Source organism: Homalodisca vitripennis, chromosome 4 (genome assembly GCF_021130785.1).
Source record: "Homalodisca vitripennis isolate AUS2020 chromosome 4, UT_GWSS_2.1, whole genome shotgun sequence".
NCBI classification, from domain to species: Eukaryota; Metazoa; Arthropoda; class Insecta; order Hemiptera; family Cicadellidae; genus Homalodisca; species Homalodisca vitripennis.
In genome coordinates, this window is record NC_060210.1 from 94,694,565 (window position 1) to 94,751,642 (window position 57,078).

The following is a 57,078-nucleotide window of genomic DNA, read 5'->3' on the forward strand; positions in this document are numbered from 1 at the left end:
TCGTTCCCAAGAATCCCCTCATGACCAGGAACCCAACAAACGGTTACATTGTTGATTCTGGCAAGGGAGGAAACGGCCTGATAGCAATCCCAAACCAGTTTGGATTTGATCACGCAAGAATCCAGCGCCATCCGCTGCCTGACTGTCCGTGAAAATATTAATCGTCTTGCTCCTATATCGCAGACGAAGATTCTCACGAGCACATTCCATAATAGCTGCGACCTCCGCTTGAAAGACTGTCGGATATGGACCCATAGGGACCACCAGCTCCCTACATGGTCTCACTCCCAGAATTCCAGCGCCTGTGCCGCTTTTTGTTTTAGAGCCATCTGTGAACCATTCGAGCTCCGCTGGTGGAAGAGGTTTCCTTCCCTCTGACCAATCATCCATTGAGGGTAAAATAATCCTAAAGGGTTTGTCAATTTTTGTGGCATATGATCAGAGATCATGTGCAGAACATCCTCCTGTATCAGAGTGCTAATTCTGCAGTGCCCACCGCTGCTGCCCGACCAGAGTCCCATCTGCTGAAGACAGTAGGCACTCCTCCTGGCCATATTCCGAATGACAATGTCCAGGAGGGCGAGGTTAAGACAACAGTTCAGAGCCGCGCCTGGCGCACTAGGAAAAGCCCCAGTGATAGCAAGGCAGGTCATCCTTTGGATACCCGCCAGACGAGCTACCACCGTCTTGGCCTCCGTTTTTGGCCACCATACGACAGCTCCGTACATTAGTGCAGGTCTGACCACGGAAACATAAAGCCAGTACAAGAGCCTCGGCTTCAGTCCCCAGGGCACACCTATCACACGTCTGCATTGCATTAGAGACCACTTCCCCCTGGCAACGACCCTTTCTAGATGAGGTCCTCAGTTTAGAACCCTATCTAGGATCACGCCCAGGTACTTGACCTCAGACTTCAGCTCAACGGGAGAGCCTTTGAATAGAAAGGGACCAATGCCCTCCATCTATCGCCTCCTGGTAAAGGCAACCACAGCAGCCTTGGTGGGGTTGACAGTGAGGCCAACCTCATCGCACCAATTCCCCACCATGTTCAGAACAGCATTGGTCAGTTCCGCGATTGTTGTGTTGAACTTGCCACTCACAAGAATCACAATATCATCTGCGTACCCTTGTGCAAAGACACCGCTGCTATTTAAAGAATTTAGCAGGTCATCCACAACCAGGTTCTACAGAAGAGGAGAGATGACACCGCCCTGCGGACAGCCCCTCGTAGTCTTCGCACTAACACTTGCTCCCATGAGGGTTGTAACAACAACCCTGTCCGTGAGCAAGGTCCCTATCCAGTCACACACCTGACCATCAACACCACGTCTTGAGACCACATTGATAATCGCCTGAGTGACTGTATTGTCAAAGGCTCCTTCAATGTCTAGAAAGTCTCCTATGGCTACCTCTTTTGCCGCCAGCGTTTTCTCAATCCTGCATACCAATTGATGCAGGGCCGAGTCGCATGACCTTCCTGGAGTGTAGGCATGCTGGTTAGAATGTAGAGGTCGCTCCAAAAGAGCTCCCTCCCAAACAAACCTGGCAACCATTTCCTCCATGGTTTTAAGAAGGCCTGAAAGGCCGATCCATGCCCGCCCTCCCCTGCTTCGGTATGAACACCACTCTGGACACTCTCCAGGATAGTGGGATGTACCTGAGAGCCACGGAGGCTCTTAACAGTCTGCACAGCTGGGGAAGGAGAATATCCAACTCCCGCTGCAAGCAAACCGGTCTCACCCCGTCACCACCAGGAGCTTTGTAAGGACTGAAGAAGTTGATAGCCCATTCAATCCTTCTGAAGGTCACAATACGGTGCGCCAGACTCCACTACAAATGGGTAGCGCGGCCCGCATGTCTCCCCTCACTATCGGGTGGTTGATTACCCTCATGAACAATACAGTCCGGGAAGTGTGTTCCCATCATAACTTTTAGAACTCCTTTCGGTTCAGTAATGTAAACACCTTGATCGTCCTTGAGACTACCAAGCGGCGAGATGGGATTCTTTGCTAATAGCTTTTGTAGCCTTGCACAGCCCTGCACACTATCAATATCGGTGCAGAGCTTCTTCCAGGCTAACCTCTTAGCCGTACGAACCTTGCGGTTGTACAATGCAAGAGCCTCGTGGTAGGTGTCCCAAGTTTTGGCTCAAAGAGGCCAGTTCAGAGCTCCACCAGGCTACCTTTGATCTATTCCTATTGATAACCGGTCAGCTGAGATCGAAGGAGCCCACAATCGCAGAGGTAAGACTGTCGGCAGATTCGTCAAGCTGCGTCGCGCTGTGAATCCGTTTCCCATTAGTGGAATCAGACTCTAGCTGTGCCCTGAGGTTTTCCTTGTATGATACCCAGTTAGTGTTTCTCGGATTCCTATACTGAACTTTTTCCAGCATCTGTTCACCGATCTTAAAACATATGTGAGCATGATCAGAGAGGGAAGGCTCGTCAGACACATGCCAGCCATGCATCCGACCAGCCACACCCTCCGACATCATGGTCACATCTAAAACCTCCCTACGCGTTCCCAACAAAATTCCAGAACAGGAATGCTGTCCACCTTGTTGCTTACAACAATACATGCCCTGGCATTTTCAACCTGGGCACTAATAAATTTCACCCCTGTCATTGAAAGCCCTGATATTTTTCCCTTGGTGATCCAAGGTTCCTGTATCAGAGCCACATGAAAATCTTCCGACAGGAAGCGTCTACAGAATACAGTCGAGGCAGCTTTATTGTGCTGCAGGTTGATCTGAAGGACCTTGATCCCCATGATCAGCCGCCCCACCCCGCGGCCTCAGCTGGACCTGCTCCACACGAATGAACACCCTCCAGCCCCTCCCTTTAAGAGTGGCTGAAGATTGTTCATCTACCAAGATTACTAGTGTTCTGGAATCTCCCGTGTGGACATCTCCGACAACCCTCCATTCCGACACAGACATCCCAGCATTCTGCTTTTTTATAGCACCGAGAATGGTCGCAGAGTCCTTTTCGGCCATGGGACCATCAACCCTTAGGAAGACCTTCGTAGATCTTATGAGATCTTTATAGTCCCCACAGATCACCCCCATGCCCCCAGAGCCACCGATCCTCAGCCCCGGAGCCAGAACCCGCAGCCAATCTCTGGTCTCGTCACTGCCGCACAGCATGACGAGAGCCCCCCTTTCCGGGAAGCACCTCTTAAACTGCAGGCACACACCCTCTGCTGAGAGTACCTCGTCGAGAATACGCCCCCGCAGCTCCATAGCCTCCTCCTCAGAGAGGCGCCTCTCAGGAAAGTTCGCAGGGACCAAGACAAGCTTATGTCCTGTCAGAACCTCCCTGAATGTTTCTCCCAATCCCTCCTCCGTTGAGGGATTGGTGCTCCTCGCACGCTCTGCTTGCTCAGGAGGTGCGGTCGGGCGCCTCTTCGGCAGGGGGTTTTCCACCGAAGAACCGTCCGAGCGCCCTCTCTTCCCACTAGGAGTAGAGACCGCACCTGCAGTTGCCTCCGGTGCTGCCTCCCTCTGCTTCTTTGCCTTTCTTCTTTCGTTGGCCGACATTTTGCTCGTGTGCCTCCTCCATTGACTGTCCGGAAGCCAAGTGCCATTGGCCTTCTTCTGCTCCATCGCCCAACGCTTGCGCAGTTTAAAGGGGAGCTTAAGGTTGTAGTCCATTACACATGCTCCAGTGTCTGTATCCATGGACTCAACCTTTTCGCTTGCATCATCGAGTACTAGATCGCCGTCGATGGTGGTAGCGCACATGCAGATACATCCAAGGCCTGGGTGCCGGATGCAACTGCCTGTTGCAGTTTTTCCAGATCAAAATCTGTTGGTATTTTTTTTTATTATTAGAATCCATAAAAGGTCCCATGAGTAACGAGGAAATAAACGGTCCACCCAGCCAGAGCCCCGCATGACCAGGTAAGGCTATTTACGCTTGGGGGGCGCCCAAACCCCAAGGGCTCCGTTTAGGTTTAAGGTTAGAAGAAAGGCACTAATATAAAACAAAAATATTAGAGAGTGGTCGATTCAGGTAGTGAAGCACTTGTTGGAAATGATAAGTGAAGCGGTTGTTCGAATGTTTTAGGCGTACTAAGTAGGGCACAGGTACGTGGAACTATATTCTACTATACTATTGGTGCACTTTGGATTATAAAACTTCGACTAAGGTTGGTTCTGAAGCCAAGCCAGCTTTAAGAATACAGACATTGGTTGTCCCGGCGGTAGCAGTGTGCTATTTGTTGGAGGAATTTAGCTGTGCTCATAGAGCCCTAATACTAACCTTTCAACAAATAGACGCTATCTGTGTGGCGGGTTGCGTTTATGTGCTAGCCGCTGAGATGAAGGCGCAACAATCTCTTTAACGACTTTACACTCACGATTTAGATTTGCAGATTAGTATTTACAAATTCGTTATTTTCAAAAACAAGTTAAACAACACTACTGCAACTTAAAACCAGGATACGTCCTATTATTGCTATTATTTGGTATTCTCTTATTATTGAATTCCACCACAATCAGCACTGTCACAAAACAGACTGATTTTAGCAAATGTGATGAGTTATTTGAGTCATTACGATTCCTGAAAGGAGGGTTTTACCCATTAGTCACAGGCAATGTTTTCGGGACGCAGCGCATAATGCTACCCCGCCACCCCTCCCGCCTATAACCACACACTCAAGGTCACGCGCACAGCTAAAGTCCTCGAACTGTACACGGGTGATAGATGAAGAAGAGTATCGCTGTTGTTACGGGAAGTGGTTCGCGGCACAAGTTATGAATGTAATCGCGAGGACACCGGTACAGCCGCGGGTAGCGGCGACTGTAGCAGTGTGCTATTTACACGGGTGATAGATGAAGAAGAGTATCGCTGTTGTTACGGGAAGTGGTTCGCGGCACAAGTTATGAATGTAATCGCGAGGACACCGGTACAGCGGGTAGCGGCGACTGTAACAGTGTGCTATTTACACGGGTGAGAGATGAAGAAGAGTATCGCTGTTGTTACGGGAAGTGGTTCGCGGCACAAGTTATGAATGTAATCGCGAGGACACCGGTACAGCGGGTAGCGGCGACTGTAGCAGTGTGCTATTTACACGGGTGAGAGATGAAGAAGAGTATCGCTGTTGTTACAGGAAGTGGTTCGCGGCACAAGTTATGAATGTAATCGCGAGGACACCGGTACAGCGGGTAGCGGCGACTGTAACAGTGTGCTATTTACACGGGTGAGAGATGAAGAAGAGTATCGCTGTCATTACGGGAAGTGGTTTGCAGCACCAGTTACTGTACTATACGAACGTAAGCGCGAGGACACCGGTACAGCGGGTAGCGGCGACTGTAGCAGTGTGCTATTTACACGGGTAAGAGATGAAGAAGAGTATCGCTGTCATTACGGGAAATGGTTTGCAGCACCAGTTACTGTACTATACGAACGTAAGCGCGAGGACACCGGTACAGCGGGTAGCGGCGACTGTAGCAGTATGCTATTTACATGGGTGAGAGATGAAGAAGAGTATCGCTGTCATTACGGGAAGTGGTTTGCAGCACCAGTTACAGTACTATACGAACGTAAGCGCGAGGACACCGGTACAGCGGGTAGCGGCGACTGTAGCAGTGTGCTATTTACACGGGTGAGAGATGAAGAAGAGTATCGCTGTCATTACGGGAAGTGGTTTGCAGCACCAGTTACAGTACTATACGAACGTAAGCGCGAGGACACCGGTACAGCGGGTAGCGGCGACTGTAGCAGTGTGCTATTTACACGGGTGAGAGATGAAGAAGAGTATCGCTGTCATTACGGGAAATGGTTTGCAGCACCAGTTACTGTACTATACGAACGTAAGCGCGAGGACACCGGTACAGCGGGTAGCGGCGACTGTAGCAGTGTGCTATTTACACGGGTGAGAGATGAAGAAGAGTATCGCTGTCATTACGGGAGGAAGTGGTTTGCAGCACCAGTTACAGTACTATACGAACGTAAGCGCGAGGACACCGGTACAGCGGGTAGCGGCGACTGTAGCAGTGTGCTATTTACACGGGTGAGAGATGAAGGAGAGTATCGCTGTTGTGACGGACAGCGGATCGCGGCACCAGCTGTCACAAGACGAGAACATATCTATCAAAATACTATGTTTAAATAAAAATACGTGAAGCCACGCACCTGTTTCCTCTCTCAGTGGTCGAGGCCTCGTCCATCTGTCTTCGACGCAGATTTAGCCGCTGCCCCCTCCGGATTTGAGTCACATCGGTGGCATTTTTTTACGTCAGCTATTTCCGGATCCGCGTCAGGAAACGGTGCAACTCCGTAATTCTGGTGACGACGGACATACTCGTCAATGTCGCCGGAGGTTTACATAAATAGTCTGGTAAGCTCGGCTTGACGCTCTGTTTGTGGCTATTGCTTGACGATATTCTGGCAGAAAATTATTTGACTTAGGCCACGGATTCTTACTATGCTGTTAATAACTCAACTGTTCACATCTCCTCAAAATACGTCGGTCGGAGAAATTGGATCGTCAAACATATATCGTGATAGAAACATAATATTACACATTTTTTCATGTATTCATATAACGACACTAAGTTATGTCATTAATGTCGATATTTTCATAACAAATTTTAAGTTCACTCATGTTTTATGCTCGTATTTTAATATTAAAAAATAAATAAAATTATCTAAAATTGAACTTGGAGATATCAAATTAATTTGAGATAAGCAATGTTTAAAATGTATAATCTAATATGTTTAAATCTACATGTTAAAATATGTTAAAAATACCGGGGGTCCTCTCCTGAAAAACATTAAAATCTGATGTTCTGAAACACTTTTCTGATCAAAACTCCGTATTTAATTAGTTTGACACAAGGGTGAATCACACACACACACACACACACACACACACACACACACACACACACACACACACACACACACACACACACACACACACACACACACACACACACACACACACACAACACACACACACACACACACACACACACACACACACACACACACACACACACACACACACACACACACACACACACACACACACACACACACACACACACACACACACACACACACACACACACACACACACACACACACACACACACACACACACACACACACACACACACACACACACACACACACACACACACACACACACACACACACACACACACACACACACACACACACACACACACACACACACACACACACACACACACACACACACACACACACACACACACACACACACACACACACACACAACAGACAGACAGACAGACACACACCGCATGGTGCTTATTGGGTAGTTGAAAAAACACGTCACCAACAAACTCCTCCTTCAGTGGACTTCATTGCTGGCGCCTCTTGCAGTTACATGCTGTTTTTTTATACTTAATATGCTGCATACACGGCGCTTATTAAATAGGCACAAAATAATAATCATTTATAATACTTATTATCCTTACTGCTGCACATTACATACATTATTAAGTTATAATTTGATTATCTACTCGAGTACCTACCTATCTATGAGCGAAACTAACTAAACTTCTTAAACTTCTAAATTAACTTAAATTCTTTAAACTTTTAAACTTCTTTTAGCTATTATTTCAGTTTATTTAACAATCTACTTACTATTAATCTATAAAAATGTAATGTAGTAATTTAAACCTAAAGCAGTTCGTATAGAACAATGAAATAAACCACTAATAGGTGAATAACTGCAGACGAGAGGAATGGAATAGTGGAGCTGTTATAGAATGTGTAACGTTTTAATTTGTAAACTAATCAAACAAAAGAATTTGTTACTGCCAGTTATTGTCATTGTATCAGTTCAAATTTACAAATTTACCATACAAAACTAAGAACAGGTTAAGAGTGTGCCACAAAACTGTATTTATAAGCATAGTACTTGGTATTTTGTTGTTATCTTAAATACGCGTTAACATGTGGTGTAAACAAATCAAGTAAAGCATTTTTGTACGTTAGTAAATAATTAAGTTATTTTAGGTATACAATTACTAATAGACAGATCGAACCTAGGAGCCTATCCATGCTATCCATGTTTCGTTGAACATGTCAGTGCTCGTTCATTTGTTTATGCTTTTTATTTCAGCCACTGCGTGTAAACTGTCAGGTCTCATATCAAAGATGCCAGTTTAAAACAGCATCCATGCACAAATGCTTAGTTATATTCAATAAAATTGGTTTTAAAGCAGTATTATTTCTGAGATAACTGTTTTACAATCGTCACTGCGTCTTATGGTGTAAATATTAGACAGTGATTTTGCATTGCTATATAAAAATGCACTATTGATGATATACAGCACATTATTATACAATCAATATTTAAATAAGTCTGAACTAAATTTTCAATTTTATTAAGAGGTTTAACGTGGCGCATAACAATAGTTACGGAATGAGTAGAAATCAGAAGTACTTTTACTTCAAAACTTTTGATTCAAAAAGCATTAATTCTATATCGCCATTTTGCTCGCCTTCATGTATTTAAATTGGACCATTAAATGCTAGTCATAGAGTGTACAATTTGATCATGCAAATGTAAGTTTTTCTAAACAAATGAATAAACCTGTTGCCATGAAAACAGTATTTTTTATGTTTAAAATTAATCAATACATTTTGTAATGAAATGCAGTAGCTCCTCGAACGTAATCTACTAATCTAATCTAAGATTCCCCTTTATGTTACTACAAACTGCAAGCTTTGGTGCTGACTACGCTTCACACAACTAACTACTTGGACCTGCGTTACAGGCTGTCGGTTTGGCTGGCGCATTCTTCAAAACGATAAGTCAAAACTATATATATACGGGTATATAATTAATTTGTGTGTAGCATATAATATACAATAGATAGCTTTAGACCGTTCTATAAGGTGGTATTACTAATTACATGTGAATGAACTGAAGTGTACAATTGTTTGTCAAATTACTTGTGAAATTGTGTTCTCTTCGACAGTAACTTACACATTCAACCTTTGAGGTTGAATCTCGATTGACCCGTGACGTTTTGGTTTGTTACTTTAGGCACGTTTACTGTCTAGTCTGTATTATAGGCTGAGTTACTATAATGATTTGTGAAACTGATTTCCTACTGGCTCTCGTCCCCTGACTGTCTAGTCTGTATCCTAGGCCGGGTTACTGTAATAATTTGTAAAACTGATATTCCTACTTGTTCCCATACCCTGACTGTCTAGTGTCGGAATGTCGTAACCACACAATGAGTGTGTCCTGGACCTGCCCAAAGCATTCGACCGCGTTGACCGCAATAAACCGCTCGGCATAGAATCATCACTTCTGCATGGAAGAACGGCGCAGTTTATAGTTAATACGACTCTTTCTTTCATTGCAAGATTAAGCGAAGTTTAGAACAGCAGGCTTTTTTATATCAACAACTGTGTCTAATACTTTCTCAGCCTCAATTTCATAGCAAACTCTTAAAAAACAAACGTTTTGAATTTTGTTCTTCGCACTGCGGGCAACCATTCTGGAACTGCCATATCGATAGCTGATTCTATATAACTCTTAGGAATGTACCTTGATCGAGGACTGAGTTGGAATGAGCACATTGATCAAGTTTGGGCGAAAATCTGCTCAGGCGTCTTTGTTCTGAGGTCTTTAGCTAAAAATGCTCGAGTCAAGTACTGATTACGGCGTACTAAGGCTTGATATAATTCCCATATGGCCTTTGGGGAGCTAGTGCAAACACTCAGTTCCAAAGAGCAGACTCAAAAAAAGCCATTCGAACTATCGCAAAAATCTAATTTAGAGAGGTGTGTAGGCAAGCTTTCCAGAAATTGCAGCTGTTGACTCTGCCATGCCTCTAAGTATTGGAAACAACTTTGTTTTGTATGAATAAATATGCCTTAATCAGAGACAAACACATGAATGAGACAAGAGGCAGAGTAAACTACCCAACTGGGAGACAACGGTAGTCTATGAACCCCTGCCTACGCAAGCGGGTGTTCAATGTCAATTTCTCAACAGACTGCCCAATTTAATCAAAGATGTTCCAACGCCTGAGGCGTTAAAGACTCGCCAAAAACACTTCTTGGTGTTTCAGACATTTCATAATCCAGGTGAGTTTTTTGGGGGAAGGCCGCGAAATTAGAAGACTGACTCCGCTGTTCTAAGTGGGTTGCATTGACGATGAATGAAGAGGCGTGACTGTAAACATTGTTGTCTGTTTACTGTAGTATTATCGGCGGAAATTTTAGGATATTTTCATTAATTGGCGTTTACCATACAATGTAATGTTGTCACAGCAATAAAAAAGATTTGATGTATTAATTTATTCTCATAGGATCTACATGTACCGAATATCTGGAAAACTATCGGAGAGACAACAACAATTTATTATCAAAAAGTTTAGGAAATTTTATAAGCATTCCACAACAATTTCTAGTTTTCCTCTAAGAGGGCTATCCAGAAAGTAACAGACGTTTTGAAATAAAAAAAGGAACCAACTGAAATAGGAACATTTTACTATATACATTTTAAAGCGACCTTACTCTTAGGTTATTTTTTAACGTAATCCTCGTTCAAATTGATACATTTATCATACGTAGTAACACAAGTTTTTAGATTCCAGCTTTCTAGAAATATGCCGCTTGAGATAATAACCACTGACTGACGCCGGCTTGAAGTTCCAGCGTCACTACCGAAGCGCTGCGTTGCGAGCCAGGTCCAATTAACTCCAATTAATTCATTAACAATTTAACTATTTTAGACCAGTGTGGAGGAATCTGACAATTAGTCCCTTGATAATTGTGGGGCTCTGTATAATATTGCAACGGAAGTAGGCATATTTTAGATGTATATTATTTCAGTTTCCATTGTTAAGAGCTTCAGATGATAAGCGAAATTACGAAAGGCTCTTATTTTAGGCTTTGCGCGTATATGAGCACTTCTGATTCGAATAATTTATATTTCCGACGCCATGGATGAGTTTGCCTTGTAGTACCAATATGCTGTATGTGTATATACGTAGGTCAAGGTCAGAAACGCCTGTCAAAAAATGTATACTTTTGGCCCTTGTAATCTACTTCTGGTCTAAAGTATTCCCGGTGCCATAGTCGAGTTAGAGTTAATTCAGATTTCTATAAAATTTAATCTTTTAATCTACAGTAAACGTTAGTAACTTTGTCTTTAACATCTACATTATACTGCTGATTAAGTACCGCATACTGGATATATAATAAAATTTATAATCAACATCATATTTGTACTAAAACTTCCAATCTCATTACCTGGGTAAATTCAATGGTAATTACAGAAAAGGTTTAAATGTTTAGTACTGTCACTTCAAGCTTACTCTGCTGATAATACTATAAATGTAAAGAAATTTAAAATAGTTGTTAAATTAATTACTCATATGGATGTACTGTCATAACAATATATATATATATATATATATATATATATATATATATATATATAAAACATTTTGAATGAGAGTAGGTTCAAACAGTCAAACGCCATTACTTTCAAGGACTTTGGGGTGGGTCAAGTTCGGTGAAGTTATGAAGAAATCTTTGGTATGTGTCATGAGGCGGATTGCAGTAGGCTGATTTTTACACACAATGTAACTGAAATCTCGAGTATATGTATACTGAAGCCAGGTTAATCGGGAACCAGTTGGTAACGTGACCGTAAGTATCAAAATACTAAGTGTTACAAAGTGCAGTGGAGATATATCTAAAATTTGGCCGGTGAGCCAAAAGGTCTTCTGTTTGATTGACAACATGGTTGTAATTTTCACTAAAATTACAGTATTTAGCTGTATAGTTTCATTAAACGTTTATAGTTATTTAACTATGTTGGAAATAGTAATATACTTTATTCAATAATATTGATAGTAAGTTATGTAAATGTTGTTTTCACTCAACAAAGCAACGTTTAAAACAATAATTACACTGCCAACATGAACTTAATCAATACTACTACTTACGAATTGTTTATATATATATATATATATATATATATATATATATATATATATATATATATATATATATCCACTGTATAATACCAAATATTATTAAGACGTAACTTTCAAAATATTCATTTTAAACATTTTAAGTATATGTATAACCCAACAGAGTTCTTACTTTTAAATTTCTATTCCATCTATTTAGCAAACTAGATACTTTATTGCTGTTCCCATATTTACTATAATTAAAGACTACAAGTTGTTATAGTGCTGGTAAAATACACGCAAAGCTCTTGAACTGTATTTCGACGGATGAAGAATTACAGAGTAAGATTTATTCTACAATGTTTTTGTACTTCAGATTGGATGGCGCCAAGAACCTACGTCTCCAGAGAGTCCTTGACTTCGCTGCAAACTCAATATAACATCTGCAAAGCCCACTCCTTCATACATCTTCAATACAGGTTAATTCCTTTGAGGTTTTCAGTAGGCTATCTTCTCATACATGTCATAACTGCATGGAGGGTTGCAACTGCCATAGTCTTCTCCCATGTAACCAAACAAATCTGTAGTATATTCTTTTTAAATTATTAAAAACTTAATCAATTAATAATTTTAATGTTAAATATTTTTATATTTATTTCTACAGAAATTTTAATTATTTTGATAGATATCCTTTTTAGTTCGTTGTAATTAAGCTATAAAGTATAAGTAACAATGCGGTACAGTACAAGACTCATTCTCAAAACACAAGTTCTTACTTAGTTTGGGAATTAATTTCTAAGTTTTATCTTATAGAGATTTACAGCAACGTAACTAGTTATTGTAGTATATTCTATTCACTTAAGAAAATACATGTAAACTAAATGTAAATAATTTTTGATGAAGAAATAAATACTTTTTGACTTGACTTTGATAACTTCACTTTATGGATAGGTCATTTATAAATTCATCCATGAATATATCTTCAATATAAGTTATATTCCTGCAGAGTCCCGTAACCCAATAATTGATAGATTTGTTTTCTTCGATTCAAGTACTATTGTTATTCATACACTGAAACGTATTTTCGTCATCTCTCTAATCCATTAATCTCAATCATAGGGTGGTGTTTGATTTAACAATTCAATTAAATTCAACATTTCTGTAACGATCTTGTCTAATCTTCCCCTCAATTTTTTAAAATCCCATCTGTATCAACGTTATCTTTTTCTACTTTCACCCCTAAAAAGTTTCTAAAATGTTCCTACTTCCAGTTAAAGTTTATCTCAATCACCAATCAGATTTCCTGGAATTTTCACAAGAATATCTCAGATTTTTCTCCATGCTTTTATACTCATCGATCTTAAACTACTTCCTCTAACAATACTAAGATTATTTTATCGGTTCTGTTCGTAATACTTCTTTTCAACTATCCATCAAATCAAACGCTTTTTTGTACTAATCCCCTAATACGTTCAGATGTATATTTGTATAGTCTTCATGCTAACGTTAAAAACCAATTTTGGAACATCTACTAGACCTCGGTTTATTTTTATCAGTTTTTACATACTGTTACTATCTCCCTTGAATACCTTTTCTGTTTTTCTTTGACAATTCCCATTATTATCCCATCCGTCTAAATGTTGTGTTGTCTCCACATATCTATTACCCCTGTGTGGCAGTATTTTTACCACCGTATAACAATTCTCCATTCCCAGCTACATATTCATTTTTTATTATGCCTATTTCAGACGACTATCTTTCTGTTCTATACCATTCGCATTTCATATTTAATATATAACACTGGTTTCCTTCTCCATAAATCCATTTAGTCTTTTTCCAAAGTTTAAATTCTTCTCCTGTTACATTTTAAAACCTTCTCCTGTTATATTTTAAAACTTTTCATTGCCAATCATCCTTTTAAATGTCTTAAATTCCTCATTCTATGAACACTTATTTATTCACTGTGCTGTATCTCTACACTTTTTTCAATTACTCCTCCACCTCGGACACCTTCTTTATTTTGGTACCCTTTACTTAAATGTATTTCTTTAATTATAACATATCTTCTATGACATATACTTGGTCATGGTTACGATAATAACTTAACAAAAGCCCTTTTTGCACTATTTCACAGATCATATCATATTTCTGTATTGATAGAAAGGACTACCTCTTTCACATGGTTGATTAATTATTTCAAACTAACTATTAAATATGCCCTGGTCTTTAAAGTGTTTTGCCAGTCCATATTTCAAATGTTCTTGTTCTATATCACGTTGCTCCCATAGAAAATGTTCTATTCCATTCAACGTCTTCTCTAAAATCTGTTCCCAAATTTCAAAACTCTGTTTCAGCATCACATCAATTTTCTATAAAGTCTTTCCCAGATCAACCGACCCACAATCATCTTCTTCGATTAATCTTTCTCCGTCTTCCAACACACCGCCAAAGATGCTAGACAAATGTATACAGGTAATTTTATAACACATTTTTTAGTTTAAACTATTTTCTACACATTTATGTTATTTTTAACTACATATATTTTTGGTAATCCTTTCGTCCGTTTTTATACAGTTCAAGTTTCATATTTAATTAGGTAGTGTGTAATTAATCATAAATATGTGTAATTTTACAAATAGCATACATATCAATGGATTGTAATACGTTATCTGTGTTACAGAGCTTATAACTTTGTCTAGAACAATCATGTATCTTAAAATAACTGATAGGGTAATTTGTACAGTTTTTGAACAGTCGGTTGCTTCTTTTTATTCTCTTCTATATGTTTATTATGGTTTTGCCTTGAAAAAATAATTGAACTCCATAAATTGAACTAGATTAGGAATGTAGATTCGCTTTTCTCTCGGTTTTTGAGTTACTTGACCCATTGTAGCATGAAATAATATTGTATAACTCTAGACAACATTTTCAATAGTAAAGAAATTTCTCCAAATAAAACAACCAATAAGTATGGTGTGGTAAAAAAACTCATTGCAATCGTTTGAAGTAATAAACAGATACAATGATCCATTTATAAGTTTCCAAATACCTTATTACATCCCATCTTATTACATTTCGAGAGAACGTTTAAACTTTAACATGGCTTCAACTAACAGTAAGTGTATCATTGACACTTAAAAAGGTTAGTCGTACATGTTATTTTGTCGAAACGTATGTTGTCTCGTTCACTACTAAGAGAAAATATTTATGTTCTATATCACTCCAATTATTGCTGACTATGATGGTAAGGCCAACACTAACTTAAGTACTTTTATGTATTCAGATAGAAATGTAGTGTTTTTCCTAAGGTTAATGTTTTATGAACCCTTGTTGCCACATATTTTCTTGATTGCAGGAGCCAGGCACACTCAACATTGACGTCAGAAATATAGATTACTTGAACCATAAGTTCTCATACGAGTGCAAAGTCTGCAAAATTGTGTACGAAGCCCACGGGTAACTGCTGGTAAGCCATTAAAAATCGTCATTGGCGTGTCTAAGGCTCAAGGATGCCTGTTCTTTTGTCATAAAGTATGTTGTCTTGTTCACTATTAAAAAAAATATTCATGTTTTATTCCACTCCCTAGTTTTCACATCACCTCAAAAGTAGTTTTCATTTTGGTTATCGTGAGGACACTACGATATCTTTCTTAGTAGCCTCTCCTTCAGTTCGGAGATGTCTTTTGCGCTCATCATTTACAGGTCATAACAATTTCGCAAATTATCAGTGTGACCTCTCAACTGCGAGTATTGAAATACTCCTTTCATTCAAAGTCATATAGCTTTAGAGATCCTTCTCGACGCACGGACATTATCTCCATTAAGTGCACCAGAATATAATAACTTTGTACTAGATTCCTAGTCATGCTTCGGCTGTCTGTTACAAATAATGGACACTATTCGTCCACAGGTTTCTTTTGGAAAAAAGGTAGGAATTTCCTGGACAATCGTTATGAAAGGTAGGAACAAGTAGACAGTGTGTTCTTCACCAGTGGTTTATATCGACCTTGGATCGCTATTATCTTGGCAATCCTTCGAATAATGTATTGAAGATATGAGAATATGCTCAAGTCCAAAGATTATATAGACAAATATGATAAGATATGTGAGAGAAATATTCAAGGATATTACCAGATACAGAAAATTCCCTCCTGTAACTTTACTCTAGTGTGACTCACATATAGGCGAATTCTGAGTGGAATAACAGCTAGGTTACCCAAAACGAGTAAAACTTTTTATATGAGTAGAACAAGTTGATCACAAAATCTGCGGGAATCGTACGGGTTCACAACCCATCACACGTATGAGCTACTAGTAAGATCATTATAATGGACAAAGCACGCCTTCTAAACCTTCTTTCCTCTTATATTATATGCTAAGAGTACGCCACACCACATTTCGCGCAACTGGCTTCCCTGAGTGTGCATTCAAAATTTCAACTCATTCCACTTCCGAGAGGTCTTGCGGATATATAGAAAGACATAATAGTACAGTAAAGAAATTTTACATCCTCCAGGAGGATAAAATATAAATTGCGTTAGCCTACTTCAATGACATTTACAGCCTTTCACAATGACAGTAAACGCTCAGCCTTTCCGTGGTTGACCATGCACCATCATATAACTCATTCTTGACTACATAGCAATAAAGTTTCATGCAAAATGCTGTATAATGATGAAATCTTTCTCCAGATACTTTGCAACCTGATACATTCATATAATTGTTCTTTCACTTGGCTTTCACAGCAGTATTTAAATGATAAAAGTTACAAATCACGAGATATCGTGTGGATAGACAGACAGACAAAAAATGGATTTTTTCCAACCCCTTGAGTGATAAACTTCGATATCTCTATTCCTTCCATCACTGGTACATCTCTATTGCCGGAGATTTTGTAACATACCGAAAAAAAACATAGTTTATTACCTAATCTCCAGTAATCACAAAATAACATCCACTTTCGACAGCAGTAGGCCCATTCATTTCTGAATTATTCCATCCTTTATTTAGTTAATTGTTAACAATTCGAGCCTTTTTATATAATGATACGATTTGATCAGGTGCAACTAGTAACTAGACATCACGATTTCCAGAAGGGAAAGGGTTTACATTGTACGGTGGAAAATATGATGCGGAAAAAGAGTATATTTTATATTAGAGTGCAGAAGTCGAAATGAGCATGTAAACCAACTGCTGAGTCATGACATATCCAATAACCCAAGACATAGCGGTGCTGAAAATAAGTATAGTGAGGTGTATTTGGAGCCCTGCAAGAACGTGTGTCCCCACCACGAGTGCAAGTCCGAACAAGTAGGGGCCGAGAGCCAATTTGAATTGTAAGGCACTAACTATTTTTGTGAAATCGATAGAGGAATTTCCTGTGAGAGGAATCCATCGTCAGCTAGTGTTGGTATGGGTTGAATGTGAGGTTAGCAAATATCAAACTATTCATTTTCATATATAAAAATACATACACATAAATAATTGTCCTACCAGCCTGAAATTCTAACTTAGGGAACAGATAAAAACTATGCATGGCTATTAAATTGTGTCTGGATCGATTCTATTTTTTTCGTAGAGATTAAAAATGTATATGTCATTATATTTTTCTTTTCTGTGCTGAGAAATTAGTCTATCGATTTCATGAGAAAATAGATTGTGTTCTTATGCACTGGAAATAGGCTCTTGGAAAGTACCAAATTCGATATAAGAATAACAAATTTTATTATAACAAAATTCCGTGTATCAAGTGGAGTGAAAGGAAAAAATGCTATCGGGATCTTTGCCTTTAGCTATAGTATTATTTTCTGAATAAATTTTCTCAGAGTTAACTTTATTGTTTAGAGGATGTTAGTTGTCGTTTAGCAAAAGTAGGCTTCTCAGATCTGTGTATGTATTTTTTTACCGGGAAACAAGGCAAAATTAACTATGTAACAAAAATACTCTCCCGAGTAAATTACAAATATATACTTTTTGAAAGAGTTCTATGGGGCGTAGTCCGCAGGGATTTTCGAAATAAGAATAGGCATATATTCATCCTAGGGATCCTAAGAATGTACATGTCAAATTTTAGCGCAATCAGTTGTTTATGCGTGAAAGAAAAAAAACAAAAACAAACAAACCAAGGCACTTTTGCATTTATAAGATTATTAGGATTTACCTATTAGAATTTAGGATTTGTAGATACGGTTTTGAGTAAATGTAACGAAAATAAAATCATCTGTTGCGACAGTTCTAATATGTAAGGTATGACAAAAAATCAAGTTAATTTTACAAACAAACAATAATTCAAGTAACGTTTAATAAATAAATAAGGGAAATTACTTCATGATGAAGCGATGGTCATTACTTCTCATATTTATAAATTGAATTATGGACGATTTAAATTATTTTTTTAGACTGAAAAAAGTAGCGCCTTCAAATAATGTTTGGCTATTTAATATACGTAACTTTCTCTAATTGCAGTATACAATGCACAGGCCCTTTGAAAACTTTTTAGTAGCAACAGCAATTAAATTGTGAATTGTCTGACAAAATTTATATGTGTATTTTTTAAGATTTGTTACCTGTCTTAATTTTTGTAGTTTAACCAGACATCATTTATTCAATATAATAATATGTAATTTATGAAAACATTCTACACCTTATCGTTCTCTTTTTCATTCATCGTTCATCCTTTTTATCTGTGAATCCGTTTCAAACTAACAGGATGAAGTTTACAAATTTGTGTTGTTGTCTGACGAAGCACATACATTATGAGCTATCAATATTGAATAATGGTTTTGCCGAGCCTTTTTTTCTTTCCTTCAAGGGGAGGGTGAAATCTCTACCAGATACCTAAAAGGTACCGCCTATCCTTGACGGTTTCCCCAGGCATGTGAGGCTTTCACCAATGAATACAAACCTTATAAGAAGCGCAAAGCCAATGTTAAAAAGTCTGCCAATTTTTATTTGAATTTGGCAAGCTTAGCGCGTCCACCGCTAGGCAGCGTGAAGGGCGCTCGTGGCGTGGCGAGCTAGAGTGAGACAGAAGACAGAGCGGGAGCGAATGAGAAGACAGCGCGCGGCCATTTAGACAGAGAGAGAGAACAAGCTAGAGCGAGAGGGAAAGAGGGGGAAACAAGCGCTCCTAGCGGCGGACGCGCTAAGCTCGTTTTGGCGGGAAACCAACTTGGCAGACTATTCTTCATAAGCTTTGCGCTTCTTATAAGGTTTGTATTCATTGCTTTCACTTACTAAAACCCCACGCCCTATGATCTTCATCCTGCTAGAGTCAGTATTACTACAGCTCTTGCAGGGTCTTTTAGCTTTCATTTAATTCATTGCTTCATTTTTGAGTCGGTTTATTCCCATGGCACGTCTCTGGTTTTACGTGTCATGATTTTCTTAATCTTTCTAGCTACGTCCTCCCATATCCCTTCACTCTCCAACATATTCCTCACAATGTTGTCCACATTGAGTTGCTGCACCACATTTCTTCTCTCTGCCTGCCACCGTCTGCATACAAAGAGTGTATGTTCTGCTGTGTCATCAGCCTCATGGCAGTACCAGCACTCTGCAATCTGGCTTTTGCCTATCTTGTGTAGATAGATGCGGAAGCCCCCATGTCCGCTTAAAAACTAAGTGACATGGTAGTCAATGTGTCCGTGTGCACGCTCGAACCAAGGCTGCGGTAGGGGGATAATCCTTCTGGTCCACTCTCTTTTCTCTGCTGATCCCCATCTCTCCTGCAATATTGTCTCATTAGTCGTGTTCTGGCCTCCTCTTTTCCCATCCCATTATAAATTTCTGTCCTCTCTCTAGCCAACAGCTCCATTGGATAGACTCCTGCCACGACGAAAGCCCTGCCACGACGAAAGCCGCCTCGGTGGATATCGTTCTATATCCACTGTACACCATAAGTGCAACTTTGCGCTGTAACCTGTCGAGTCTCTTCCTGACTCTAGTCTCAAAGCCCGGCTTCATTCTGGTACTGTATATAGAATCATCGACGTGATAGCAGATGATAGAAGTCATCTGGTTCCTTGCTTTGGGCCTCCCATATTTGTCATTAATAGTCCAAGAGCCACTGTTTTCATATCTGCCCGATGTAACACCTCCTGTACATGTACATGAAATGTCCTTCGGAACCATACTCTGGGGGACTCGATCCTCTCCTTTGCTGTGATGATGAGCCCATCAATCACAATCATTTTTGGCTCCAGGAGCACTCTGCTCTCTGTCATGACCACTACTCCCGTCTTCTCTGGGGTAAGTTTCAGTATGCGTTAATTCATCCAGTTGCTTATTCTTTGTACTACCTCAATTGCACATGAACTTACCTCTTCGATGCTTCCAGACTCAACTACTGCCAGGTCATCGGCGTACCCCACCACTGCTCCTTCTGGCAATTAAATCATTAAAACTTCGTCATATAGGACATTCCAAAGCACTAGTCCCAACACATATCCCTGTGGGACACCCACTTGACATTTTGATTTCTACTTTCGGATTCTCTGATACCACCCATCTGTCGCTGAGGTATGTAGTCCTGTATCATACGCAGCATGTATTGGCTTACATTCCTCATTTTCAACGCGTGTATGATGTGCCACCACGATGAACTGCCAAATGCAGCAATTTCCCGGCTGCATTCAAAAGGCAGAGTGGTCTGTATAAAGAGGTCAAATCATCTGGCTTTTCTTCCTTCTTCAGGAGTACTAATTTTCCTTCTTCCAAAAGCTACTTTTTCTGACAGCCTTGCTCATCATCCACAGAACCTCCCTTATTTGAATCTCCACTGTACGTTGAACAACTTAAATACGTTGTTTCATTTAAATAAAGAATTAAATAATGCAATCTCAGAAAACGAAAAATCAATGCTAATCTTTTTAGACCTCAAAAAAGGCTTTGACTCTGTTGATAGAAATAAGTTAATAAATAAATTAGAACAATTAGGCGTTAGGGGCATCGCCCTTACTTGGTTCCAGAGTTATTTTACCAATAGAAAACAATATGTCTCAATTTGTAATGTTAGTAGCGATGCAGTTAATGAAGACTACGGTGTAGTTCAAGGGAGTACACTTGGGCCAATTCTGTTCTTATTATATATAAACAATATTGCCAAGCTAAATTTAAACGGGAAAATAACATTATTTGCCGACGACACACCTATTTTTCTAAAAGGAAATATATGGGCAGATGTGAGACGAGAAGCATTAAGTGATTTAATGTTACTGAAAAAGTGGTTTGATCAGAATGTCCTTTCCTTAAATATAACTAAAACAAAATTTATGCCAATCTCTTTGAATCCTCAGTCGGATTATGTCTTAGAAAATCTGATCATACATAATTGTGGAAATCATAGTGACAGTACCTGTAATTGCGAAGCAATCGAAAAAATAAACTCGTATAAATATCTTGGCGTTATTATAGATTTCCGTTTGAAATGGTCAGATCATATTGAATATCTCAAACAAAAGACCCGAAAGTATATCTTTGCCTTTAAGAACCTTAGGGATATTCTTGCTGTTCAAGAAATGAAAATGGTATATTATGCATACGTGCAATCTCTTTTTGCATTTGGGATAATTTCTTGGGGGGCAGCTTATAAATCAAATCTTGATCCTCTGTTTACGGTTCAGAAATCAATTTTGAAAGTAGCTTTTAAAAAATGTCATAGATTTTCAACATCCATTTTATTTCAAGAAACTAAAATTTTTACAATAAGACAACTTTTTATAAAATTTCTTTTAATACACAATCATGTATAAAAATTTAGATGATTTATTTGAAAGAACTCAACACACCCATAACACACGTTATTCTAGATCAACAGGAATTCTACCACTGCAATTAACTAAATCTTATTCAAACACCAACTCATACTATCTAGCTCACGTGCTTTTTATTAATATAAGTAAACAGTTTCCTAATTTTAGTTTTTTCAATGAAATTTCTACAATTATCTTTAAAAGGAAAGTTAACCAGTGGATATTATCATTGTCTATTGAGGAGGCCGAGGCAGTGTTGTCTACGAACTACGGGCGGACAGTTTGACATGTGAACAGCCACCACTCCTATCCCATCATTATTCATTATCACTACCCCATTATAATCTGCGGTGACCCTGCTTATTTACCCTTGTTGCTAATATGTAAATGTTTTTAAAATTAATAATATTCAATTCTTTAAAACAGGTACATATTAAAATTACACGGTTTTTTCCTTTTAATATATTCATTCCAGTTTCACGTGTGTATGTGGTATATAATAGTGTATTATTTTGTATTATATTTTATATTCATTTTTTTAATGTATATACAGTCCGTTATTTCTTCAGGCGTGAGCAACTCGAGTCTGCGCACAGGCATCATAGCCCATGCAGGCTCATTTCCCGAGGACAATGTTTTATACATGATGTTATTTTTATGATGTTTATTTTAGGATGATTATTTCTTATGATATTTATTCTTTGTTCTCATTTCAAACTCCGTTCGGTAATGTAATAAAAAAATTTTAGAAGTTAATTGTAAAGTTTGGATTGTAATATTGTACATATATTTGGGAAATAAATCAATTAATTCATTCATTCATAACTACCTCTGGTGGGATGTGATCTGGTACTGGGCCCTTCTTGGTTCTAAGCCATGTACTTGCTGCCTTGAGCTCATCTTCTGTGAAGAAAGGAAAGTCCACAGCTGCTAGCTCATCAAATACTGCTTCTGGATGCTGAGGGAAAAGCTCTTTGGTTACTAATTCAAAAGTTCTTGGTTCTAGAGTGCCACGATGGAATCTATCTGTGACCAGCTTGTATCCACTTCCCCAGACATCATCCTCTACTAAGTCACGCAGCTCTTTCCAGCATTTAGTCTCCTACGCCTTATCTCAGTTTTAAAGGCACCTCCTCATTCTCTTTTTACGGCTTCTCAAGAATACAGTCCAGCCCTCTAGTCCTTCTTATTTTTATTTGCAGAGCTCTTCTAGCCCTCAAGCATCTCATTCTGAGTCCTGCAATTACATCGGTCCACCAATACACTGCCCTCTTCCTGTTTCGCCCTCTTGCCATTAGTGCCTCCTCGTAAACAAATGAGATACTGAGGTGGCTAGAGTCGTATCTTATGGATCGAAAACAATTTGTCAAACTCTATAACCACTGCTCGGAACTGATTGAGATTCAATTTGGAGTCCCCCAAGAGTCAGTACTTGGACCAATTTTGTTTAACCTTTACATAAATAATTTAGTGCTCACCATAAACCACGAAAATACTGTTATGTACGCTGATGATATTGCCTAAATATTTTCTAATTACAGTACAGAAGAACTCGAAATTAACAGTAACGTAGTCTTATCACAGACCTATCAATTTTTAAACAATCTGAATTTACATCTTAATTTAAAAAAAAAACACACAATTTACAGAATAAATTTTCAAAAAATAATCATCTTCAGCCTCCATGTGTTGAAATAAACGAAGAAAAAATAGAACACCAATTATCAGTAAAATATTTGGGACTTGAGGTGGACGATGACTTGACTTCGCGATCCCACGTAAACTTTGTGTGTGCCTCTTTGTCTTCATCGTCCTACCTGATGCCCCAGTTTACAAAATATCGCCATGTTCAGTTATTAAAAATAATATACTTTGGTTTGGTAGAGTCACGGTTGCGGTATGGACTTCTTGTTTGGGGCTCGGCACCTCAGTACTGACTAAAAAGGGTTTCCGTTTTACAGAAACGAATTGTGCGTGTCGTGGATGGCATATCTCGCAGAAGTTCATGCAGAAATGCATTTAAAGAGCACAGCATTTTGACCTTTCCATCTTTGTATATCTACGAGACCATTATCTATGCCAGGTTTCATTGTGCAAATGTAGTAGATGGAGCTGCTATACATGACCACAACACGCGAGCCCGAGTAGACCTGCGACAATCCCAACATCGCTCGGCTCTGGCGGGTGGACTGCCTCAAAAGTCAGGGGCTAGGTTTTTTTGGAAGCTCCCCAGTCATTTAAAAAATATAACTGAAAAAACCATTATTAAAAAACAATTAAAAGAATACCTATTAGAGGGTTGTTTTTATTCGGTGGGGGAGTTCCTAGCCTAAACTCTATTTTATTAATCATTTGTATTTTTTTTATTATTTAATGTAAAATTAGTTCTTACTCAGCTTGACTTCCATACAAATATTGTATTTTTATATGTTAATTATTAATAATGTACTACTGACTTTTGTCATACATGTAATACGTGTCTACGACAATAAAAAGATGAGATTGAGATTAAACCCCAATATCTTCTTCCATACATTTTTCAGAAGTGAGGTTTTCACCATTCATGTGACGGTGCAGCGAATCCTAAAGAACATACACACTCTCTCTGATGCTATACGCAATCCACTTAGTCCGCCCCCCCTTTTGACCAGAAATCTCTACTTTCATACACTGGTGGGGTCACTAAGTGTCTCTTCTACTATCACTCTCCAATCTTCTACTCTATCTGCCATTCCATGTGATTCAAATGTCACATCAATGATGGAGCCATAGTTACCACTCTCAAAACTAGGTTCTCTTCGTCTGTTGAGGCAATAGAGATCTTGCTCTGCAGTCCACTCACACAGCACTCGCCCTCTGACACCCATTATTGGCGAATTCCATTCCGCTGTCTTAGCATTAAAATCCCCTCCAATCAGAGCTTGTCCTCGTTTCTGTCTGAGTAGCACCCCCATCTTTTCCAACTTCCGAGTGAATTCATTCATCTGATCGTTTGGTGATAAATAGCAACTGACCAGCTCATTCTCTACCTCCAACCTGACAAAACCGTCTCCTTGTTGTTCTCAAGTCACTGACACGCCAGTAACGCTGAATGTGGTGACATCATGTCTGTGGTTGCTTATCCACTCGGGGCGTCCCATGGAATTAATTTTCGGCTCACTAACTAAGAGAATATCAGTTTTGGTGTTTATTCCAGTTGCCATCAGTAGGTACATAGCTTCTTTCCTTCTGCCAGTATTCAGCTGCAAGATTCTAACCATTACTTTGATCATTTTGAACCTCTCTGCGGTTTCTATCACCAACCCTATGGCCTACTTCGTTGCGGACCAAACACTTTTGTTCCTTGCTGCAGTTCTTAACGAGAAGTTATTTTTTCTCCACATCTGTAGAAAAGAATGCTGCGGTCTGGGCCCTTTCAGCTCTGAGTTACATGGCCTTACCTCCAACACCGGAAACATCGCTGCTCTATCTGTCGCTCCCTCACTCGACACCTCACCCATCCCACTCTGATATTCGACCTTCATTAAGGATCTTGAGAGCAGTCTCCGTGGCAGTATGACTGTAACATTTTGTGTTACTGCAAAAGCAGTTCGTACTGACGTTACCCTTACCAGAGTGTTAATAGTAGGGTCCCCTGTTGCTTCAACAAATGCGTTCAGCAGTTCTTCTTCAGTGCATTCACCATCCATATCCTTAACGTGCAAAGCTGTTGTGGGCGTCCTGACCACTGCCCGTATTGTAGGAAGATCAGCTAAAATAGCCTCATTCAGCTCCTTAGTCTTTCCTTTCATCCTAGCCTTTCTTTACTCCTTTTGCTTCTCGCCTCATGACCACAATTCCAGCATTTCTATCCACTCTTACTGTTGATTTTAATTGCCTTAAGATCTGTGCATAAGTTTTTCCTCCGTCCTTTACTATGAGGGGTTCAGTGTACACAGGTATCCTCGGGTTCCCTTGGTTCCTTTGTGTCTCAGAAACATTCTTCATTATGAGTCTTCCTTTCTTCTTCCTTTTACAACCAAAAATTGATCCAGTTCTTCCATTCCCTGTTCATTCTGTTGAGGCTCAGAGTCTTCAGACATCTGATTACCAATTGTTTTCCCCTGGGTCACCGGTACCTGTATCTGCCTTGTTTCATCTTGGAATTTTTCCTCTGACCTTGCTTTATGCTTGACAGCTCAGCCTCAGTTCGACTTGTTTTCACTATGTCCTCTATTCCGATACAGCCTCCATCCGTTTGCATAGGAACTGCGTGCATTTTTGTGTGTAACCATGTTTGTGTGGCTCTTTCGGTAATCCCATGGCATCCCACTTAAACTGCTTTATCACCAAAATCTCTTTCGACTCCTTTGTGCTCTCTCGTCTGAATGTCATTGTTGTCCAATCTACTAACAGCCTTTGCCAACTCTCCTACTGCCTTTTTTATTTAAATTTTGGTGGTAAAATTTACTTCCATCAACCGATCCAGCTCTCTAGAAATGCTTATTACATAGGCCCATGACATTTCAGCCTCTCATCTTTCCTTCTTCTCCTCACCTATAGGAGATCTTTCTCTAGGTCCCTTCGAAGGGTTTCTTGTCTCGAGATCTCTTAAGTTCGGAAGTAAAGACTTCCACATTGGAGGTGACCTCTTACGTTTTGAGCTTCTTGCAAAAGCTCTCTTTCTCATCTACGTCATTCATTCCAGTAGCTATGGCGGAGAGGATGGCCTGTTTTCGTACCATCTCTCTCCCAAACCCCTCTGTGCAAGCTTTGCCCCCCCTCCCAGAATCCATGGGACTGCCTGGAGACGGATCTCCAGGGAGTTATTCACCACAGCGGTTACCCTTCTAGGGTAAATCTGTTGAAACTTGCTCCACAACGGCTGTTAAAGTAACAACCGAACCCAGATGTTTGTGGGAGCGCCTACCGAAATCGTTGTCTTGCAGACGATGATCCGCTGACCGCCACCGAGAACTGGACACTCGTAGAGGACTCTTCGGCTCCAGCCCCGTACTGAGTGGCCCCCACGCATTTCCACCGACCCAGGGATATTTATTGACCTACCAGTCTAGATCCATGGTGTTCTGCCCTTCCGCAAGTTTTGCCGAACCTATAGGCCTATACAAATCCAAATGTGTCACTGCTTTCCTCGTAGGTATTCATGTTATCTATATACATAAAATATTCCAAATATCACTGACTGACTCATGATGGGATCTTTAAATTACAGAACGGATTTACAAAGAAAGTTGTGTACATATTCGTCCTCTGTTACGTGTTCGCTAAAAAACTGGTTTAAAAATGCAGTTTGATCTAGGAAATTCGTGAAAACTGCAATGTTTTTAATGAGAATCACTTTCAGAGTTGTTGAAACATTAAAGTTATCATTTGGCTTCCACACAAGTTCCAAATGTTGTAAAGTCTCCGTCATTTTGAGAGCTGACATATCTGCAAATTGCGAACTTATTTTGAAACGAATTTTTCGTCGTACACGATAATTTAACAATGAATATATCATCTCAGTTTTTAATGAGTTTAGGCCTTACATCTTAGCTACTTATTGAAATAAAGACAGTTTTCCTATTTAAATGTTTCTAGGAAACCATTTAAACTTAAGAATGGTCACTAAAATTGTTTAAAATGTCGCGGTGAAATATTAGTAGCCCCTAATACGCAAAAACCGATAAACCTTTAGTTTATTTGTTAGCACTCACTTGATTTCTAAACACTAAAAATAACATTATAATATTAAAGGAGTTAAATAAATTGCAGTTCGTTTATCTAAACTTTAATTTGATTTCTTATTTATAGCTTTATAACAATAAAAAGCTTAGTTGTTAACACATACCGTAATAACATAAAATGCAATATTTATAACTTTTGGAAACAAATATTGAGAAACTACATCAACTTAGTTCACCTGTTATACTGTACTGAGAAAAATGTCTCCAACTTATCCACAAAACTTAACATTTTGCGGTGATTAATATTAGATTATTCAATGTTTTGTTTTTCGTTTACAACATTTAAATTAAGTTTTAAAATTGTAATCCTTACACCATTTTAAAATTCGTTTAATTGCTCTTTTACAACAAACTATGCTGGATTATTTAACAGTAACTATTGCTAATTTTTCACCTCTGAATCAATTTGCAAGCATTGATTTTTAAATTATAGTTAAAAAAACTCCAAAAGCTGGTGCTATTACAAAAAAAAGTGGTGTAAGAGTATGAATACGTTATTTATTCCTTTGACTATGATTGAAAGATGTACAAATAAAAGGGATTGCATTGCTGTAGATTTCTTTATCTTGTTAATCTACAAATCTGTCAGCAACAAGTAACAAGTCCACTTGATAAAATTATTCCTCCGAAGGAGGGATGGTTGTGTATGAATGAACACGAACAGACAAGAAAAAATACACTGCTTTGAATGTTTTACATTCGAAAGTAGTACTATTTTTAGTATGTAGTGATTTAGTTTATAATGCGGCGGATAGAGCGCAGATAAGTGCAACTCGAGTAAAACAGTTCATCCAAGTATCCACTAGACAGCAGTATCGTACGTATAAACAATTCAACTACAAAAATGTATTTTACTGTTAGTAATTTAAACGAATAAGAGTTAGATATTTAATATGTATGTGTATTTCTGAATCTATTTTGATTTATTATAATTGTTTAAATGTTGTTTAAATATTAGTTAGTAAAATTTTGTATTAACAATACCACGTTATTTTCATTGTTATCCCTTAAAATTAATTTCAATATTTTTTTATTTTGATTTAAGCTTAATACGTTTAGACTTCTGTATCTGATAATTTTGCAAGTGACTAATCAAGCAAATGCCATCGTGTGCTACATTATAATAAGTAGGTCTGTGACTAGAAAACAAAACAACTCTTTTCCAATGTTACGGTACTTATCGCACGGTACTAATGCTTTATGTTTTAGATTTTTTAAACACGAGGATTGCACAAAATACTGTATCATAATTTAAACAGCATCCATACAGCATAGCCAAGATTTTTTAAATCTGGGTTTCTGGTTGTTGGCACATGCAGACGTGAAACAACCCCCCGTATACACATACACCCGTCATTATACAGGGTGATTCATGAAGTTCTCCCCCCACTTCTACAGCACATTGTACTAGTAAAAATAATGAAAAAACGTTATATAAACATAGGTCCGAAAACGCTTCGTTAGCGAGTTACAGCTAGCGAAAGATTTCGCCTGAATTCCTGGGTAAAGAGTACTGAACTTTTGGAAAGGTTAATTAAGTAAGAAATATCGTGGATTCTTATGTATTTTTACCTGATAAAGCTAATAAAATAGGTTTCAGAACTGTACCTGTAGTAGTTTTTGAGGGATTCAGGGTTAAATGCAAAAAAATTGGGGCACGAAACAATGTTTTTTTAAGTTTGATGTACAATAACTTTGTTAAATTGGTAATAAATACATAAAATCAACAAACATTAATTGTAGAGAATTTAATTCTGAGAAAATTGATATAATCAAAGTCTAAAATAAAACAGAAATAAGTACCAAAAAATCGATTTTATTCAGTATAATACATTACTAGTTTTAAGCAAAATTAATCAGGTTGGGCCAACCGTACGCACCTTTTTATAATAGATGTTCGAAAATGAGGCCATCATTATCAATACATTTTGCAGCACGTTTGTGTATTGCTTTTGTTGCGTTTCTTAATTTTTCAGGACTTCCCTGTATCTGCACAGCCGAATCCATAATACGGGCAATTAATTCATCACGAGAATTCACTTTTGTCTTGTATACAATGTCTTTCATCCATCCCCAGATGCAATAATCCAATGGAGATAGATCTGGTGATCTTGGTGGCCAAGGGTGAGGCCCTCCACGACCAATCCAGTGTCCAGGAAATTGATGATTTAAGTAAGCAGAAACGGCACGTGAAAAGTGGGGAGGTGCTCCGTCATGCTGGAAGTACAAATTTTGTCTGAGATGTAAAGGAACATTCTCTAACAGCTGCGGCAACTCTTCTTGAAGGAAATGCAAATAGAACTCAGCATTTAGGCGTCCAGGTAATATGAAAGGTCCAATCAGCCGATTGTGCAAAAGGCCACACCAGACATTGACGCTAAATCGGTGTTGAAAGTTCTGTTCCACTACCTCATGTGGATTTTCTTCTGCCCATGAGTGTTCATTGTGCAAGTTATTGACACCATCCCGAGTGAATTGTGCCTCATCCGTAAACAAAATACGCTTGTAGAGTTGATTATTAATATTCAAAAAGTTGCAAAACTCCAAGCGAAGCGGACCATCCCCTAGCTGTAGATGTTGAACCTTTTGTTTATGAAACGGATAAAATTTGTTTCGATTAAGTGACCTCCACACCGTTGACTGCGAAACTCCTATCCGCCTAGAAATACGTCGTGTACTTACACCTGGTCTGCGATGAACAGCATTAATAACAATATCATCATCAAGTTGGACAGCTCGTTCATAATTGGTTCTAGTACTTGGTAGTGATCCTGTTTCCCGAAGAGTACGAAAAGTTCCTGAAATTGTTTTGGTATCTGGAATCCTCCTATTAGGGTAACGTAGTTCATATTCTTCTACAGCAGCTCTACTAGCATTACCATTACAGTAACCCAAAATAAAAACCATATCAGCGTATTCCTCTGATGTAAATATAAGTAAGGCATTTTTTCGCTGAATAAACAATCGAATTATAACTCACAGAAAAATTGCATTTAATAACACGATTCACAGAACCCGATCTCGTAGCTTGCAAAACACCAATAATACACAGTTCTAACGTAACAGTACAGAATACCATTGTTGATCAGCTGTTATTCGTGCGTTACCAACTTAGAAATTAATAAAACAAAAAACTGCATTTCGATGATTAGTAAACAATAATGGGAAAATGTTTGCTTCATTTATTTTCGAACATTTGATGTAAATTTTTATTAAAAAAAAAAAAATACAACGTAATAAAACATGATATTTTTATTTACAAACAAATTTATTTAACAGTTAATCTTGTTTTCTCAATTTATCTCATCATTAAGGAACAAACATTTTGTTTTTGTTTTATTTTAACTAAATACCGTACGGTATTTCTTTACAGCTAGTAATGTATTATCTATATATATATATAAATGAATGTTTGTATGTTTGTCCTTTATGGAATCGTGAACTATTGGACCGATCATGATGAAAATTTGTACGTATATGTATTTTTCCACGGAGAAGGTTTATAAGCTATGCCCATCCCTTTCCCGATTCAGGATTCCGCCCCACTGGTTACAGAAATACCCATAAGAAATGCATTGCAGCAAACATATGTTAACGTCTTTTCAAATTTTTAATCAGCTGTTCTTTGTAAACATATATTACACTTATAGTTTTAAAGCATATAGTAAGCTTAAGAGAAACGACAAATTTTGTTTAAACTGTTTTTGCAATCACTGTTAAACATAGACTTTACTATCCAGATAATACAATTCAAATTTGACGTAAAAATTCACCTTTAACTGCAATATTTATTTAATATAAACCATGCTCATGCTTGATCAGAAGAGTAATGCAGATATCATAATTACTATCTTACGTTGGCTACAAATATAAAGAATGTTATAAAATCAACTTTAGTTGTTTTTTTTGACAGAAGTATGGTTCTCAAAACTCCGTGTGTACATATTCTCTCGATCGAGACAACAAAGCAAGCTCAATCGTGGCATCGGAGATATAACTAATTTAATCTAAAATTTATTATAGTAAAAAAAAAAATTTACTAAGTAATATAAGGACTTCGGTTCTTAAGATTTGCGTGCGAAGCCGTGGGTAACAGCTAGATAGAGGCAGGAATACCTTCATAATACGCCCAAGAGGCTCACGATGGAACGACTATCAATTATCTCAGCAATGTTTAGAATGTGATAGAAAAAGAATAAGTGAATATAGTGTACTGTTTTCAACGGGAAATTGCGTGCGAAGCCGCGGGCAACTTTTGCAAAAAATTATTGAAATGCGCAGCAAAGCGCGCCGGGCCCGCTAGTACTGAATAAAATCGATTTTTGGTACTTATTTCTGTTTTATTTTAGACTTTGATTATATCAATTTTCTCAGAATTAAATTCTCTACAATTAATGTTTGTTGATTTTATGTATTTATTACCAATTTAACAAAATTATTGTACATCAAACTTAAAAAAACATTGTTTCGTGTCCCAATTTTTTGCATTTAACCCTGAATCCCTCAAAAACTACTACAGGTACAGTTCTGAAACCTATTTTATTAGCTTTATCAGGTAAAAATACATAAGAATCCACGATATTTCTTACTTAATTAACCTTTCCAAAAGTTCAGTATGGCTTTATTTTACTCTTTACCCAGGAATTCAGGCGAAATCTTTCGCTAGCTGTAACTCACTAACGAAGCGTTTTCGGACCTATGTTTATATAACATTTTTAAATTATTTTTACTAGTACAATGTGCTGTAGAAGTGGGGGGAGAACTTCATGAATCACCCTGTATTTTAATTACAGTATAAATTTGCTGGTTGGCAACTGATTTAATGCTATTTAATGATTAAACATTCGTATCCTACATATAAAGTATTTATGGTGGGAAAGGTTCCTCTGAAATCCTCTCATAAGAGTCTGAAATTTGCACCTGACGAGACAATGATACTACTTATTCACCTAGATTACACTATATTTTGTAGTCCGAGTGTGTATGATTTCAAAACAATGTAATGACTTCATTTTGAGTTTCTTCGTAGTTTTGGATATTTTTTTTATCTTTAATGCTTTTTAGTCCAAATTCTTTAAAAACTGGCTGTAGTAAAACGACTTTGACTTTTCCACACAAGAAAAATATCAAACTTCAATTCATTCTATTTATACTCTATACGACCTTATTAAATCGTAGCGTGATTGGAGATATATAATGTTAAAGATTTAATAAATACGTATGTAAAATCTTTTGTATGTAAAAATTTTGGTGTGTATATTCTTTAAAATATTGAAAGATCTAAAATGCATTGTATTAATTATATTTTTTTTAAAGAGATATCTGCCATAATTCTATGACTGGAGTAAGGTCGTGACTGTAAATGAGGTTCAGCATTGTACGCATGGGGCTTCAATCAAGAGTCCACAAACATAGTCGGCCCTTGAATTACCTTTTCTAAAAACTGAAAATATAGAAAGTTTGTTTAATGAGGAGTTGGAACCGTTTGACAATAGTATTTAGAAACATTTTGTAGTGATTCCCTAATAAAAACTGTAGAAAATATGGAAATGTATTCTTTTACAGTATATACGAGTGCTATATATACATAGACACGCTATATATATATGTTGAATTCGCTATATATACATATATATATATATATATATATATAATTTTTTTAAATCTTTTTATTACATACACATGTTTCGGATTTTAACCATCATCAGTGTACATTAACCTCTAAATAAATAAATAATAAACAATTAGATATACACATGTGGACCTTTTAAACATATGTTACATTTAAATGACACAGTTGTAATTTTCTTATTAGTAATCTGTATTCAATATTTTAATTTTTTTTTAATTGGATTTGTCTTATTTTTCAGATTACTATTTAAAATGTTATGAGGATCTTTATTATGATTTAGATAGATATGTAATTCTTCTTTTGTGTTTAACTTCTCTCCTTCCCATTCGATGTCTAAAATTTCCATGTTCTTTTCAATATTTGTGTAGTTATGGTCAGTCTCCAATAGGTGTTCAGCAAAATTTGATTTTATTGTAGACATGTTATTTGTTTTCAAAGCTTGTATGTGTTCTTTAAACCTTTTATTAAAATTTCTTCCAGTTTGCTCATTATAATAGCTTTCACAGTCACTACAGTTAATTTTGTATACTCCAGATTGTTTGTATAATTCTTGTTTGTCATCATTTTGGTTCACTTTGTTTTCAATAAGTTTAAATGTATTATTTCTTGTTTGGTGACTGATGGAGAATTTTGTATTTTGAAAGGTTTTTCGAACAGCTTTGTTTAATTTAGTATTGAATTAAACAAATATATATAATATATAATACAACATATACGAAATGTACAGTAAACATATGGTAGTACACTATATGAAAGTTGACTAGTGGAATTACATTTTGATTAATAAAGAAATATATTTAAACCTTAAGTAATAGCTTTAAAAAGTCTGTCTTCGCAATTCTTCTTCGATTATATTTAATTAATAAAAGTAATTTCTTTAAATTTAAATTACTTAAAATGTCACTCCGTAAGTGTATAACTTATTTACATACAGTATAAAATTCAAATAGTCATCCTCAATAGTAGCAACATTGAAAATAAAACAGTTAACCTACCACAAACGTTTCTAAAGAAGACAGCCTTGCTATCGAAAGGCCTCTCAAAATAAATTGTTATAAATATTGGTTCTTGTGTTTTTTTAATGTTGTGATTGAAACCATAAACGTATTGTAGGCCTATTACTTTAATATCTGAGAGTTTGTAAACAGCTCGCTGTCTGCAATTTGTCATTCAAACTCTCTCACATATCCTTGAACCCCATATATAATGATACATGTCCACCTTTGCTCGGCTAGTGGTTTCTCTAATCTTTTTGGATTCTGGTCCAAATCCTAGAAACGCGAAGTAAGTTGGTTATGGTCTCCAAATGTTAATAAATTAAAAATGTTTACTTACACTTCAAGATAATAGATTTTGGCACTTCAATAGACACTGGAAATATTGATCAACGCTCGAAAACTGGACGTTGGTTTACAGATTAAGACTCTCTTCACTTGTTGTTGAGTAAATAAGAAATTTAATATTACATCCAAAGATAATATATTCTTTGGCATTACTTTAAAATAAAATTAAAGACCAATAGCAACTTCCCAGTTTTGTTTTATTAAGATCATGAATAATGAATGATATTTAACATCAACTCCCATGGAAAATAAGGAAAACGATATGTTTTTAATCTAAGTTGAAAAAGTTAATTTTATAAATTTACCGCCATGAAACTTATAATCTAAATCTAAATTTTTAATGACGTCTATTTTTATTCCACGATACTAAAAGCAACAATTTTTGTGAAACTTAGGCCTACTTATAAAACTGAATCAAATATTCATTCTAGCTCCTCGTCTGTTTAGAATTCAACACATTGCTTTTATTTGGATCTTTATGAAATCTAAATATGAATTAGCAAATAAAATAATTAGCAATAAAATACTCTGGTTTCCCTTCAGAACGAATAGATCTTACATTTTTGTTTTCCTCTCGATTATCTTGGAACATGCAATAGTAGAAAGTTTTACATTTTTGAGATGTTTCTGTTTTTTGTGTGCCTGATGCTGGAAAGCCCCAAATCAATCACGTACCTACTTTTTCGACGGTTTTTTTGTGTTCTTTTGCACATGGAGAGTTTGGAGCATCATAACCCGCTAAACAAATTCTATTCTATTGAAGTGCCTTCAATTCCTCGCTGCAAAATACACATTACACAGAAAACATGGGAAATATTTGTTTAAGTTGTCAGCTGGCATTACGTAGAATAGTGTTTGTGCTAATAAGTAAATTAAAATGTATCTAATTTATCTATCGATCTTATCTAAATATTTATTGAATTAATTAATTGAAATAATTAGCCAAGCCTATCACTTGGGGGGCAGGACAATTTTTATTTCTGTTTGTCTTTATATCCACAAAATATCTCGAAAACAAACTCCTATAGACTGAAATGTTGCGCGAAGTTTTTTTTATATAGGCAACATAGGTTTAAAAATATGAAACGACCATGAAAAGTTTGATAATCAAATATGAAAGTGTTGACTTTCAGCCTATCTATCTACTTGTCTGGCTGTTTTTTTTTTTTTTTTTTTCTTCTCTTTTAAGCCTCAGCTTTAAGCTATGCTGGCTTCGATGTACACTGGTTTTTTATTATTATTATTACACTATTTATTTGCAAAGTACACTAATCGTGTCTAAGCCTGATTGGACCTCCCCGGGATTTGAACCCGTGATCTCTCAGTTAGAGAGCCGAGACTATATCCATTAGTCTACGGAGGAGGACTGTCTGGCTGTTATATAACTATTATTTATGTGTCTGGCGGTTACTTTTAATTGGCTGAGCATTAACGTGAAGAAACACCGAGTTCGAGTTCGAAACACCTGGTGCATGTCAATCCAAGAGATTCGGCGTTAGCAAACATTTTTACATTAGTATTATGGGTGATTATGATATCGACGAGAAAATTGCAGGATTAATAAATTTACAAGCAAATGTACAATCATGAGACATATCAACAGATGTATCATAATGTAATGAGCTATAATTTTATAGACTTAAACGTTGTATGTTACCTAAGCAAATATGTTTAAATAATCCCGGGGAGGTTAAATTTTTTTTTAAGATTTAACATAGAGGAAAAACTTGGTACAGAGTTACTGAATATATAAATCTAATTTAACATATATCCAATGACCCGCTACTTCCTCAGGGGAATGGCCCATTGACATTTAAGAAAATCTTAAATATATATGCATAGGTTGATATACACATCAAATTAAAGGTCTTTATCTAGGTCGATATTTTAACCAGCTTGGATTATATCCAGGCCTATCAGGACTTAATTTACCACCCTATAATTTAAGGGACTATATGCCCATACCTTTTGCTACGAACCTCGTAGAGATGTTTTATTTATGTTATTCTGTTTCTATTGAATAGATCTTTAAAATGACATGTCACAAGATAGGCATTGCAATTTGAAAATTTAAAGATACACCCTTCTAACCCCCTTTGAAAAGGGGGTAAACCTTTTATTTTCAGAAAAAAAAAGTATTTCAATAGGTATGGTGAAGATTGTACATCGATATCTCAATCCGTTTGGAATATACCCAAGTGCATCAGCACTTATTTCACACCCTGTATGGTTGTGTGAAGGAACTCTTGTAGTGTATGGGATACGTTCACATATTTAAACTAGACCGTTTTTGCCCTAAAATTGATTTATTATGTTATTCTATCATAATAATTACTGAATGACATCCTACAATTTACGATTTCATCTATCACCATCAAATTGATAATTTTAAAATGTCCTACTTTGTATGCTTATTTATTAAACCTGTTTATTAAACTTATTTATTAGTCTACTTCTGTCTAGTAACTTGCATAATAAATCAAATCTTTCTGAAACAATTATATATATATATATATATATATATATATATATATATATATATATATATATATATATATATATATATACTTACGTGTATGTAAATGCTTATAAGTACTGTAACGTATGTAAAAACAGTTTATACAGGTATATAGCTGAAAAATTAAAAGCGTAAATCTAAAAGCTTGTCAAGTTATTAATTAATATTTTTAACAGTAAATTTATGAAACTTATATTTCAAATATTAAACAAACACTCCTTCATCGAAAACAGTTCAAGTAACACAATAGAATTACGATCCTTGATAAAGTATAGCATCCCTTGTGGGACGCCGTAGTTGAGATATATTACGTTATTACTAATAGTTTCCTGCTATATAATTAACTCCAAAAACAGTGATTGGTTAATATAAATTAGATGTTATACATAATGCATTGGTAATATGTAGTACAAAAGACAGTCGTTATATTGAAAAATAACGTGAAAACGTTAATCATCTTGTATAAAGAAAAATGAAATTGCTGGATAAAAACAAATGTTTCATGTTACATCTCGACTTAAAAGGGGGGCAAAGGGTTTTGTTGCTGATGCTGCGTAGGAGTCATGATGATAAATGATAGGTACAGTAAACCATAAATAAACACTTCTTGTAGCAATAGAAAGATACGTTGTCCATGAAGTGTTCATGGATAAAATTAAAAAAAAGTTTTAATGTGATGCTAATCATATCAAACCCTTTTAATTACCAAGTAAAGGAATGTATTCACTAAAAACATACAAGGATATTTTTCAAAATTTGAATAAAACTCTGTAAAACATCTATCTTATCTATGACACTGTCGTATAGAATTGACACAAATGCAGACAAAAAACAAAGCATTGTAACATAAGCGGTGGTTATTTTCAGGTAGCTTTTATCAAAGAAATATTTCTATATCTTTATAAATAAAAGCATTAATTTTTATACGATACAACTGTTTCGGTAAAATGCCTATTTTGCCTTTTCTCATTTGTTTAACACAATTGTAATGAAATATTCATAAATACTTTAAGCTGCTGAACTTTAGGAATTTATCACACTGCGATGTCTGCTTCGCTATATGTGGCGTGGCTTGCTTCTACCTTATCTTATCTATTACCTACATATCTGCAGAATCTGTTAGCGGTTAGTAGAAACAGGTATTAATTTCCTTAATTTAAAAGGATTTTAAATTACATTAAAATCTCAACCCAAAAATCATTGCTCCTAAATATTTTGAACCAATATTAACAAAAGAGTTGTTTTTTTAAATATTTTTTTTATTTATTAGCGTAAAAGGGTTAAATTGGATCTTAAACCACGTAATGGGATACAACGGTACAGACAAGACTTCTATCATGACGAGAGAAGTACAAAGGCGCAGGTATTATTTATGTATTTTTCTTTAACTCCCTACGAAATCCTAAAATTGCCAAAGACATTTTAAGTATCTTAGACAATTAAAGATTGTAAGCCTTAGAATACTGTATCACTGGTATTGATACATTGTATTAAAGGCTTTAACAGGTTTAAATTTTTATAAAGATTTACTGTTTTACCACTACCAAGGTGACTTGCTTACATAATTCAGTACATTTTTAACCTGGTTATTTCTTAATTTTCAGATTGTTTTATCATTAAGATAACTATCATAAGGCAAGAAACTTCCACGTGAGTTTAAAGGCATTTAAAGTCAGAATTTTTGTTAATTTTGTAATCAGGACATTGGAAAGGTGGATGAAAATAAGAAAGCGATTTTTAAGTATGTGCATGAATTTAGAAAATAACTCTTTTAATAAAATTCAATTAAAGAAATGTTTTTATACTAACATGTCACTTTCTTGAATTGACAATATTTACAACTGTAAATATTAAATACTTACCCGCGGATGAAATCTTATGGATCATGTAAATATATATATATATATATATATATATATATATATATATATATATATATATATTGAGAGAATAGCTATATCATACACATAGAAGACAAGTTCAGAGGGATAAAATCTGTTAAACTAAATAAAACATCAACATTTATTAAGGAGTTTGTTTCTTTATTGCTTATAGTAAGAACATTTCATAAAATAAAATAACCTTAAAGCTAAATCTTGCTTGACATTTTCACGCATATTAATTCCGGTAGCGGTAGGTACACATATGAAGACATCTCACCACATAAATTGCGAATAAATAATGAAACGTTGTTTGTAGGACTGGTGTCGGTGTCCACTCGCTTGCCTCTTGTTGGAGTTGTTTGTTGTTTGTTTTTAATTTGTTTGTTGTCAGATGTTTAAGCTTCCTCCTCTTCATCCTTGGAGGCGCCGCAGAGCAGCTCAATCAGGGCCTCGGTGTCGATCATGCCCTTATCGTCGATGACGAAGTTCTCATAGGCGTCATCGCATTCCTTGGCGGAGAACTTCTCGCCCCAGGTCATCAAGGCATGTCTCAACCTGCACACAGTCCGACAATTACTGGATATCCTTAAGGAGACAAGTTAAGTAGCCTACGTAGGAAAATAATATCAATCTCCTAAAAAAAATTCAAAAATAAGGAGTGGTGGTAAATGTTTTTATTTGATTTTGATTTCTAACCTTTTTAGATTTTGATACAGCTTAATTTTCTAAAATTTGTATGCTTTTTTATTATAAAGCGAATTTTAGTATTTAAAGTGTAATTAAAATGTTTACATACGTTCTGTACTCTTAAATTTTCAATTGAAATTGTCAGGCAGTTAGTATATACGCTACTTAAATCGTTCAGCTTTGATTTACTTAATTCAAAATGAAAATAATTTAGGTTAAATAAGTCCTCTAAATCAGAACTCACAACTTTCAGTTAATAAATGGGCACTTATAAAAATGATCAATAAGGAAGACTAACAGTGGGTCAGGTTGCAAACCCAGGGTAGTAGAACTGGCGTTGGATCAATGTCAGGTTATGGTTCAGGTTATCATTCTGATCAAATTCGGAACATTACAATCGGATTGACATCATTCATTAAACCAGACGCCCCATTCAGTTCGAGCTTGTAGCCTTCCCGGATATGTGAGAAACTTACTTCTCGCCGTCGATGACTCCCTCGTTGTCGAATGTCTTGAAGGCGGCAATGACGACATCGTCCTCATCAGCCTGGCCAGACATACGGTTGGCGAAGAGGGTCAGGAGCTGGGTGAAGTTGATGGGGCCGGGGGCCTCATTGACCATCTCGTCCAGTTCCTTCTCTGAGACCAGCTTGCCGATCTGGTTGAAGGTGGACCTCAGGTCACTCTTGCCGATGATGCCGTCCTTGTCGGCGTCCATGAAGGCGAAGCCCTGTGACAAGAAGTGTGGTAAAGTTTATCCGTATACGATAGGGTGAAACCTAACAAATTTCATCAGCATTCTAGTTGCATTAATGTTACATTTAACATAGCCACACAACAAGAAATGACATCTCCAACCACCTCTACGAATCCGTCCGTCTTAGCAGCCATTGATTCAAAGAGAAACATTTGGTAAATCCATGCATGCACGCCTGGTACTCTGTGATGCAATTTTATCATATGCAAATGAATAATTCAGTGCATTTTATAAATTCAAAATTTCAAAATGTTCATTTTTTTCTCTTTGATAAATGTTGTGAATTCACAAATATGAATGAATCTCGAAATTATTATGTACTATACTCTATTATACAACAAAATTACCATAAATTCAATCCTTCTTTATGTACTTCTTTTTAGGCTGTTTTACCGTACTTGAAAATAGTGGCTTAACAAAGATGACATTTTAGGTTATTCAGTTTAATGGCCACATCTACATTGAATCTCTAGTGGTTTAGTCTATAGTTTGTCAATTTTATTGTCGTAGTTGTTTGGTAAATAGTTTTGACGATTGTAAAACTTACTTCCTTGAACTCAGCAATCTGTCCTTGTGAGAACATGGAGAAGACATTTGAGCCGGAACGCTTGGCAGACTTCTTGGAGCCTCGGGAGCTGGCCTTGGTGGAAGCCTTGGATGGAGCTGGCTCGGGCTCTGGAGGAGGAGCTGGCTCTGGCTCTGGCGCTGGGGCGGGCGCTTCTTCCTTCTTCTTCTTCTTCTTCTTCTCCTTATCGGCCTGTCAAAGGATAAACTGGTTAAAACCAAGAGATTGCGTATTCGATTGAACGTCTTGATGAGTTTTGGGGCAAGAATTTAATAAATTGATTTAACTTTGACTGAAGCTATCACTGTATATTAAACCAGTGAAATAAATAATCGTTTTAAATGTTAATTAAAGGAACATAAAATGTATTTAAACACATTGTAATAAATTATGTATTTTGAAAAATTTAGAAAACTCCCGACTTGTTTTTGAACTTTCCACCATGTTTACCTTTTATCACAAGTTAATAGTAATGTTGTCTGCTATATATAAAGGAAGGTTTATTTTATAAATTACGGTACATTTATCCGTTATTGGAAAATTATGTGTAGTCTTGAATAGTTAAGTTGTTAAAGAACATAACAAACGTTAGAATGAACGATTTATATTTAAATAATCGTAAAATCAAAGAGACAAATATGTTTATGCATTGTTTTCCAGGAGGATATACTTAATCATTTCCTTATTCTTCATTAAAATTTATAAAATAAATTGTATGTACAATGTTTGATATTCTCTTCTAAACAAAGCCGGATTACTCTTTACAGCGCATGTTTTTCAGTTGAATCTATCCTACATTTCCAAAGAACTGTAAAAATTTCTTCCAAATTTAGTTTAAGGACTTTTGCAAGAAACGCTTGGAGAGAATTTATTAAAATATATTTAAATTCGTATTTAATATACATACATACGATTTAATGTAATATATTTATATATGTTGTTGTTTGAAGGTAGACAAGTCCTAAACTACAGACCTTGAATCAATTGTAAGCTTTTTAAACCAAACATAAAATTATTTGCTGTTTTTATTTTATTAAATAATTAAATTATAAACTAATAAATATGTTAAAATAAGGGCGATTAAATGAAGAATGAGAAAGAAATGAAAACTAGGCATCTGATAAGTGAGTCTCTTCAAGGCAATAATCTCTAATATTGCATGATTAAACAGATTAATAATTTTATTTTAAATCTTATACAAATCCACTGCTCTGTTTTAAAAGTGTATTTACCTGTCTCTACATACTTTCCTTAATCCCATACTACTATTTCATTTTAGTATTGTCTAGTAGTGTATATGTAACACCCCATTTGCATTAAGTGCTATAAAATAAAATCACAGTATGATAATTCAGTATTAACGTAAGTTTTTATTAATGATAAATTAAATTTAAAACTGGTTTGTTAGAGAAAAAACTGCAAAGTAATTACTATCTTGGAGTTGTACAAAATTGCCGGAATGGTGGAACGTCTTTTAAATCACAGAACATTTGAGGTTGCAATTAAAAAAATGTATTATTTCTTAATTTATATTAATTTTTATTATTATGAATTTTACTATTCCTTAAAGAGTGCATGAACTCTTAATTTTGAAATTGTTCGTAAATATTTGTATTGCTGCTTAAATTTGAAGCTCATCTAAAAATGAAATTTAAATATATTAATTTAACAGAATTTGTATTTTATATTTAGTTTCAATAAAATTTTATTGAGTTAAAAATATAAAAATCCTTGTATGTGTTTTGTTGAATAGAAATACAAATATTAAATCGTATACTATTTTCAGACGAGTTAAAAAAAAACATACTAATTTCTAAACAGAAATTTAAAACGTACTTTTTCTTGAAGTAAAAGAGGTCATTAAAAGGGATGTTTAGTTTCATTGAAACCTTTAGTGAATGTAAGCTGACCAAAATTGGCTAGCTCATCCCGGAATAGCCAGGCCGGGGGTCTCCAGGAATATCCTTGGTTATATGAGGTGGGGGGGGGGGGGGGTAGCAGGCTGTATGCCAAGGAAATTCAATCCAAGACCGAAATAACCACTAAGGTATGCAATTCTATCAATGTCTTCCTCTTACAATTATAACGTTATTAATATTGTTTTTAACATGTTTTTATTTCCAAAATGAAATTCTTGTAACTAATACTTGCGTTAGTAAATTCAAAATTATTTTGCTATATATTCAATTAATGAAACTATTGGGATGAATAAATTATTGTTCAATACCAGTAATTTTAACAGTTTTCATGCATTAAAAAACTACAAGCACAAAAAAAACTACCTGCTTGAATTTCTATGCCCCCATTTCTTAGTAAGATGTGAATGTATCTATTAGGTCGTTTGTTGACCTAACTACTTATCTCCAAATAATTTTTTTCAAATCCTGATTAAAATATGTATTATTCAATGTCCATGTGCAGAAAACAATGTTGTCTCTCATGCATCACTGTCACATTTATCTATACGAAGTAGAAGACCTAACAGGGTTTAATAATGTTAATAAAAGTTTCAAGGTACACTTTCATACATTAATTATATAAGAAATGGATAGAAAGCACACACAATTGAGATATGAGTATGTACTTAGTATGCTTCCATTAATAAAATATTTAATTCTAGGGGGACAAAACAAAAAGTTTAAAACGCGTGCAATATATTTCGAAGGTGTAATGAATATATATTTCTATGTGCGCCTTTCATAGATAATAGTTTTCCAAACAATTATAAATTTACTTACAGTAATATAGTGAATTACAAATTTTATTTTTATATCGCTCACTAACTATGAGCTTAAATTTTAAATTAAATTAAGGTGTAGTACTAAAAATAATATTTATTGCATATTTAAAAAACCTCATTTCAAACAAGGTTAACTATACGATTAAAATGTAACAACACTTTTATCAATAAAATACATGACTCATTTCATAAACTTTTAGTTTAATTTTAGTTTATAAGCAGTTTTATGATTTAATTTATTAATCATGTTAAGTCTGGGCTCTCACGTAACAATATAGTTGTTTACATGTTATGTATGTAAAAATTCAAAAACTATTTTTACTGTATGTCTGCTTGTCTGAGTACCTTTTACTTAATTAAAAGTATATTTTTATTCCTTTAATTCTTTTTATGCTTTTAAATTGTAATCTTCTAAAACTTAAGAACAGGAATTGTAATGTATGTTTCATCAATAAATTCACTACTTGCTTACAACTTTAAGATGTCTTTCCTGTTAATTTCTAATAGGAAAATCGATTATAAAAGCTTGAGTAAAATCCAACTACTTTGAGCGAAAACTTTTAAATGAATGTTAAAGTTTTTTTTTAAATGTATTTTATCGTAGGAAGATGTTTTCCACTATTGAGTGATCACTATCACTGTTACTATCACTATCACTACTCACCATTGTGTCTAGGACGGCTCGGCGAGTGGCTGGATGTGTTGGGTCGGCAAGCTGTGGCCGACTGGGGTCTTGATCTGCTCACTTCCAATACCCACTGTTATCCACCGGCCGTCGCCAAAAATAGCCACCCTACAAAACCTCCCGTCCTCCATCCTAGAATGCTATTGGTGAGTGCCATAAAAGGCCTAAGCAGAGAATGGCTTGCTATGCCGACACCCGTGCGCGCCCCCACCCCGGGGCGTCAATTCTTTAATTACAATTCACCTAGTTCAGGATGACGCCAAATATTTTGTCTGGACGGACCAGGGACAAAGTTGTTTTGGGTGTGATCCGACCACTCGACTTTTGAGGAATTTCACCGGAAATGTCAGATACACTCCGCTGACGAGGCAAAGAATGATTTTACGTTATAAATCACCCCGGGACTTTTCCTTCCTTGCCAAATTTCACGCTACGCTTGTAAGAGATTTAACTTGTCAAGGTGTTTTTGCCACATTATCGTTAAAACCTCTTTCAAACGAATTAATTGATGAAAACTTGTTCAAATTAAATAACAAGGCGAATATTTCGAAAGTGGGAATATTTAATATTTTCTTAACCCCTTCCAAGTAACTTTAGAACCTTACGACAAAAATATTTCTTATTATCAATAATTTCGTTCGTTTTTTTTTTCAAGAATAAAATACAAGCCGTACGTAACTCTATGAGTTATTTTTTTCAAATTCATTAATTGTTTGAGTATTCCTTCTAGACAGTAATGACAAGAAAAACAAACACAAAATATGCTGTGAAACGGCGATGTATCAAATACAATAAAACAAACACTTTCCGTGTTTTCCGTGTCAAATCACAACTATTTTTTATGTTATTAATTACAGCAAAACCTAAGTCACTTGATCCTCCTTACATTGATTGTGTGGTTTGACAAATAGTTCGGACTGAATAAAGCAAACGACGGATTGGGTAACTATTTCATCCACATGATAGTCGAAATATAACATTACTATTGATTAATAACACTAATTTTGATTTAAAACTGGATTTTAACCCCATTTCTCAAAATATAAATATAAAACCAAAACTTTTAAAGATCTAAAGTAGTATGGCATTGCATGGGTGATCTAATAAAGAGAATAATTAACAATTCTGATAACATAAATTCCTGTATGATAAATTAGTAGCTCAAGTGCGAGTGTGAGGATACCACTTGTTCGGAACAGCTCTCAACAGCTTTCTCGCTGTCCATTGCCCCACACTACCCTTAAAGCTCTTTTCTGGAGAAAAAAATGCGTTGAAAATTATTTTAGGTAATGAAATTTCAGGATATGATGAAAATTAAACCTGACCCCATCTGCAAACCAACAGATGTATTTTTATTCTCTTAGGACAAGAAGCTTATAAATTGCACTTAATCTTATAAGGATCTATGCGCTGCTTCCGGAGTGACAGGATGGGTAAGGTTGGGGTAGGGGCCGCCTCTTGTTGAGATCCATGAAGAAGAATTTAGGGCACTAATCTCTAGTCACGTCCTCTCTGATGAAGGGAAAGCCAGCTCTGAACTGGCCTCTCCAGTCAAATCAGGCAGGGGGTGGCACATCCTAATATCTAGGCTAGCAAGAACCTTTAACACCTAGGGAACGAACCCTGCCAACTGCAACAGTCATCTTCGCAGTAGTCTAGACCTATCGAATTACACTTGCACCTCAGAATCTCGAAATTTGTGGTTAGTGATGTGCCACTCCTGGGCATCCATAAGGTTGCCCAGATTTAAGTGACACGTCGGTTTTTGCTAAACCCAGTGTGGGTTCACATGGAATGTATAAACCATCCAGCATAGACCCCTGCTGGGTAGACAGAGGTCTTAGAGCTTATATTGTAGAATTAACCTGTTTACTTAGTTTCAGGTGTGTGTAAATGCCATCTAAAATTCGTGACAAAGCAAACACCTAAAATGAGTTCATTTAGTGGTGTAGTGGTTCATTGATAGGAAAGTCTACATGGAATTGTAACGATTTACTGTTTGAAATTTCGACAAGTTGAGAAAAAGTTTGTTGGGTGTAAAACAGGTTAAAAGTTAATTGGAGATACTTTGGAACATATTGTTAAGATGATTAAGAGATTTGTAATAAATAACGAGGCTGGTATCTTCCGCAAAATGTGATATCGCTAAATGGCTATTATTTTCAGGAGCTGAATTCATACTTTGAGGAAGATCATTTATAAAAAGTACAAAAAGAGCCTAATACTGAGCTCTAAGGAACACCTGTTTTGTGACAAAGAAATAACTAGATTCATTCTGTTGTATTTGGACATATTGAATGCGGCCTTTCAAATAAGACCCAAGCCATCGAAGGATCGTGTCTCGAAAACCATGATTTTAGAGTTTACTAAAAAGGATATCATGGTTAAGACATCAATTCATCTTCTAAGGTCTCAGGATATCCCAGAATACGTTCACCGTTCAAATACAGACAGGATATGTTTATACATTTAAGTTATACCTAACGTCGTACAGGAGTAAACCTAAACCAAAATTGGCAATGTGATAAGTCATGGTTGTTCACATACTTTGCACACAGTTTAAATTTATTTTTCCAAACACTTTAGAGATAATTGGTGTAATACAAATCGGTCGATAAGACTTTGTATTTGATGTATTATTGTCCTTGAGTATAGGAATTGTTGTAGTTATTTGGGAACTGTTGAAAATCTACCTCGCTTAACTGATAAATTTTGTTAAAAGTAGTGTTAGAATTTGAGATATTTCAGGAATGAGTTACTTAAAAAATACGAAGAATGGTCAGATATCTACGATAGGCTATCTTTAGCATTACTGTTATTTAAATAATTGAAAACTTGTACGGTTTCTGAAATTTCAATGTCATTAAAGTAAAATGATCTTTAATTTTGATAAATATTGGGGGGGGGGAATATAGAAGCTGAATTTACATTTGATACGACATATTTTTTCGTCTGCTACATTGACGTCATTGTCATCTAATACGGGTGCTACTTGATTTTTTATTGTTACACCCCTATCATGCTCAAGGTCACTCACTCTACGCTTACCATGATTTACAGAACGTCTACAGCTGTTAATTAAATTCCAGGTTGCCTTCTCAGAGTTACGGCTTTTAGTAATGAATTCAGCTGCCTGCCTGGGTTTAGCTTGCCTGAAAAGTATTCGATGACGATGTCCAGGTGATTATAGTATTTCTTCAGCTCCAGGGTCCGTTCAAGTGCAGTATATAAGTACATCTTGTACTCTCCTACGACTCTCGCGAACTTCCTGAGTTATCCATTTAGGCTTACTAGAAGTATTGATCCTGTTACCTACAGGGAATGACAGAAAATTTTTTTTTTTAATATATCTATGAAAGTATAAAATTTATCATGAATTGACGTTGTGGAATTGAAATAAATGTGAAGGTACTATCACAAGTTGGGTGTCTACATTTAAAATTTAGAATAGCCTGTTTTTGGACCCACTTTAGTTTTTGTTGCCACCTAGTTTTTAGTTCCAGCCAAAACGCCCAGTAGATGATAAGAACCGTTTTCATGGTTGCAGAGCATATAGAGGATTCTTGGCATGAACCATTTCACAAGAGAAGAAACGGAGTACAACTCTGTCCCAGTCTCTACTATTTCCAGCCTTTCTAGCCAAAACGGCCAGTAGATGATAAGAACCGTTTTCATGGTTGCAGAGCATATAGAGGATTCTTGGCATGAACCATTTCACAAGAGAAGAAACGAAGTAGGCCTACAACTCTGTCCCAGTCTCTACTATTTCCAGCCTTTCTAGCCAAAACGGCCATTAGATGATAAGAACCGTTTTCATGGTTGCAGAGCATATAGAGGATTCTTGGCATGAACCATTTCACAAGAGAAGAAACGAAGTACAACTCCGTACCGGTCTCTATTAGTTTCAGCCTTTCTAGCCAAAATGGTCAGTAGATGATGAAGAACCATTTCCATGGATAGAGGGAGTTTAGAGGACTCCTGACATGTACCGTTTCACAAGAGACAGTAACGCTTTCCAGCCTTTCTAAACAAAACCAACAGGAGATGATAAAGAATTGTTACCATGGATGGAGGAAATATTAGGTAGTTTCAACTTAATTGATAAAAAAACGATCCTGTTTGAAAGAATAGTGCTATTTATATTGCGTAAAATTCTTACATTTCCTACACTCCGATTTTCGTACATCAAAATATATTATGAAACATATATTTTTGATTAAATTACTTGTATGCTTAAAATTACTTAAAAAGAATAATTATTTGTTAGTCATCAAATCATCATAACGTTTATAATTAAGAATACTTAGCCTATACATATTCAAAAAGGCAATTTTGCAAACATGTTCCAATCTAGGTGAATTTTTCTTGACCACGGTTGTATATCTTTTTAGCAGTTAAGAAATATTTTAGGATATAACTAAATTTTATAAACACCAACTAAATAAAATAGAGTTTTAATTTCCTCAATAGAATAGAACCCGCAAATTTAATTGCTTCTATCTCCTTTTTAAATTACAAAATGTGCCAATATGAAGAAATGTTTTATTAGTTTTGTCCCAATTTGGGATCTCATGGTTTGTTACATTTGTGGAAAATCAAAATAATTCCATTCATTATTTATTTTATATGAATGATTGCTCATATTTCTTCCTTTGTGGCTTATTTTGTTCATTGTGAAAGTTGATTTTACCATACTGGACAAAATCAATCGTGACTTCAATATGCGTGCTCAATGGACCTTTTGTTGTAGTACATACAGATTGTAACAAAAAGGTTGGGCTGGCTATGTATTTTCAGATTTTATGACTATTATATTATATTATATTTTTTACAACTATACTGGTTTGTTGCTATTTGACTTTAACAATTTTTCAACAGACGCTGTTTTGTTAATATTAAAGAAAATAACACAATATTTTTTTCCTTTTACCTATTTAAACCTATGGGCCAAATTTGGTTTCTTTAGCTTTACTAGTTTTAGAGATAATAATTTATTGGTAATAATAAAAAATGGCGGCTAGCAGCTAAACGAAGTGGAAACTGGAAAAGAGTTATTCCTCATTTTTAGCTTAGAATCACACAAAACACTTGAAAATACATAGCCAGCCTAACCTTTTTGTTTCGTCCTGTAAATACACCCTACAAATTCAGAATATATTTCTGAATTTATCGCTTCTTTACTAACCCATACACAGGTATTAATTATTAATACCTGCCATTTTAATATTACTCATCAATTTCGTTACTAAAATAATGTAGGTCTTAAATTTTAAGTTATGGTGTATAGTTGAAAAACCTATCTTATTAGTTGGATTTCCTCCAATTTGTTGGAGTGAAGACGAATAGTGTTTTATTACTCAAGGACTCCAAATATTTTTCGTAGCTTAGATATTTTCTGTGGATGTGATACAAATTAGCATCGTTTAAGACGAAAACACGAATGCTTAACTATTATTACTTTTACAAATTGGTTGTAGTTAGTTTTCGTCATGTGCTATGCCAAGCACATGTTTAAACATTTTTCATGTGTTCCTGTAATTTTTATAATCTTGGCGATTATTTAAAAAATTATTATTATCACACATGTTAAAAAATAACAATAACAATTGTTGTCAGCTCAGATTAGCATGAGGGATGACGGATGTCGCTAAAGGGGTTTGAGATAGCAATAAATTACAAGTAGAAGCAAGCCTTTTTACTTTTTTATTGCATACATGAATATATTATATTAATTAATAAAAAAATGGTTGATATTAGCCTAGGTCAAAAACTTTTAATTATGGCCAAAAACACACGTACGAAATTTAAAAATCTTACAAGAATTAGAGGGCCAGAGTCTTTATTCACCTGATTTGTTTATTTCTTTATGGACCGGTTACTTGAGCAAGTAATTTAGGCTTGCATAGTTCCTACAGAAAGTACGGGATTATATCTTTTATAGGAGTCCTTTTTACGTAAGTGACATTTTTATAAGTTAATGTTCAAGGATAAATGTCGAAACCCATTCGTACATTTTTATTGGCAACCCTGGAAATCGAACCTGTGACTTTTCTTCTAGAGAGCCACAGCCTCCTATCCCTACTCTAGGAAGAAAGTGAAGGCGTTGAGGTACGAGTATTACAATCACTCAATCATTGTGTACATCATAATACCATCTTTTTGTTGTGCACAATAATATGGCATGGAATATCCTCGTTCCAGGCTACAAAGATCCTAATAAGTTTAAGTGTGACGTCTCACCAACTCAGTAAGATCACTACATGAATCTCCGAGGTAATCATATGATTTGTTCGTGATATGATGCTTAAAATATGATGTTAGTCGACTATGTTCCTCCTGCCATTTCTTTCCTTTCCAACTTCTATCTCCACTTGTTTCCATTATTTTGCTGGGATAGAAAGTGAAACGGAAGAGATTGCTGTAATTGTTTTATAGTAGAATATTTTATTTTATTAAGAATCCAATCCTTAAATCGTACCGTTGTCTGTCCATGTCTCTGTCTCTTGAGATATCTCTTGATAGATAGCTCTTAGAGACTTGATATTTATTGGTACATAGGTTTCTCTTGATTCATATTAAATTATTAAATTAGTCTTTTATGTATCCCAGATGGCAACGAGAAAAACGCAGGATAAACAATTTTAAAAATAAATGTAGTACAATTATATTACATTGTATGTAATGAAGTTAATTTTTTTGATTGCTTGGAAAAACTTGCGATTCGTTCTGTCGGATCTTTCAATATTCTATTGTACGGCTTTCACGAACAATTTAAATCACGAAGTATCGCCCTGATTAAAATACTTATATTCTACTCCATTTACGATTAATGTCAATGTTCATGTTAACACAATACAACCTTACGGGTGTCACCGACAAGACCGTGCCCCGGTTGAGGTCGACCAAGTGACCGTGCGAGAGGAGAAGGGGGCTCCAGAAATATAACTGGCCTACTTCTACCACAGTTTGGGTTGGCCTGCGTTTCCACCATTAACTACAGTGTGCTTGATAAACAATACACTAAAAACTTGTAGTATTGAATATTATATTATATCTAGAATTAAATGTGTAAATAATGTAAAATTACGCTGTTATGTATGAAATATTTTATTTTATATTTTTTTGTTCTCTTGAGTATTAAGGGCTTTTGTAATCCAGGCACTGGTCAGAAGCTAAGGATATATTTGAGGCTAGTATATATTGAAACCTGTCTGTCTCAATCATGTCTCCGTGACCTGTTCGATGACAAAGAAACCGATCATAGTTGTAATTCACTGTTGCGTGATGACTACGTGGAATTTTACATTAAAACTTGATTACAAGTCAATCAAAACCGGAACCCTCATTTTCTGGACTTCAATTGTCCCTTTACTTAGCACGTATCCGTTTAAACACATCATCCTGACGATTACTATCCTCGATATTTTCACACCATCACTATATACATAGCATAGAAAAGTTTAGGACGCCCCTGTTTGTCTTTGGTTATGCGAATACCATTTTAAAACATAGCTACAATACAGTAAACGTCAGTAATAGAACTATATCTCACCTATTCACTAGACTCAGTTTCCATGATTATTTTTTACGTTTACATTGCAGGAAGAGCAAACGAAAATTAATGATATTAGTAGTAAAAAGATGACTGGATGGATTCTAGTAACCACAATTCAGACATCTGTGTCCCGGCAGCACTCCTGCCTTCTTTATCCAGGGGATTTTTTTAAATTACAGCTAAAAATGATTACTTATACAGTATTTCAAGGCTCTAGGTAATCCAAATTCAATCCAACCTACCCAATCTAAATCTCCTTCCCTCAAAAATCAGAATTGTTAGATTACATGCCACACCACGAGTTCATATCTAATCGAAGGGGAACTCAGTCGACTTTCATCATGATTATGTTCAAAAGGTTGTATTTATACGAATTCAATTGTTATAACAACAAGAAAAATTGGTTTTTTCTCCTGTTTAACCCCCTACAGTCGACAATATAAACAGACACCTGAATAGCTAACATTATAGTGGCTGCAAAGGGTTTAATAGTTCAACAGATTTTATCCTGTATACTTAATAGTGTTGTGAATTTAATTGAATTTGTATTTATTTAAAGTACTTTCTTCCAGTGAATAGTGGAGATTGAACTATGGTAGATTGATTAAATAGATAAAGAACCAATACAGGGTTTCATATGGACACAATATTTCGACATACTGCGTTGGTAAATTGTAAAAAATGTTTTTCATAATGGTATAGTGAACATGTATAAATAAGCCACAATAATTGGCTAAAAGATGAGTGGAAAGCCGGCTGTACTGGCAGCCATATTGAAGTTTCCCCTATAAGGACAATATTATATGATAAACTATTTCCTTACTTATTTTTAGTTTTACAGGATATCTCCTTTTAAATATTTGAGTTCTACTCATCCAACTATTCTTTTTAGTTTTACCGATATATTTCGTTATATAACAAAATCTCAAAAGTATTTTCTAGAAAACCCCGATATGAAAAACTATCGCATTAAACTGTAACAAGATACTGCTCAATAAATCCCGAGAACAAAGAATATCCGCCACTACTAACACCCAATTAAGAGGGAAATGTTTTAACGTTTAATATCGTTTTTATAATAAACAAAACATGCAATGCATTAAACATTATTTATGCTAACATTTTCTAACAATTTAATTCTTTTTTCAGTACATCAAGTCCTTCTTCTCTCTTTCTATATCTATCTCTCCGTCCTTTGTTCCCTAGGCCACTTCTAAGGCTGTCCTAAGAAATAAATAAAAAATCTAGTAGCAGATTATGTGTATATTCTTAGATTTACTTAGATTTTCAATGTGTAAATTCAAGTTTTCGAAAAATCATGCCATACGGTCAGTGCAAGTATCTGTTCTTGAATAACAATTACAAAGATTGTCGTCAGTAGATACGGGTCTTATATGATCTCACTGAGCCATATTTTAGCCATACAATCCCAGATTTGGGGCTCCGGCAAGACACAGATAGTTGGGCTCCTTGATGCTGACAAACCAAACCGCTGTGGACGCCAAGCCAAAACAGAAGACATGTTGGCAGCACTGTGCCAGACGGTTGGATATAACTTGCATTGTGTCTGCAGACAGCATTGTTGCCAACTGATATTGATGTCTGTCTAAAGGTGCCAGTTGCCAACTGATGATGGTAAATATGGATGCCCTTATTTGTCCTCACATCAACATTTACTATAAATAGCAAATATGACATAATGGTACGTAAAACGCGTAAAGTTTCCATTCTGTTTAAAAAAAGGTTAAGCATTTATTTATAACCACTAGATACCAGGCTGGGCCTACTTATCACTCAGCACATTCAATAAATAATAGAGTGTAGAACGAGCAGTGTTTATTACAAATAAATGTGTTGTAAGACATTAGGGAGGAACCGTGAAGGAACAGGACACGATACGAATGTTTGGAGCTACTTTTGTAACATTACATTACAATATTGCCATCGTTGACGTTAACTTTCGTTTTTACCAGTATTTTGTTCAAATTCATGTTTATATACAGATTTAGAAAGTTCCAAAGGATTAAATGTGTTCAGAACAAAAAAATTAACTCTTTTCTGAAAACAGGAAACAGAAAAAAGTTAAGCAGCCAAAAAGTTGCTAATTATAGATGACTTGCGACGACATCTGAGTTAGTAAAACTCAGATGGATTGCATGTGTTAAGTAATGCTTATTACAATAAAAAACTTATCGATTCACTGGAGTTGGAAATATAGTTTTACAAATATAGCGCTGGGTAAATAAAATTATTTTTAAATCATGGTTATTACGACATGTTTCATCTCTGCACGTTGGGTTGTTGATAAGTGTATCTCCTATCTCAGCCACCTAGGATTCTCAGCCATAACAACATAAAAAAACTCTAAGAAGTTTTGGGCTACGTTGCGAACTGGTGGCATTCTGAGCGCAAATGAAGAAAAGCCCTATCCATTTTCATCAAAAGAGCTGAAATCTATTTTCCCAACATGGGCTGTGGAGGAAACATAAGCATGGATAAACATAACTTCTATAACACAAATAAGCACGCGTGTGTTAATTCTCCTTTCGCCTTTGAGTCTGTATCTGAGCAAAAGGTAATAGAGCTTATGAATAGCCTTACAAGTACTGCTTTTGGTATAGATGGAATATCCATTGCTATGGTGAAAGGCTTAAGCCCTTTTTGTGTTGCAGCAATCACGCATGTAATCAATGTGTCTCTGAATACTGGAAGGTTACCTTCCTTATGGAAGCAGAGCGTAGTGATCCCTCTTCCAAAGACTAAGAATCCTACTTCGATTTGGCAGTTTCGACCAATATCCATCATTCCGGTCATTTCTAGAATACTAGAGAGGGTTATGTCAGAACAGATAGTCAGCTACTTGGAATCTGAGAAGTTACTGCCTGAAGCACAATTTGGTTTTAGACGGGGATTTAGCACCTGCTCCACGTTTCTTAATTTTACTGATGATCTGATTTCTGCAAAGGATAATGGATTTCAGAGATTGGTTACTGGTTTGGACTTTTTACAAGCTTTCGACTCGGTTAACTTCGAGTTGTTGTTAGCAAAGCTAAGATTTTATCATTTTGATGACAATTCAGTAAGTTGGTTCTCGTCGTATTTATTGGGGAGAACTCAGCGAACAAAGGTTAGTGATCGGCTGTCTCCCGTACTACCCAGATCCGTTGGTGTCCCTCAGGGTAGTTGTCTGGGGCCAACAGTCTTTCTTGTATACACTAAAGATTTAAAATATCAATTGGAGTTATGTTCTTTTCACTCTTATGCAGATTATTCACAACTGTTGTTGTCTTATGACCCATTAGGGAGAGCTGAGGCTGTGCAAAACATCAATTCGGACCTGGAGTTCACCCTCTCATTCATGGGTCGGACGATCATGGGCTTCTGCTTAACTCGGACAAATGTTCTGTTTTGCCGGTGAACGGGTCATCTTTGAATTGTCAATCACGTGTTGATTACATTATTTAGTTCGTCACTTTGAATGGCAAACCTTTGCTTATGGACAGTGTTCTAAAAATCCTTGGAGTCACTTTGGATTCCAATCTTGATTTTACGAGTCATGTAAATTCTATATGTAAAAGTGTCGTGATCAAGTTAAAAACGTTATATAGATGTGTAAAAATACTGTCAATGTCTGCTAAGTTGGAACTTGTCCGCTCAACAACTTTTTCCTACTATGTAAGTTTTACTAGGCTTTTTCATCTTTCGCTCGTTGCTTTACACGGGAAAATGTGATGGTTCTCACTAGATTGCAAAACAGAGCCCTGAGATTCGTCTATGGTCTAAAAATTTGATCACATCAATGAATTTAGGTTAAGTTCTAAGGTGTTATCGATTAAAGATTGCTGTGACTTGCATACACATGTTAAACTTATTTTCAAAGTTATTCAGACTGGCAGGCCTACTTCATTTGACAAGGATCTGTCAAGAAATCGGCAAGAAAGCTTTTAGATACTTTGGACCAGAAATATACAATACTCTGCCCCCTGCTTTGAGGAGCCTTAGCTACCGTTCGTTTAAAAACCATGTAAAAAGATTTTGATGTAATCTTATTAAGTTTTAGATTTGAATGATTATTTATTTGTATGCTATAACAAGAGCTGTCTTGTAAATCAAAGTCTGTAACTTTGAAGAACGCTTGCTGAATAAAGACGTTATTTATTTATTATCCAAATAACAATATTCAATTTAGCAGGAAAAAATTATCACCAAAACTTTCTGTATCTTATACACCCTGTACCGTTCGAAGGGGGTAACAACTGGGGCAAGCTCCCAGGCACCGCGCTTATAAACTGAAATAGAAAACGTGATAATAACAAAGCCACAGTCTACACTTACTAGTATTATAATGTGGAATCACAATCAAGTATGCTCGATAAATATTGCATTGTTATAATGTGACTACTTTTTATTTATGTTGGTTGGAAGAAAGGAGAGGCCGCCGAGGCCAAGTTTGTATCAGTCGCCACCAACTATAGGATCGGCCCTGGTTACACCAATTTTCATCGTCCGAGTAAGGGATAAATTTTGAGAAATCAGTATTGTAAACTACACTTCAAAGTATTTTCGTGTCTGTATGAGAGCGTTACTAGCTGAGTAGGCTATATAGCAACTGCAGAAGCGCTTAGTCTAACATTGGTCTTTTCATAAACAACAGCTATGTTTGCATACTCTTGTGACGTAACTAGTCTAAATTCAAACTTAAAACAAGGTACGAGTACGGCATTCCACGTGTCGGTTAACAGGCTTCGCTGAGGTTCAATGTAACATTTCAATTCTATAGCTCATTCCATTATTAACAGATATAAAGACAGGCAATTAATCGGCAGTAACAATTTTATATCCCCCGGCTAACAAAAGAGAAGTTGTCTCAGCTTATTAAGAGCTAGGCTTCAATGACGCTCAGCCAAGTCCCATGATAGGACATGCATCATCATAGAACACATTAGTGTATATATAGAAATGAGGTTTCACGCAAAATTTGAACTCTACAGATGAAACCCTTATTGAGATATATTGCCACATGATACATTCAAATATCTGTTCATTAAAGTGGGTTTCATAGCAGTGTTTCAATAATAAAAGTTTACTACACCCCAGGTCGCCATAAAATGAGCTTGGATGTTTGGGGATAAGTAGTCTACAACGAGGGGGAGGATTTTAATAATACTGTAATAGTAAACTGTACAACGTAAAAGGTAAAATAAAACCTTTTAAAGATTTTAAAAATTGTTTTGCACTCCTTGACTAGAAGTCTATTCACAAAATCACCAAAAAATTATTTTGTTTGTTTAGTG

The 57,078-nt window shown here is 36.0% G+C and overlaps 2 protein-coding genes across 3 annotated transcripts; one reads left to right on the plus strand and one right to left on the minus strand.

Moving 5' to 3' along the window:
* The first annotated feature begins 8,703 nt into the window (after positions 1 to 8,703).
* LOC124359800 lies at positions 8,704 to 26,864 on the plus strand. 2 transcript variants are annotated; one of them, XM_046812842.1, is made up of 5 exons: positions 8,704 to 8,837; positions 12,318 to 12,420; positions 14,296 to 14,413; positions 15,297 to 15,407; positions 26,622 to 26,864. In XM_046812842.1, the coding sequence occupies exons 2-4, from the start codon at positions 12,323 to 12,325 to the stop codon at positions 15,399 to 15,401; spliced, it is 321 nt and encodes a 106-aa protein (XP_046668798.1). In that variant the 5' UTR covers positions 8,704 to 8,837; positions 12,318 to 12,322; the 3' UTR covers positions 15,402 to 15,407; positions 26,622 to 26,864. The 2 variants fall into 2 exon arrangements, with proteins under 2 accessions (XP_046668798.1, XP_046668797.1); XM_046812841.1 differs by lacking the exon at positions 26,622 to 26,864 and having other exon boundaries at positions 15,297 to 15,520.
* A 12,069-nt stretch (positions 26,865 to 38,933) lies between these two features.
* LOC124359801 (myosin regulatory light chain 2) lies at positions 38,934 to 44,364 on the minus strand. Its single transcript, XM_046812844.1, has 4 exons — positions 44,209 to 44,364; positions 40,787 to 40,996; positions 39,959 to 40,212; positions 38,934 to 39,350 (listed from the first exon to the last, which is right to left on the minus strand). The coding sequence occupies exons 1-4, from the start codon at positions 44,209 to 44,211 to the stop codon at positions 39,191 to 39,193; spliced, it is 627 nt and encodes a 208-aa protein (XP_046668800.1). The 5' UTR covers positions 44,212 to 44,364; the 3' UTR covers positions 38,934 to 39,190.
* Between the last annotated feature and the right edge of the window lie 12,714 nt (positions 44,365 to 57,078).

What these genes read in the sequence shown, in the direction of transcription:
- LOC124359800 (XM_046812842.1), top strand. Translation starts at nt 12,323, where the DNA reads ATGGCGCCAAGAACCTACGTCTCCAGAGAGTCCTTGACTTCGCTGCAA. An exon ending in TTCATACATCTTCAATACAG is followed by an intron (nt 12,421 to 14,295) that starts GTTAATTCCTTT and finishes ACTCTGTTTCAG; the next exon opens with CATCACATCAATTTTCTATA. An exon ending in TGCTAGACAAATGTATACAG is followed by an intron (nt 14,414 to 15,296) that starts GTAATTTTATAA and finishes TCTTGATTGCAG; the next exon opens with GAGCCAGGCACACTCAACAT.
- LOC124359801 (XM_046812844.1), bottom strand. An exon ending in AGATTGCTGAGTTCAAGGAA is followed by an intron (nt 40,213 to 40,786) that starts GTAAGTTTTACA and finishes TTCTTGTCACAG; the next exon opens with GGCTTCGCCTTCATGGACGC. An exon ending in GGAGTCATCGACGGCGAGAA is followed by an intron (nt 39,351 to 39,958) that starts GTAAGTTTCTCA and finishes GACTGTGTGCAG; the next exon opens with GTTGAGACATGCCTTGATGA.